General features: G+C 64.3%; 6 protein-coding genes across 14 annotated transcripts in view; all 6 read left to right on the forward strand.

Annotated features, from left to right (window-relative positions):
• The first annotated feature begins 420 nt into the window (after positions 1–420).
• Positions 421–6945, forward strand: SAPCD2 (suppressor APC domain containing 2). Its single transcript, XM_032633918.1, has 6 exons — positions 421–1019; positions 3630–3742; positions 4305–4451; positions 4754–4861; positions 4957–5079; positions 5153–6945. The coding sequence occupies exons 1-6, from the start codon at positions 434–436 to the stop codon at positions 5279–5281; spliced, it is 1206 nt and encodes a 401-aa protein (XP_032489809.1). The 5' UTR covers positions 421–433; the 3' UTR covers positions 5282–6945.
• Positions 6946–15397: 8452 nt separating this feature from the next.
• Positions 15398–21942, forward strand: ENTPD2 (ectonucleoside triphosphate diphosphohydrolase 2). Of its 6 annotated transcripts, none has more exons than XM_032636452.1 (9): positions 15398–15973; positions 17762–17879; positions 18443–18593; positions 18776–18935; positions 19015–19242; positions 19699–19953; positions 20043–20162; positions 21103–21237; positions 21625–21942. In XM_032636452.1, exons 1-9 carry the CDS (start codon positions 15629–15631, stop codon positions 21922–21924), a joined length of 1812 nt encoding a protein of 603 aa, XP_032492343.1. In that variant the 5' UTR covers positions 15398–15628; the 3' UTR covers positions 21925–21942. The 6 variants fall into 6 exon arrangements, with proteins under 6 accessions (XP_032492343.1, XP_032492344.1, XP_032492347.1 ...); XM_032636453.1 differs by having other exon boundaries at positions 21332–21765; XM_032636456.1 differs by lacking the exon at positions 21625–21942 and having other exon boundaries at positions 19699–19818; positions 19905–19953; positions 21103–21238.
• A 1611-nt stretch (positions 21943–23553) lies between these two features.
• On the forward strand, positions 23554–29987 carry NPDC1 (neural proliferation, differentiation and control 1). Of its 3 annotated transcripts, none has more exons than XM_032635585.1 (9): positions 23554–24130; positions 27128–27274; positions 28442–28576; positions 28665–28835; positions 28906–28972; positions 29062–29146; positions 29239–29318; positions 29452–29548; positions 29617–29987. In XM_032635585.1, the coding sequence occupies exons 1-9, from the start codon at positions 24019–24021 to the stop codon at positions 29683–29685; spliced, it is 963 nt and encodes a 320-aa protein (XP_032491476.1). In that variant the 5' UTR covers positions 23554–24018; the 3' UTR covers positions 29686–29987. The 3 variants fall into 3 exon arrangements, with proteins under 3 accessions (XP_032491476.1, XP_032491475.1, XP_032491477.1); XM_032635584.1 differs by having other exon boundaries at positions 23562–24130; positions 29236–29318; XM_032635586.1 differs by lacking the exon at positions 23554–24130 and adding an exon at positions 26718–26894 and having other exon boundaries at positions 29236–29318.
• Positions 29988–30115: 128 nt separating this feature from the next.
• Positions 30116–36829, forward strand: FUT7 (fucosyltransferase 7). Its single transcript, XM_032635582.1, has 3 exons — positions 30116–34577; positions 35039–35180; positions 35273–36829. The coding sequence occupies exons 2-3, from the start codon at positions 35168–35170 to the stop codon at positions 36286–36288; spliced, it is 1029 nt and encodes a 342-aa protein (XP_032491473.1). The 5' UTR covers positions 30116–34577; positions 35039–35167; the 3' UTR covers positions 36289–36829.
• Positions 36830–38768: 1939 nt separating this feature from the next.
• Positions 38769–59008, forward strand: ABCA2 (ATP binding cassette subfamily A member 2). Of its 2 annotated transcripts, XM_032634801.1 has the most exons (49): positions 38769–38935; positions 42610–42703; positions 42973–42975; positions 43683–43794; positions 43876–44039; positions 44314–44441; positions 44572–44682; positions 44986–45204; positions 45485–45861; positions 46079–46238; positions 47081–47209; positions 47299–47466; positions 47538–47634; positions 47785–47958; positions 48027–48129; positions 48207–48321; positions 49003–49193; positions 49294–49444; positions 49521–49725; positions 49842–50006; positions 50094–50274; positions 50373–50585; positions 50673–50869; positions 50960–51142; positions 51298–51482; positions 51939–52059; positions 52326–52562; positions 52641–52847; positions 53100–53202; positions 53304–53623; positions 53696–53909; positions 54000–54105; positions 54204–54315; positions 54392–54452; positions 54535–54709; positions 54836–54951; positions 55036–55183; positions 55261–55384; positions 55508–55640; positions 55755–55872; positions 55991–56169; positions 56254–56395; positions 56465–56599; positions 56871–56974; positions 57060–57152; positions 57253–57355; positions 57432–57569; positions 57642–57848; positions 58263–59008. In XM_032634801.1, the coding sequence occupies exons 1-49, from the start codon at positions 38870–38872 to the stop codon at positions 58296–58298; spliced, it is 7323 nt and encodes a 2440-aa protein (XP_032490692.1). In that variant the 5' UTR covers positions 38769–38869; the 3' UTR covers positions 58299–59008. The 2 variants fall into 2 exon arrangements, with proteins under 2 accessions (XP_032490692.1, XP_032490693.1); XM_032634802.1 differs by lacking the exon at positions 42973–42975.
• Positions 59009–61875: 2867 nt separating this feature from the next.
• The window catches only part of CLIC3 (chloride intracellular channel 3), a 2541-nt gene continuing 695 nt past the window's right edge, over positions 61876–63721 (forward strand). Inside the window, 5 exon segments of the mRNA XM_032635144.1 lie at positions 61876–61911; positions 62704–62753; positions 62755–62810; positions 62891–63014; positions 63135–63721. The exon segment at positions 63135–63721 is cut by the window's right edge and continues 695 nt beyond it. Of these exon segments, the coding sequence (XP_032491035.1) occupies positions 61876–61911; positions 62704–62753; positions 62755–62810; positions 62891–63014; positions 63135–63721 (853 nt within the window).

The raw sequence follows: 63721 nt of genomic DNA on the forward strand, positions 1-63721 counted from the left end.
GGTTGGGCGGCCAAACCCCGCAAGGGCGGAACCGCGGCGGGAGGGCTGGTGTGGTGGGGGTTGGGAAGTATAAGGGGGCCGCTCAGGGGTCCTTCCCCCACCCGCGAGGTCGGGAGGGAGGCAGAGTTGGGGGATCCAGCCCTCTACCGGCCGGGGGCCTCCGCGCGAGGCTCCGACCCCTCCGCTCGAAAATCAAACCGGGCTGGCGGCCTCTCAGCCAATCGGAGAGGAGATGGGTCAGCCTCGGCCAATGGCCGCCGCGAATGCTAATGACCGCTGACAACGCGAGGAAGCCCATTCAAAAAGTCGCAGCTATTGTCGCGGCGGGTTGCGTGCCGCCGGGCCCGCCGTCGGGGCGCGCGGGGACGGACTCTGGGCCACGCGGGGACCAGCCCGGGGCAGGCCGAGGACCGAGGCGTGCCGGCGGGCGCCCATGGCCGGAGCCGCAATGGCCGAGCCCGGCCGCGGGCCGCCTTCCGCGCCCGCGCCCGGCACGGAGGGTCTGCCGCGCGCCTTCTTGCAGAGCCTGCGCACCCTCTTCGACATCCTGGACGACCGGCGGCGCGGCATCGTGCACCTGCGCGAGATCGAGTCCCGCTGGCAGGGCGCCGACGCTCGCGAGCTGCCCCGCGGCGTGCTCGAGGGCCTGCGCCAGGTGGCCCCGGCCAGCGGCTACCTGACCTTCGAGCGCTTCGTGGCCGGCCTGCGCACCTCACTGCTGAGCGCCGACGGCGGCACGCGGGCCCCGGCGCGCGCCCCGGCCCGAGGAGGCTGCCCGGCGCGGCCCGGGGGGCAGCCGCCGCCGCCGCAGCGCCTGGTGTTCGCGCCGGCCGACGAGCCGCGGACGGTCCTGGAGAGGAAGCCCCTGCCCCTGGGCGCGCGCCCCCCGCCGGCCGGCCCGGGTGGCGCGGCCCGGAGCCTAGAGAGGCTGTGCAGCCCGGCGGAGGCGGCGCCCGGCCCGGAGGAGCCCGAACGGCCCCAGGGCGCGGCGCTGGAGCGGAGCCCAAACACGGACGCTGGTGAGTGCAGGGCGGACCCCGGCCCCGCCTCGTAGCTCCCCTCGCCGGCGCACCGAAGAGGTGCTGCCCGAGCATCTCCCAGCGGGGGGGACAAGAGCGGACAGCTCTTCGTCGGCTTCTGAGCCTGGTACACACCTGGCGGCCCGGAGGGGAAGAAACCTCGTCCCCATGCCGGTGTGCTCAGGGACCCGGGCCAAGGGGCTGGCGGGTGACTCAGCAAACCCCACCAGGAACCCACTCTGTACCAAATACTAGCGGGGCACCGGGGAACCTGTCCAGTATGAGGGGGCTCTCCACCTCCAGTAACTGCCCACACCTGGGGACACCTGGGCCCTTGGGCTCATCTGGTGACTTAGGCAGAGGCAGTTCTCACTGGTGTAGAGCGAGGACCCCCAGACTGTGAAGGGCCCTTGCTGCCTTCTTGAGTCCCTCTCAGTCTGACAGCTCCGCCAAGGGGCCTGGGCCCGCTGCCCCGCTCTGAGGCCAGGGCAGGCAGGAGCTGCCAGAGGTGGTGCAGGAGGACCTGGCGTAGCTGCCAGGAAAAGGCAGAGGGGTGGGTGGTCTCCAGCCCAGTTTTCCAGGCCTGGAGCCGTGGCACCTCTGACACCTGGGAGGGACCGACCACAGCCCCTGGGGATGGCCTGGCATCCGGTCCACTTGGCAGGGACAGGAGATGGCTGAATGGTCCCCTGTTTGTCCCCCAGAGTCTGCCCTGGGAACAAGACCTGCTTTATGGCTGTGGGCGGGGGCTGGGCCCCTCGGCCCATTCAGCCTGTGCAGGTGCAGGCCTTCCACCCGGGCAGCTGCCAGCCCTTTCTGTGCTGCCCACCGCTCTGCCAGCTTCGCTGGACCCCCCCGCCCAGGCTTGGACATATTCCCCAGCCCAAGACTGCCAGTTGGAGCTGCGGTGACCCCCTAGCCTCCCTGGTGAGCTAATCCAGCAGCCCACCCAAGGCTGAGGGTTCCCGCACGCAGGCGCCTCACTGCCCAACCTCCCTGTCCCCAAGGTGTGTGTAGGGGGAGTGGGCTTCTGGGTGTGCTTGGCCTGAGTTCAGGGCTGGTGCAATCCACGTGGCTGCACACAGTTGGAAATCAGCCATGGGTTTGGGGTTTGGAGGCCTCAGTCCTGTCGTCCCACCCAGCTTTGCCCTGGTGCCCTGTGTGACGTGGGGTCCCTCACTGCAGCCCTCTGAGGTCCAGGTCCGGGGTCGGGCACATGGCTGCTGCCCACCACGGGGCAGTGTTCACATCAGTCCCTCTCTAGGCTTCAGGCCAGGGCTCTCGCTGTCACCTTTTACAGGCAGAGGCCCAGCCAGGGCGTGTGGCATACTCTTTGGGTGCCAAACCTTGAGCTCCAAGAGCCCCCTAGCACCCCAGGAAGAGAAAGGCCTCCATGTGCACAGCTTCCCAAGCCCTCTCAGAGGTCCAGGTCCTGCCTCCTGTTCCCTCTCGGAGCTCAGAGCGCACACCAGGCCGGCCTGGGCTCCATAAGTACCAGCTGCTCTGTCAGGCCCAGACACGGCTGCTGATGCCTCTGCCTGCTGGTCAGCCGCTGGGCGTCCAGCCTGCCGTCCTCTGGGGGTCCCAGGGCTGCCCTGCAGACCTGACAGTGCAGACTAGCCCAGGTGTTCCGGGGTGTCCTGTCCCCCTTCCCCCGCTGTGCCTTCTCTGCTTGCCGGGCAGCCCGGCAGGTTGGAACGTGAACTCAGCCTGCCTGGAGCCTGTCTGCCAGGGCTGGCTGGTGGCCTGCGTGGCCAGCTGGTGCCAGCCCTCTGGACGTGTCCCTAGCAGGCATACCTGTGCCCCCTTCTTGCACCACCCGCCCACCACCGTGCCGGGCGGGGCATAGGGCTAGGGAGCCAGTGGAGGGTGCCCTCCTCACCTGCACCCCACTCCTGCCCTCCTGGGCAGCCCTGCACATACTCCCCCATCCCCCAGGAAAGCCTGCTGGCCCTCCAGGAGGCTCTCCCAGGGAAGTACCTGGCTTTCCGGCCCCCAGCCGACTGCAGCTGGCCACATTTGCTGTAGGAGTTGCCTGCTGAGGGCACGGCTGGTGCACACACGCAAGGAACTACCTTTACGCTGCAGTCACCTTCCCGGGAGAAGTCAGGTCTCTGCCACCCACGCCCCACGTTTCTCCTGCATGAACTCCAGTCACCCTTAAAGGGCCTGGGTGGACAAGGAGACAGGAGTGGACTCCAGAGGCCGCCTCGCTGGCTCCGTACCTAGCAGCCTTTGAGCCCCTGAGGTGCGGGCCCTGGGTGTGCACAGATGAGCCAGATGAAACCCCTGCCCTCAGGGAGCTCACGCCTGAGGCGTGTGTGTGGGGTGTGTGCAAACATGCAGCCTCAGCGGCCACACGGCTGTCCCCAAGGCAGGTGTGAGGGGAGCTTGTGGAGGTGGAGTGGGGCCCAGACCCCAGCCCGGCACCGGCAGGGTGCGGAGGTTCTGAGTTGCTGACGGATCCCGAGGCAACGCAGGCCGGCACACCTGGCTCTGCGTGGCTGGGGTTGGTTGGCAGGGGCTCCGGGATGGGTCTTTGCGGGGCTGGGGGAGGCAAGCTTGACTTGGCAGGCCTGGAAGCGAGCCAGGCCCTCGCCTCTCCTGCAGATGCAGTGGCCTGCAGGGCCCGGGAGCTGGGCGTGGGGGACGCCCGGTGGGGCCCCCGTGCCCGAGGGGAACGTCGGAGACACACCATCACCAACGGTGTGGACTGCGACCTGGTGAGTAAGGGCCCGGGGGGCTCTGGGGGGCTCTCCATCTTGCCTGGGTTTGGCCTTGGCCCCCAGACGTGGCCTGCTGGACCACCCCTCTGCCCGGGAGGGGACAGCTGGTTTCGAGTTCTGGGGGATTCTGTGGCAGGAACGTCAGCAGTTCTAAACCTCTCTCCCCATCCTGCTTTGAATCCCCTTGCGGGCCGGCCCGCGGCCAGGTCAGGAAGTCCTTTAGGGGGAACGTTTGGCCCCCTCCTCAGCACTGCGCTGGCCCCTGCCTGCTTCCCTGCTATGGTAGGCCGGCCCAGCAGCCGGGGGCTACCACTCGCCGTAAAGAGAGGGGAAGGTTCCCCTGGGGAGGGCTGCGTGGAGGGCCTGAGGAAGGCCAGGGCCCCCCGGAGGAGGAGGCGGGCTGTGCTTCCCAGCGCAGGAGGGCTCACGCGAGTACCGGTGCACGCACGCGGGCCGGTGGGCCCGTTCCTTTGCGGGCTGGGTGAGTTGTGGACATAGACAGGTGCAGGCGGCACCCGCTATCACGCCCGTCGGCATGGCGCGTGCCCGTGTGTCGCAGCTGAAGCAGATGAAGGAGCTGGAACAGGAGCAGGAGGTGCTACTGCAGGGCCTGGAGATGATGGCGCGGGGCCGGGAGTGGTACCAGCAGCAGCTGCAGCGCGTGCAGGAGCGCCAGCGCCGCCTGGGCCAAAGCAGGGCCAGTGCCGTGAGTGATGCTGTCCAGGGCCAGGCTGCCCCCCAGCCCCAGGCAGAGTGGCCCTCGCCCAACACACACAGTGATCGCCCACCCAAACCCGGGCACCCCCAGCTGGGCACAGTGGCTGTCCCTCCACCCAGAATGCTGGGCCACGCCCCCCCCCCGATATTCCCCACCTGCTGGGACACCCCTGGGCTCCCTCAGCTCAGAGCAGTGACTTCCCCCCCGCCCGTGGGGACCCCCCCTCGAGGCATTGGGGCTGACCCTGTCCGGCCTGCGCTCTGACCAGCCCTGCCCCGCTCTCCTCCCAGGGCTTCGGGGCTGAGGGGAGCCCCCGCCTGCTGGGCCAGCTGCTGCCCAAGGTACAGGAGGTGGCCCGATGCCTGGGGGAACTGCTGGCCGCGGCCTGTGCCGGAAGGGTGAGTGCTCGCCAGACCAGCTCGGTGCCGCCCTCACCCTTGTCCTAGGGGCTGTGCCAGGGCTGCCAGGCCTGCCTGACCGTGCCCTCCTGTAGGCTCTGCCCTCGTCCTCCTCGGGGCCCCTGGGCCCCGCCCTGGCGCCCGCCTCGCCCGCGGTCCCTAGCTGGCAGCAGCAGACCGTCCTCATGCTGAAGGAGCAGAACCGGCTCCTCACCCAGGTGAGCTGCGGGCGGGGTGCGTGGCCCGGGGCCGGAGGCTGGGCAGGCCCTGACTGCCCTCCTGCCCGCCCAGGAGGTGACGGACAAGAGCGAGCGTATCACACAGCTGGAGCAGGAGAAGTCCGCCCTCATCAAGCAGCTGTTTGAGGCCCGTGCCCTCAGCCAGCAGGACGCTGGGCCCCTGGACTCCACCTTCATCTAGCCGGCCCCAGGCACGGACGAGGGGCCTCGCGGCCTGGCACTCAGCCCTGAGGCTGAAGGCGCCCTGGCCAGCCCGAGCACCGCCCTCCTTCCTCCCTTCCAGTCCGGGCTCCCCTAACCCCAGGATGTTCTGAGACCCCAGACATTGACTCCATCTTGGTCTTGGGGGCCTGACCTGGGGTGGGACTCCATCATGCCAACACACAGCCCGAAGCTGCTCCTGCCACTGTCAGTGGACAGTGGTGGACACCCCCTCGTGTTCACCAGATCTGGGCCGCCCTGGCAGCTGGTGTGTCTCCCCTCCCACCTGGGGTCTCCAGTGGAAGGCGCTGATCACACTAGGCTGCGTTCCCAAGAGTGGCCAGCAGAGGGGGCCACATGCACTGGTGACTGCGGCCTTGGAGGCCCAGCTGTGGCGTCTCAGATGGGGCCCGGAGTAGGGGAACCTGGGGCGGGCTGGGACACCTGCAGGTCCAGTGGGTGATTGGCCCCGGGGGTCCAAGGGCGTCTTGCCCCGCTCAAGACTAGGCGGCTGTCCCTCAGTCAGGAGCAGATGGAGGGTGGCCTCTAAGAAGGGGGTTCTGCTTGTGTCCAGTTCCAGGGGAGCCCCGAGGGCATGGTGTTGGGGGTTCACTGGATTCATGCCTGGGCCAAAGCTGGCCTGCTTGGTCCTCCCCACGGACCTTAGATGCTAAACAAACGGGCAGACCCAGGCCCCAAGCAGGGTTCAGCCTCCACATCCCTGGCCCCCAGCCCTGCCGGCCCGGGCTCTCCCGTTTCTGGGCTTTGCAAATGCTGTTCCGTCCCTGGGAACACCCACTTCCTGCTTCACCTGACTGGCTCCTGCCCAACCCTGCACCTCGGATATAGAGGGAACGAACCGGCAGAGGCTGAAATGGCAAAGGGGGTAGCCTTTGCCCTGAGGGTATCTGCTTTCCCCCTGAGGTCTTCACGGAACTTGGGAGGCAGGACCAGAAGCCAGTGTCTGCCCCAGGGGTACTGCCCACAGAAGGCGGACCCTTCAGCCGCAGGGTGAGTGTGGAAGAAACCCGCGACTCAGGGAGAGGCCTCGTGGCGCTGGCTTTCCACGCAGGGTGGAAAATGCGTCCTATTCATTTGCAGTCTGAAATCAGGCTGCCTGTGTGGCCCTAGAGACCCCAAGGGGAGGATTGTAAGTGGCCCCAGGTTGGCGGGGCCCAGGCGGCTGGTGGAAGCCAAACATCCTCGCTAGAGCAGCGAGTGTTTCTCAGCCATGCAGCGGGGAGGTCTGGGGCCGCGTTAAGTCTTGGGGGAGCTGTCTGTGCACCGTACGATGTTTAGCACCATCCCTGGCCTCTATCCACTAGATGCCAGCAACACACACACACACTCAGTTGTGATGACCAAAATGTCTGGACATTGCCGGTGCCCAGGGGGCAAAGTTGCCCTTAGCTGAGCATCTCTGCTCTAGAGCAATGCAACTCCACCAGGCCTCAAGGATTTCCTACAGACCAAGTTCCAAGGAAAATGAGCATCTCCAGCTTAAAAAAATGTTCACAAACACCACAAGGAAAGAATCTACCATGAGAGCCAGCAGAAACAACAGATTCAGATATTCAATAATCGGAGAACATAAAATGGCTATGTTTTGTATGCCTGAAGAAATAAAAGAGATCCTAGAAAATACGAACAAGGAATAATCTTTATAGTTTCTTATTCTATAAGTTAAAAAAAGTGTAATCTTTTATTCTATAAAGGTGACCGATAACATGAAAAAGAATCTAATAGAACCAGGAATTTAAAATATATATAAAGATTTAAAACTCAGATGGACTTCAGATGGAAAATTTCAGCATAGCTGAAGGGAGACGTGGTGAATTGAAAGACAGAGCTTAGGAAATGGTCCAGAACACGGCCCAGAGAGACAGAGTTGAGAAATATGGATGAGAGGAGGATCTTGAAAGATAAGAGGGAGAGGGCTGCTTGTCTGATTGGATTTCCTGAAAGAGAGGCTAGGGAAGGAGGGACAATATATGAAGTTAAACTGGCTTAAATTTTTCCAGAATTGGCTAAAAATATCAATTCTCAGATCCAGGAATCCCAGTGGATCCCAGCCAGGATGAATAAAAAGAAATGACATTTTCTCTTAAAAGATTGCTAAAGACATCGAGGGAGACATCTCTAACCTTTACTGTGGGGTTGGGGGCAGGTGTGGTTATTGGGGGAGGGGTGAAGAGACAGTTCAGGGAAAACCTCTCCTGGACAAGTTGAAAAGTGAATGGATACCTGAACCAAGCCTCAGATGATGAGTGAGATAGAGGCAAGGGAGCACATGGGTCATTCCAGGAATGGAGAGGTTTAGAAGAGGATGAGTTCAGGGGGCGTAGAGCCAGGGCATGATGGGCTGTGGATGGAGTCTGTACTTTTTCCTGAGCTCTGTTAGAGAGCTATGGAAGGATTTTAGTTGGGGGTTGCATATGTGTGTGTTTTATGTAGCTTATAGATGTTTGTTATAGAAAAAAAATAGAAAATAAAAATAAACATTAAAAAAATTGTTAAAGAATCCAGAAACAGAAAAACAATTTCCTACAGAAGAGCTGCCACAGTGACATCAGAGGCCAGAGAGAGTGAAATGCCTTCAGTGGCTGAGATTATATACATAATTATTAACCTAGAAGCCCATGTCCCGAGAAACTGTCTTTTGAGGGTGAGGGCAAAATAAAAACATGTTCATACAAAGTTGAGAGTTTACCACCAACAGCACTTGACTGAAGGACATTCCAGAGAAGGATTTCAGAGAGAAGGTAAAATTCAAGAAGGAATCATAGACCGGGGTGAGTTAGTTATCTGTGGCTGCAGAACGAGGCCACTTAAAACTTAGTGGCTTAAGGCAACACATTTTCTCGCCGTTTCTGTGGGTTAAGAGCTGGGTGGCTCTGGCCTGGAATCGTGTGAGGGTGCGGTGAAGATGATCTGCCGGGGCTGCAGTCTCCCCTGATGCTGACTGAGAGGCAGGACCCACTTCCAAGACAGCACATCCACACGGCTGTCGGCAAAACATCGCCGTTTCTTGTCTCCGTTGTAACAATAATGATGGTGATGATGATTTGTGGGAGAGCAGGACAGGACCCAAATAATGTCAATAATGTCATAAAAATGGGGAGGAGTGATTGGAGATAAACAATTCTAAAGTATAATTGTTCAGGGACTTGCCTGGTGGTCTAGTGGCTGAGACTCTGCGCTCCCAATGCAGGGCGCCCAGGTTTGATTCCTGATCAGGGAGCTAGATCCCACATGCATGCCGCAACTAAGGAGCCCGCATGCCGCAACTAAGGAGCCCACCTGCCACAACTGAGACCCAGCGCAACCTAATTAATTAATAGTAAATTTTAAAAGTTCATCAAGTGTTAAAATAATAAAGTATAATTGATCATAAGGAGGGAAAAGATATTAACTTTATATTTTATTTTATTAAATATGTATGTTACAATAACTGGGAGAACCAGATAAAATAACTGCTATTCGGTGTATACCTTCCAAAGAAGGGAGGGACAGCGAAATGGGGGAGAAAAGGGAAAAGAAGTTCAACTCTACAAGAAAAAATTAAAAAAATCAGAAAACACATAATAAGGGACTTCCCTGGTGGCACAGTGGTTAAGAATCCACCTGCCAATGCAGGGGACACAGGTTTGAGCCCTGGTCCAGGAAGATCCCACATGCTGCGGAACAACTAAGCCTGTGCGCCACAACTGCTGAGCCTGAGCTCTAGAGCCCACGAGCCACAACTACTGAGCCTGCGTGCTGCAACTACTGAAGCCCGCCCGCCTAGAGCCTGTGCTCTGCAACAAGAGAAGCCACCACGATGAGAAGCCCGTGCACTGCAAGGAAGAGTAGCCCCGGCTGGCCGCAACTAGAGAAAGCCCGTGTGCAGCAATGAGGAACCAACACAGCCAAAAATAAATAAATATAAATAAATTTTTAAAAAAAGAAAACACATAATAAGATTGGATATGTCAGTAATCACCGTATATGTGAATGGATTAAACTCTCTAGTGAAAGAGTCATCAGATTGGATTTTTAGAAATTCAGATATAAGCTGTTTTAAGAGACACGCCTGAAGTATGACACCAAAAAACAAAAAAGAAAAGCTCAAGTAGCTGCATTAATATAAAACAAAATAGATTTTAAGGCAAGAAACATTAGTAGTGTTGAAGAGAGTAACTAGCTAATAATAAAATGTTTAATTCACCAGGAAGGTATAGCAACCCTAAAGTTGCCATCACCCAATACCAAAATATAAATCACAAAGATATGCAGACATTTCACCAAGGAGGACATACAGATGGCGTATAAGCATGTGAAAAAATGTTCAATGTCATTAGCCATTAGAAAAATGTGAATTAAAACTACAGTGAGGGCTTCCCTGGTGGCGCAGTGGTTGAGAGTCCGCCTGCCGATGCAGGGGACGCGGGTTCGTGCCCCGGTCCGGGAAGATCCCACATGCCGCGGAGCGGCTGGGCCCGTGAGCCACAACTACTGAGCCCGCGTGTCACAACTACTGAGGCCTGCGCGCCTAGAGCCCGTGCTCCACAATAAGAGAAGCCACCCAATGAGAAGCCCGCGCACCGCAAGGAAGAGTAACCCCCGCGCGCCGCAACTAGAGAAAGCCCGCAAGCAGTAATGAAGACCCAACGCAGCCAAAAATAAATTTATTTTTAAAAACCAATAAAATAAAATAAAATTGACTTACCACATATGACGGTTAATTTCATGTGTCAGCTTGGCTAGGATATGGTGCCCAATCCTTTGGTCAAACACAGAAGTTGCCGTGAAGGTATGTTTTAGATATGATTGACGTTTACACCAGTGGGCTTTGAGTAAAGTAGATTGTTCCCCATAGTGTGGGTAGGCCTCATCCACTCAGCTGAAGGCCTTAAGAGAAAAGACTAAGATACCCCGAAAGGAAGGAAGTCGGCTTGCAGACTGCTTTTGCGCTCAAGGCTGCTACATCCAGTCTTCCCTGGGTTCCAACCTGCCGACCTGCTTTGCAGATTTCAGACTTGCCAGCTCCTACAACCGCGTGAGCCAATTCCTTAAAATAAATCTGTTTCTCTCCCTCTCTCCTCCCTGCCACCCCCATATATATATTCCTGTCGGTTCTCTTTCCTTTCTCTGGAGCACCCTAACACATCATACACACAGCGATCGCATCCTTGGGCATTTATCCCAGAGAAACGAAGACTTATTTTCACGCAGGAACACGTACATAGCAACTTCGCTGGTAGTAGCTCCCAGCTAGCTAGACACTGCTCAAATGTCCTTCCTTCTATGGGTGACTGTTTGAACAAACTATGGTCCATCCACACCACGGGATAAAAATCAGCAGTGAAAAGGAAGGAACTATTGATAACACAACAACATGGATGCACCTCAGGGAAATTATGCTGGGTGGTGAGAGCCAATCTCAAAAGGATACATTATGTGTGACCCATTCATGTACCAACTGGGAGATAACATGATTATGGAGATGGAGGGTGTGGGTTGGCTAAAGGTCAGTGTGAGGGGTCTCGTAGGGATGGTTCAATTGAATTTCTTGGTTGTCGTGGTGGTCCCAAAAGGCTACACGTGTGGTAAAACCGCAGAGAGCTACACACACAAATGAGTGCAAGTAAAACCAGTGAAAGAGAAGTAAGCTCCTTGGGTTGTACCAATGTCAATTTCTTGGTTTTGCTGTTGTACGATATGTTAAAAAAAAATCTATCTATATATACGGCAAGACTTATCAGAACTATAAAGAAAAATTGACAGACTCACCATCACAGTGAGATATTTTAACATATATCTCTTGATAACTGATAAGATATAGTAGATTTGAACATTATTGGTAATGTTGACCTAATGGACGAATCCAGACCGAGACACTCACTAACTGGAGAATTCTTCTCAAGCACACGGAGAGCATCTATAACTATTCATGACCACATGCTGGGCCCAAAAGGCAACGCAACAAATATCGGAAGATTGCTCTCATGCAGACTACATGATGCAACCACGATGCAGGTACCTTAGAAAACAGCCCAGACTTTTGGATATTAAAGCACACACACCTCCCCCCAGAAAACAAAACCAAAAGAAACAACAAAAAAAAAGGAGGGGGGGAAGAAAAAACACACAAAAAATAAAAAACAGGAAAAAAATAAATTAAAAAAAGGAAAAAACCCACACCCACATCTAAACAATTCATACATCAAATAAGAAATCACGGTGAAAATGAAAACAAATTATCTAAATGAACATAAAAAGAGTGTGCATCAAAAGTAGAGCCCTGAGGGAAATTTATAGACACTGAGATACATTAGGAAAGAAGAAAGCCTTGTAAGGAGTGAATTAAGCATTGAACAGAAGTTGGAAAAAGAAATAGCCGAAATAAATACAAAGAATATAGAAGAAAGAAATTATAACACATTATATTAAAATATTTTTATTGACTATATATATGTACCTGACACTTTAAATTTTTTTTTTTGGCCACGCTGCGTGGCTTGTGGGATCCTAGTTTCCACACCAGGGATTGAATGCTGGCCCTTGGCAGTGAACACGTGGAGTCCTAACCACTGGACCACCAGGGAATTCCCTGACACTTTTCTTGATGCTGGGGAACATCCAAACAAAAGAGACACGAAAACTCCTGCTCACATAAAGTTATATTTGAGTAAGAATAATAAAGGTTAGAGCAGAAATTAGTGAAATAGAAAACAAACACGCTTTATAGAAAAACATCCATGAAGGCAAAGACTTGATTGAGGAAACTAACGAAGTGCAGAAGCATCTGTCTGGATTAGTGAAGAATAAAAGAGATAAAAGGCAGAAATAAAATGACGTGAGCAATTAAAAAATAACAACATACGCTGCAGAAATGAAGCAGATGTTAACAGGATTTTTTTTCTTTTTTCTTTTTTTTGCCCTGTTGCACGGTATGCAGGGTCTTAGTTTCCCGACCAGAGACTGAACCCGTGGTGCCCCCTGCAGTGGAAGCGTGGAGTCCTAACCACTGGACCACTGGGGAATTCCCACTAACAGGATATTTTAAACAAGATTATGCCAATCCATTAGTGGTGGATAAATACCTCACGGTAGATCACGCGTACAGGACCCAAAAGGAGCAAATGATAGAGCAGAAAACGGATACATCTGGACTAATCAAGCACTTCCATGATTTCACTGCAAAGGACTCATGTCCCCAGTATACATAAGGAATTCCTGCAGATCTATAAGGAAAAGATAAACAATCCCTAGAGAATGAACAAAGATTTGAAAAGATGCCTCATGGAAGACAGGAAAGACTCTATCTCTTCAGTAATCAAGGAAATGACATTAAAAGCTCAAAGAGAGGACGTCCCTGGTGGCGCAGTGGTTAAGAATCCGCCTGCCAATGCAGGGGACATGAGTTCGAGCCCTGGTCCGGGAAGATCTCACATGCCGCGGAGCAACTAAGCCCGTGCGCCACAACTACTGAGCCTGCGCTCTAGAGCCCGTGAGCCACAACTACTGAAGCCCGCGAACCACAACTATTGAAGCCCCCACGCCCTAGAGCCCGTGCTCTGCAAAAAGAGAAGCCACCGCAATGAGAAGCCCGCGCACCACAGCGAAGAGTAGCCCCTGCCCACCGCAACGAGAGAAAGCCAAGAGTTGCCCAATACCGACCAAAATGGCGGTGTGTGCTCTTGAGATCGCCAGGTGGCGCCCCCATCCTGAAAACAGTACAGTTATTCGCGGGTGAACCTGAACACACAGGTGCGCTCTGGTCACCAGCTGCTAGGCTATTCCCCAGGGAAAGGCTTGCCCGTGTGCAAATGTGAGCTTTGCAACACTCACAGCAGAGACAATGCAGCAACAGGGCGGACCGTCTACAGCTTCCCAAGTCAGCGTGCTGAATCTCAAAAATACAATGGGAGTGAAAGAAGCAAATTCCAGAACAGTATTCCAGTATAAAAAAAAAGAAAGAAAGAAAGAAAGGGACTTCCCTGGTGGCACAGTGGTTAAGAATCCCCCTGCCAATGCAGGGGACACAGGTTCGAGCCCTGGTCCACGAGGATCCCACATGCCACAAAGCTACTGAGCCTGCACGCCACAACTACTGAGCCTGTGTGCCACAACTACTGAAGCCTACGCGCCTAGAGCCCATGCTCCGCAACAAGAGAAGCCACCGCAATGAGAAGCCCGCGCACCACAACCAAGAGTAGCCCCCGCTCACCACAACTAGAGAAAGCCCTCACGCAGCAACAAAGACCCAACGCAGCCAAAAATAAATAAAAGATAAAATTCTAAAAAAAGAAACAACCAGGAGAAACAGCACAATATATTATTTAGAGAGATGGAAAACTATAAAGAAAAGCAAGAGAGTAGCAAGTACAAAAGTCAAGAGAGTAGACACCTCTGGTCAGGACAACCGAAGGCTCTCTGATATGCCTTTTCCTGCACTGTGATTCTTTCCACAGGGCATGTGTGCCGCACTTGCTCTCCTGTCTGTCTGCTGCATCTCACGAGGCAGCACGGGCCTCCCCTGACCCAGGGAGCCTTTGACAAGCCTGCTCTCCCCTGGACCGACCGGTGGTGGGTCCCCCCACATGCCATGGAGTCCGTGAGCATCCCTCGCTCACTGTGCATGCACGGGGCCTGGCATGCCTCTGGCCCCGTAGGAGGTGCTCGGCAAACGTCTGTTGAATGACTTGATGAGCACGCGTAGAAAGGGCGCAGTGAGTGAAGGAGATGTTTCAGCCACAAGACACTGTGGCTTCCGATGGAGAGACTGAGCCAGGGACAGCCAAGACCTTAACCGGCGCCCCTGGGAGGTCTGGATCCTGCCGGGGGGAGGAGGGTTCCGAGGACCCGTCTCCTGACGGCCTCTCCCAGCACCTCTCTGCAGCCGCATGCCTCTGCTTGGAGCCAGGGCCAAGACATGCGCAGCACATCTGGAGCCCCACCCCTGCTGAGGCTCCCGGAGGCCCAAGGCCTGGGGCTGCCCCGCCAGAGCCCCCTCCTGCCGGTGGGCTCCTGCCAGGGCCTCTCTGCCGCCTGTCCCCCAGCCCAGTTTCCAGGGTCCCATCGAAGGAAGTCTCTGGGCCAAGAGGGGATTCCCGCCCTGGTCTCCCTGGGAGAGAACTCGCTCCCAGTCTCCGCCGTGGCTGTTCCATGTCCCCTGGCTTCTTCCCTTCTTCTCTCTCCAGGCTAGTCTGGGCCCCTGCCACGAGCACCAGGGCAGGGTCCAGTTCTCTGTTCTCCAGGACCCCTCCCCTCAGGTCTGGCGGGGCTCCCCTGGGCCTAGAGGGGTGAGGAGGGGGCAGGGGCCGGCCGGCAGCACCAGTGGCTGCAGCCCTTTCATGTGCTGGCCTCTCTCTGGGCCGCCTTTGTCTCTTACATTTCAGCCTAAACTGCAGGCCTCTGGCTCCTCTGAACTTTCTGGGGTGGAAGAAAGGGCCTGGGGGAGGGGGAGGAGAGCTAGCAGGAAAACGGGGCCTGGAGCCCTGTGCTGGCCTGCCGCACCCAGTGTCCCTCTGCTGGGACCCAGCCCGGCGGGGCTGGGGAGGCCCAGCAACGTCCCGAGTCTCCCACCCTTCCCACTGGGGTCCTGAGCTGGAAGAAAGGCTCCTTTGCTGGGCCTGAGACACCAGACCCTCAGCCTGGGCAGCCGTCCCAGCGATCCCAATTGTCCCTGCCGGTTCCACCCGGCCGGGCCATTGCCCAGACCCTGTGCCCATCAAAGGCTGTCCTTTTGGTCCCCTAACCCCGCCCCCATCTGCTGGCTCTCCTGGGTGGTCTTGCCACATGGCTCCCTGTTGCTGGAATTCCTATTTTGCACAAAACGGGGGTGGCCCCTGGCCAGAGAAAGGGGTGATGCTTGGCCAGGGTGGCACACAGGGCCCATGGGGATTCCAAGCACAGCGGCCAGGCATTTCATGGGGTGGAAGGGCTGAGCTGGGTCCTGAGACCAGCTGAGCACTTAGCCCAGTGTGCAGGGACCTGGGTGCTGACAAGCCCGGCCTGGGGGACCCTCTCCCTCATCCGCAGAGGCTCCTCCTCCCTCCTTGGGAAGCCTCTGGCCTCCCCAGCCCAGGCTTCTGGGTCCCCCAGGAAAAGGGGGCCACCGGGATGGGGGATGGGCCAGCCTGAGCGTGGGTTCTCTTGTTTCTGGGCATGGTGCGGCTGTGGCCATCCTGTCCCTCTCTCTGCCTGTGGCCTCATCTGTCACCTTGGAACTGTGTGAAGTAGGTCTGGCTTCACCCTGCTTGGCACTCAGCTTTGAGGTCTCAGCACCTCCAGAGCAGGCTCAGCCTGGGTCAGCTCAGTGTCCTGGGGGGTGACCAGGGCGATGCCCTGCCATGCAGCCCAGGACTGGGTCAGCATCGCAGGCTGGCCAGCCCTTTCTTGCCGGGAGGGCATGGCAGGGGCCCAGCCGGGAGCCCACGTGGTTCCTGTAGCTGGCGTTGCCTCCTTCCTTCACGACCAGGCCAGGGGAGAGCCGGCTCTGCAGCAGCATGACCCTTGGAACAAGCCTGCCTGGGAGGCAGCCCAGCCCACCCCCAGGCCAGGCCTTCTGCCGCCGTGCCCTAAGGCCCGAGGGGCTGGGGGTTCTCTAGGTCCTGCTGGAGCGGAGTGCCCAGAGGCTGAGCGTGGTCGGCAGGCACTTACGGGTCAGGGGGACAGGTCAGAAGGGGTGAGTCTTTGGGGCTGAGCGGACAGGAAGAAGGTGGGACATAGCCTCAGGGCGTCTGGGCTGAGACTAGGGCGCCAGGAGGGGCAGCGCGGGTGACTCAGCCGCCGCGTCTCTCACCTGTGCTCCGGAGCCAAGCGGGAGGTGGGCGGGGCGGCCCGCCAGTGGGCGTGGAAGCCGTGGACCGGTCCGCGCCCCGCCCCAGGCGCCTACCCCGCGGTCCCGGGACCTCGGCCTCCCGGCTCGCCGCCGCCGCGCCGTCAACGCCTGGTCCGCCCCGCGCCCCCATGGCCGGGAAGGCGCTGTCGCTGCTGCCGCCGCTGCTGCTGGCCGCGGCGGGCCTCGCCGGCCTCCTGCTGCTGTGTGTCCCCACCCGCGACATCCGGGAGCCGCCCGCCCTCAAGGTGCACGCAGTCCGGGAGCTGCTGGCTGGGCCGGGGCGCCGGGCGGAGAGGCTCGGACCGAGCAGGGCCAGGCTGCGCCCGCGTGGCAGCCGGGACCCCGCGCGCTCCGCTCCCGGCCCGGCGGGATGAGGTCCCAGGCCCCTCACCAGCGCTCCGGGTCCCGGTCCAGGGCGCGGCAGCGGCGCTTCCGGGGGACGCGGTGCGGGAGGCCGAAGTCCGGGAGCTCTCCGCTCGCCGCGCCCGCCGCGGAGCCTTTCGCGGCGCGGCCGAGGGGCGTCTCTCCGCACCCCCGCGGCGCCCCAGGCCGCGGCCCGGCCGGCGCCCCCAACACGTTCGGCCTCCAGGGAGGCATCGCCTCGGGGTTTGGCCCAGATGGGGTGCGACAGGCGCTGGGGCCCAGGGACTCCTCCCCAGCCTCTCCGGTGGCTCCCACAGTGCGGGGGCAGCCCTGGCTGGTCCTGAAGGGGTCGGAGCGGGCTAGGCCTGATCCCCCCACGCATCCCCGCCAGACTCAGCCTCCAGGAGCCCGCCCTCCCTAACCCTCTATTGGGCTTGTGGGCCGGCTTGATGCGTGGGTGGATGGTGCGTGCTCTAAGGCCCAGGAGCCCAGGATGGAGATCGCTGGCGTGGGTGCCCTGTAGCCAAGGGCGACCACCCGGTAGGGGTGCGGTGGGGCGGGCCACTTGGCCTGCTGCTGCTGGAGTTCCCTGTGTCAGGGAGAGGACCAGAGCGGCCCCCTTCCCGGCTCGGGAGGGCATGCTCTCCAGACCGGCTCCTCCTATTGGAATCCAGGCCCCTGGGGGCAGGTGCTGGAAAGTGGCTCATGCAACCTGGGTGCTGACCGTCACCCGCCCGGCCTGCCTGGAAGGCCCGTGTGGCGCCGGGGCAGCTCTCTCTGGCCCTGCCTTTGAGGCCCAGGGAGGGGGTGTCTGCTTATCGCAGGCCCACGCGCAGCCTCAGTCCAGCTTTCCCCCTCGCTTCCACATCCTCAGGTTGGGCTGAGGTCAGAGAGATAAGGACAGAGGGGAGGAAGGAAGAGCAGGCCTGAAGCTATAGCTTTTCTCCTGCAGCCTGGGGACCTCATGCCCCCCCCCGGGCAAGGTTCCAAGCGTGGTCCCGGGACCCCTGACTCTGATCCTGCCCCTCAGTTTGCCCTTGCCAGGAAGGCTCCCGCAGTCAGAGGGCCATCCACCTCCACTCCCACTCTCCCCGCAAGCAAGCTGTGGCACAGTGACCGTCCCTGGCCTCCTCTGAGCCTCAGAGCTTCATTCTGAAGCTTCCACCCTCGACACAGGGTGGGGTGGGGTGGGCTGGAGAGCTGAGAGGGTCAAAGGGCATGGCTTCAGGCCCCCGCCCCCCCTGAGGCTGACCTTCCCCCCACCCCCAGTATGGCATCGTTCTGGACGCCGGCTCTTCCCACACAACCATGTTCATCTACAAGTGGCCAGCGGACAAAGAGAACGACACAGGCATCGTGGGCCAGCACAGCTCCTGTGATGTGCGTGGTAAGGGTCCCCTGTGCACTAGGCGCCCCCTGGCCTGGACACCCACTCACTGTAGGGCCTCAGGAGCTCTCTCCGGCTTTAGCCTGTGCAGACACCAGCCATCAGAACCTGCTGCTTGATGCCAGGTGGGGCCCAATCCAGGCAGGAGCTGCAGGAGCTCCCCCGAAGACAGGCTGCGTCCCTTCTTTTCCTAGAAGAGAAGCCCCAGGAAACAGTTGGAAGGTTTGGGCCCTCCCTGGCCCAAGACTGGCCTCTACATCCCAGGTGGGGCAGGAGGGGATCCGAGGAGCCAGTGGGCACACCCAGGCAGGCCCCTGGGCAGGCTAGGCTGGATTGACGATAGCCAGTGCTTTGTCCTGCCACCTGCGTGCTCATCCACTGGGCAGGTGGCAGCTCAGAGACTGTGGGTGGCACACGGGCGGGCCCTTTTGTCTCTGAACTGGTCTCAGCTGCCACCTGGTTTAGGAGCACAAGCCCCTCCCCCACCGCCCCCACCCTGCTGGCCCATGGTCCACCTAGAGGCTGCCCACCAGGCTTAGGCCCATCTTGCTGCCTCCCTCTAGGTGGGGGCATCTCTAGCTACGCTGACAACCCTTCTGGGGCTGGGCAGAGTCTTGTGGAATGCCTGAACCAGGCGCTTCGCGATGTGCCCAAGGAGAGACACGCGGGCACGCCCCTCTACCTGGGAGCCACAGCGGGCATACGCCTGCTCAAGTGAGTGTGCCATCACCTGACCTCCTGGCCCCGGGGACCACGACGGCCTCAGCACAGGGCGGGCCCTGCACGTCCCCCGCAGCAGCCCTGGGCTGGGGCCCCCCGGCTGGCTGTGCACCCCAGCAGCAGGATCACGGCCATCTGGGGAAGATGGCCCTCAGAATCCTCCCTGTGTCACACAGCCTGACCGATCCGGAGGCTGCGGCCAACGTGCTCGCGGCCGTGACGCGGACGCTGACCCAGTATCCCTTTGACTTCCGTGGTGCCCGCATCCTCTCAGCCCAGGATGAGGGGGTGTTTGGCTGGGTGACCGCCAACTACCTGCTGGAGAACTTTATCAAGGTGGGCCCGGTGGCCAGCCCGATGAGCCAGGGGTGTGGGCACCCACCCACTGGCTGACCTCAACCTCCACTTCCCACAGTATGGCTGGGTGGGCCAGTGGTTCCGGCCAAGGAAGGGGACGCTGGGGGCCATGGACCTGGGGGGCGCCTCCACACAGATCACCTTCGAGACAGCCAGCCCAGCTGAGGATCCGGCCAATGAGGTCCAGCTGTGGCTCTACGGCCAGCACTACCGCGTCTACACCCACAGCTTCCTCTGCTATGGCCGTGACCAGGTCCTCTGGAGGCTGCTGGCCAGTGCACTCCAGGTACCTTCCACTGAGTCCTTCTGGAGGTAGGGAGCCAGGGGGAGTGGGGGCCAAGGGCCCAGAGCAGAGCCCGAACAGCAGCCATACTGAGGGGGGCTTCTCCAGGAACCAAAGTCGGGCTTTCATCAGCTGTAAGGACAGGTGGGCAGGGATCCAGCACGGGCAAAGGCCCAGGGGCTGGAGGTGAGCCTGGTGAGTGGCTGGCTGGGGAGGAAGGAGGGCCAGGGCCACATCTCAGAGGACCTGGACTGCCTGCCTAAGGGGGTTGCTTTTTGTCCAGCGAGAAGGGGGAGCCATGGATTGCTCCTGAGCTCAGAAGTGATGTTGCCAAAGTGGAACTTGTGGGAGATTTATCAGCTGGTCCTCTGGGGAGGCCCTCCTAGGGTCTTAGGGTGGGGATGGTGGGCAGTGCTTGGAGTGGCGGTGTTGCCACACACACCCTTGTCATCTGCCCAGACCCACGGCTTCCACCCTTGCTGGCCGAAGGGCTATTCCACTTATGTGCTGCTCCAGGATGTGTATGAGTCGCCATGCACTGCAGCCCAGAGGCCCCAGACCTTCAACAGAAGCGCCAAGGTCAGCCTGTCGGGAAGCAGCGACCCTGCCCTGTGCCGTGGCCTCATCTCTGAGCTCTTTAACTTCTCCTCCTGCCGCTTCTCTAGATGCTCCTTCAACGGCATCTTCCAGCCCCCTCTGGCTGGAAAGTTCATTGTGAGTCCGGAGGACTGGGGGTGGGGGGCCGGGGGCGTGCCCTGAAGTGCTTGGGGTCTGGTCACGGTGTGACTGTACCCCCCTCACAGGCCTTCTCTGCTTTCTTCTACACGGTGGACTTCCTGAGAACTGTGATGCGGCTGCCCGTGGCAACCCTGCAGCAACTAGAGGCGGCCGTGGTCACCATCTGCAACCAGACGTGGAGTGAGGTGAGGCCTGCACCCCCCTCCTCCAGGGCTGCTCAGGGGGCTCAGCCAGCCAGTGTCACGCGTCCTGATCATTCGTTTGCTCTACGAGTAGAGGGGGTCTTAGGCCTCTCAGAATGCCCACTGCAGTGGGGGATACACTGTTAATCGGACTTGAAAAGTGGCCAGGCTACGGCAAGGAGGCCGGGAGCCACATGAGATTGCAGAAGCCTCCCTGAGGCCTGGCCCTAGAACCAAGATCAGGAGGGTAGAGGGGACAGCCAGTGCAAAGGCCCTGGGGCAGCAGGGAGCATGGAGTGCACAGGGCGGGGAGGAGTGTAGCTGGGAGAGTGTGGGGGAGAACAGCCAAGCAGGGGAGAAGCAGAGGACTCAGGGGAGACTTAGCGGATAGAACTGGGGGTGGGGGAGTGAGAAACCCCCAGGTTTCTGGCTGCCACCATGGACTGGACACTGGCTCAGGTGAAGGATGGAGGGGTTCGGGCATGCAGAGGAAGAGGTGACTCCGGGAGAGGCACTGGAGTGTCTCTGGAGTGGGGCTCAGTGGTGACGGAGGCCCCATCCTGTCCTCTTCGTGGCTAGTCTCAGACAGACTTGGGGATGCTGGAAAAGTGGGGATCGGGAGGCAAGCCCAGGGGCCTGGGGTCAAGCCTAGAGCCTCTCCTGTTACCCCGACCATCGCCAAGTTTGCTGCAGCGCTCTGCCCGCTGCGTGGCCACCCCTGCTGTCCCCTGGAGGTCCCCCTCCCAGGCACGGGTTCTTGCTGCCATCCGGAAGTCGCGCTGTTCTGCCCTGAGGAAAGAGCTCTGCCTGGGGGAGGCCCCCTCAGCCTCGTTCTTTCTGGGACCTGCGGGGGGGTCTCCAGCCCTGCATTGCCTTTCTGTGTCTGGTGGGGCAGGGATCTCCCGGTGGCCGCTGGCCCTACAGTCTCCCACCTGCATTCCAGCTGCAGGCTCGGGCGCCGGGGGAGCGGGCCCGCCTGCCCGACTACTGCGCTGGGGCCACATTCGTGCAGCAGCTGCTGTGCCGCGGCTACGGCTTCGACGAGCGCACCTTCGGAGGCGTGACCTTCCAGAAGAAGGTGGGAGCCGGTGGGCCCGCGCGCAGGGGGGGCGGGGCCGAGGGCGGGGCCTCCCGGGCTGCGCCTAGGCTGAGGCCGCGCCTCCCGCCCGTAGGCCGGGGACACCGCTATCGGCTGGGCGCTCGGCTACATGCTGAACCTGACCAACCTGATCCCCGCCGACCCGCCTGGGCTGCGCAAGGGCACAGACTTCAGCTCTTGGGTCGTCCTCCTTCTGCTATTCGCCGCCATGCCCCTGGCTGCGTTCGTCCTTCTGCTGCACCGGGCGTGCTCTGCCAAGTCGCCGAGCGCCATCTAGGGGCGGGTTGGGGGCAGCTGCCCCAGCCCCAAGTCCCCCATGCCTCACCCCACCCCACCCCACTCTCAACATCTCTGTCCCTAATGAAGCCCGGGAGCGAGGCCCTGGCGACCACGCCCACATTTGGCCGGATCGGCGAAGGCAACCGGCTCCAGCGCCCTCCTGCCGACTCCTGCCTTGGCTTCATCGCAGGGCCTAGTGTGCCTCCTCCTCTTACTGTGGGTGGGGATTCAGACACCCCGCAGCCCTCAGCCTGTGAATGCGGGGTTGGGTCCGCAGGGAATGGAGTCCTGAGAGTCCCCTCCCACCCCCAGTCTTGGGTTTTAGGGGGAGGGTCAGAGCCCACAAGCTGGGAGCCAGCCCAGCGCCTACTTGTAAAAATTTTGTAGTAAAAAGTTTTTCATAGAGCAGTGGAGAGAATGTCCGTGGGGTGGGGCGTCTCTGCTGTTGCTGGCCCTCCCTCGCCAGAGTTAAAAAAAATTTTTTTTGGCTGCGTTGGGTCTTCGTTGCTGCGCACGGGCTTTCTCTAGTTGCGGCAAGCGGGGGCTACTCTTCGTTGCGGTGCACGGGCTCTAGGTGCGCGGGCTTCAGTAGTTGTGGCTCACGGGCTTAGTTGTTCCAGGGCATGTGGGATCTTCCCAGACCAGGGCTCAAACCCGTGTCCCCTGCTTTGGCAGGCGGATTCTTAACCACTGAGCCACCAGGGAAGCCCTCCCCGCAGTTGTGTTGGGTGCACAGGCCCCCTCCTGGTCCCGAGGGAGGACCCTGGTTGTTTATACTTCCTTCCTCTCTGGGCCCAGACCTGGGGTGGTGTTGACTGACCCTGGTCTCTTGCTCCACGGTTGTGGCCTGGAGTAGCTGCCAGTTGGTTGGCCTAAAAGAGTCACTGAGTCCCTTGAGTCTTCTCTGGCCAGCAGAGCCCCTGCAGCAATGGCAGATCTGCAGCAGTGACCTAGGCCAGACTGGAGTCTGGGCCCCGGCCTCGAGCTGGCCTGGGGTGCAGGTGCGAATGGCAGGCAGGAGAGTGAGTGGGCAAGGCAGCTGCCTAGGGTGCAGGCAATGCTCAAGACCTTGGGGGGGTGAGGGGCAAACCCTAAACAGGAGGTGGTGTCGGGGGATGTGGAGATCGGGGGCCAAGACGGACGAAGGGCCCATTGCTCAGAAGGATGACCCTTGCCAGGAGCCTGGATCTGGCGCCAAGCCGTGCAATCACACCAGACGTCGCGTCCCTGCCGCCTGGGTGCTGTTTTCCGCGTCCTCAAGAGACATCAGCCACCCCCACCTGCCGCTCCTGCAACCCCCCTTCCCTAAGCACTGTTTTCTCCAGCGTGGGAATGCGTGGTCTTGGCTGCATCTCCCCGCCACCTCCCCCTTTCTGGGAAGTGAGCTCAGACACTATTTCTGTCTGGTCATGCCTTGTGTGGGAGGATGGCAGTCCTTGTTCGCTCATCACCCCCCTGCCCAACGCACGCACCACGTACACTTCTGCTGGTTTCTGAGCCATTTCACAAACCTGAGGGCAGCCAGCCCCATCTTCGAAGTTTTGAAACACAAAGGGCTGAAAGGAAGCACCGTGCTGGCGCCCCCCCGCCCCCCGCACTTGTTCTCTCAGTAACGTGAGCCTGGGAGGTTTCCAGGTGGGATGGGGTGCGGGTGCTCTCAGGAGGCAGCCGGTGGGGGGTAAGAGGGGGCATCACAGTGCTTGCTGTCGTGGGGCACCCCGGAGCTAAAAGGCTGTCACCTGGGCACCGTGGACAGCTCTCAGCTGGCTGTCATCCGTAGCTCCAGGTCACTCTTGCCCCCTGGTGGCCTCACTGAGAGCGGCCGTCCCACTGCAACCACCGTGGCCACCGGCACCGACCTCGTTCTGTGCGTGTGTGTTTGCCTTCACAGTGTGTCTGAATGCCTGGTGGGCCTTTGCGCACACCTGGGCATCTCTGTGCACCTGTCCAGCTGTGTGCGCCTGGTGTCCTTCCAGGTCCAGGCAGGTCCTCCGCTCCAGGAGGGTGGGGGTGGGGTGGGAGTTAGCAGCCCGAGAGGGACGGGGCCCGGGGGAAGCGCATCCCGGGGAAACCCATCCCCAACCAGTCCCTAGCCTAGAGAACATCCCCGGCAGCACAGGCGGCAGTGGTTGAGGCACCCGGAGGACTGGCTGGATGGGTGGGTGGAAGGGGGAGCAGAATTGGATGGAGGGAGAGGGGGCGCAGCCTCACGGCGTCGTCCCGCCCCTGCAGGTGGAGCGCGCAGGCGCACTCCCGGCACGCGCGCCTCTCGCTGCCTAGCCTCCGTCCCGGATCCTTTGCCGCAGCGTCAGCGCCGCCGCCGCCTCTTTTCCTCGTCCTCCGCCTCCTCGGCCTCTGCCTCCTCTTCCTCCTCCGACCCCTCCTCCTCCGCCTCCGCCGCCTCCCCCGACGCGGCGCCCGGAGCCCGTGCCCAGCCCCCGGCCGCGCGGTGCCATGCTGCCCCGGCGGCGGCGCTGAAGGATGGCGACGCCTGTCCCTCCGCCCTCCCCGCGGCACCTGCGGCTGCTGCGGCTGCTGCTCTCTGGCCTCGTCCTCGGCGCGGCCTTGCGCGGTGCGGCCGCCCGCCGCCCGGGTGAGCGAGTGCACTGGGCGCAGGCCGCGCGCGTTGCCCCGGGGCCGGGGATCGCCGGGCGGGGGTCCGGCCGCGCGGCGCCGCCGTCATCCTCCCCGCCGCCGACCTCGCCAGAGCCCGCAGGCCTCGCAGGCCCCGCGGGCCCGCAGGCCCAGCCTGCGAGCCACCGCGCCGGCCCCGCCTCTCGCGGGTCGGGAAAACAGGCCCGGCGGGGAGGGCGCGGCACCGGGCTGCCTAGGGGCTCCTCTGGATGGCGCTTCTGCCGGCTTCTGGTGTTGATTCGCTTCATGTCTTTGTCTGGGTCCGTGAGCCTGGTGGGTCGGTGTCTCAGGAGGGCTCTCTCTGCGTGGCCCCGCGGCCTGGAGTCTGTCCCGTGAGCGTTTCTGTGTGTGTGCGTCTCGGGCATCGCGGGTGCGGGCCCGGCCCTGGGTGCCTGCCGTCCTCACTGCCGGTGTCCGTCCTGGAGTCGGAGTCGCAGTGCTGGTCGGTCCCTGTGCCTCGGGTGGTGGACATGCGCCTTGCTTTGCTGCCATGGTGGGGTCTGAAGTTTCCTTGGGCATCTGACAGCTTGTCCCAGGCTTAGGGTTTTGCTCTGGCCTCAGAGGGGACAGGAGGAGCTTGCAGCCTCTGCTTCCACACTCACCCTCTGCTCTGCAGGGCCCCTCCATTCTGTATTCTGTGCTTGGGGTTGGAGGGCACCCCCCAAGGTAGACTGAGGCAGAGAGGGATGAGCCCAGGGTCCTGGGAGACGCTCCTGGCTCCCCAGGTGGGCACTGAGGTTCCAAAGGTCTGCAGGAACGCAGAACCCAAAATGCACTCTGCCAGGTGGCAGAATTGGGAGACTTCGTACCCATGACTTCACTCATTTTTCCTGGCAGCCCCATAGGAGAAGTGTTGTTCTCAGCCCACTTTACAGATGAGGAAACTGAGGCACAGAGAAGTGACCACTGTATGATGCCGCTGGGATGCTAACCTGGGCAGTGCGTGTGGTCTGCATGTGTGGCCTCAAGAGGCCAGAGCAGGGCAGGCTTCCTCCTGGCCACAGCACCCCTGGACAGAGGCCTGGCACCACCAGGGTAGGCTCCCAAAGAGGCCTGAGGGCCAGATCGTGGCTGGCCAGGGATGGTGGAGGCTGCCTGCTGATAGCCTGGCTCCAGGGCATACAGGGTGGGGCCTCCTGAGGAAACGGATTATAGTCCCAGTACTGAGCCTCTGGGCTGGGCAGGTGCCGCGGGGCAGGGTGCCAGGCACTCTCCAGCTGCTGCTGTTCCTGGGACCTCGTCCCTCACTCTGAGTCTGGAGCAGGGGCCTTCCCAGGGCTAAATGGGCAGCAGCCACATCGTCCCGGGGTGGGGGACTGGGAGTGGAGGGAGGCCCCGGAACCCGGAACCCAGAGCCAGCTCTGGAACTCAGGCCTCTACCCTTGCACTCTGGGTTCTCTGCACTAGGGGCTGCGGCTGCCTGGCTCCCCAGGTGCCCAGCTGGTGGGTGGGGTCCAGACGGACCAGATGGCACAGGCTTAATGTTTAACTAACCCAGGCCCTGGGCCCAGCTCACTGATATGGGCGCCTGCCGACCCAGGTTGTGCTGGAGGAGGGATCCCTGGGATGGCAACCTCAGCCCGCTTGCCCACCTGCTGTAGGAGCTGCTGGAACTTCCCTGAAGGGATGCCTACAGCCAAGAGGCTGTGGGTGTCAGGTTACCAAGGAAACCAAGCCAGGCCAGCCAAAGTCTGGAGAAGGACAGAGCGGGCATTCCCGGATGCCCCATGTCACCCTCCTGCAGCAGGGACTGTCCTGGTTCTCCGAGATGTGCCCACCCCCACCTCCCCAGACACCACTGACAGTTCTGCTGGGTCTCCCCCTGGCTCCACTGGCTCTGCTGTCCCGTGAATGGGGCTAGTGTCCCAGGTCTTGAGACATTCCCCACCTTTTTTTTTTTTTTTTTTTTGCGGTATGCGGGCCTCTCACTGTTGTGGCCTCTCCCGTTGCGGAGCACAGGCTCCGGACGCGCAGGCTCGGCGGCCACGGCTCACGGGCCCAGCCGCTCCGCGGCATGTGGGATCCTCCCGGACCGGGGCACGAACCCGCGTCCCCTGCATCAGCAGGCGGACTCTCAACCACTGCGCCACCAGGGAAGCCCGAGACATTCCCCAGCTTTGAGGCAACTCACCTTCTGCATCCAGAGAGGAAACTGAGGCAGAGGGGGCCACCGCCCTCCATCCCCCAGCATCAGAATGGGAGCCTTGGTCACGTGTACAGGACACTGAGGTCTGGGCCCCAAATTAGAAATGGCCTGGCCTGTAGTCCCAGGCCTTCCCCAGTCCCTGGCAGTGGTGGCTGCGGGAGTGACCCCGGCCTGGTTTGTGTTTCCGAAGCAAGTGAGACTGGCAGACTCCGTCGCAAGTAACCCCAGCCCCAGCGGGCTCGGCTGTGCCCTGGGGACAAGCCAGAGGTTAGATGTGGGGGCGGTGATGCGACCTGTGCTGTCTCCCAGCTTGGCCCTCTGGGGCTGTAGGATGTCATGGTGAGGCTTGCAGTGGGGTGGGGTGGGGTGGGGAGGCAGCCCTGAAATAGGAGACAGCCCCGAGGTGGTGGGAGGGAGTGACCTGGGCCCCGCCCTCTGGGCCTCCCAGGTTGGGCAGGGGTGAGAGACTCGCTCTAGGACCGGTTGAGACTGGAGGTGGGACTTGGAGCGCCGCAAGGCCCTAACGTTCTCTGGATGGTAGGGAACAGTTCCTGTGCGGAGAGCTGGCTCAGCTCAGGCAAGTGGACTCTGGGGAGGGAGTGAGGCAAGAGAGTTCCGGTTTTAGGACTGTTTGTCTTCCTGGTTCTGATTCCCGGTGCAGGGGAGGAAGGGCCTGCCCAGAACAATGGCCGGAGCCAGGCTTGGCCGGCTCTGTAGGGAGGGGTTGGGGTGGCCAGGACAGTCCTACTTACCATGCAGGAGCTGAGTCAGGCTGGCCGTGACCCTGTTCTGCCTCCGCTTTCTTCTCAGATGCAGCCGTCTGTCCTGGGAGCCTGGACTGTGCCCTGAAGAGGCGGGCGCGGTGCCCCCCGGGTGCACGTATCTGTGGGCCCTGCCTTCAGCCCTTCCAGGAGGACCAGCAGGGGCTGTGTGTGCCCAGGTTGCACCAGCCCCAGGGTATGGCTTCCTCCCTCCCCCACCTGGTACATTTGACCCCAGCCTTAGCTCTCAGGTCTCCTGCGCTTTGTGGGGTGCCAGGGGCTCTCAAGTCACCCCCAAGTGGCCTGGCGATCCTTTCCAGATAGCACCAGCCCAGAGCTGGGTGGTGGGCTGAGGCCTGGGGCAGTTAGCCCCTCCCAGGGCAAGAGGTATCCAGTGTGAAGTGCTGGGGTGATTCTGGGAGAGGCAGGGTCAGAGTTCCCCAGGCTTGGGTTTCCGCAGAGTTGGTCCCAAACCCCTCAGGCACCCACTTCTCCACCCGCTGGGCCGCCCCTGCTCCTTGCCCAGCGACCCCTCTCTCTCCGTCGCTCACCTGTCCTGTCTGCTTGATTGCGCTGGCGGTGCCCTGCCCGCCGGCCTGAGCCCAGAGTCTGTCGGGATGGTGCCGGCCAGAGTGACTCCAGGTGTGACGGGGCACTGCAGAGGGTGCTCTGGGGGCTGAGGAGGCGGGTGGGCTGGGAGGGGCTTCCTGGAGGAGCATGTCCCTGGCAGCGAGCGGGGCGGGGGCCTGCTTGCAGAAGGCACGTGCTGTGTGCTCTGGGTGCTGAGCGGGGGCGTCTACTTGGAGCCTCTGTCCGGACTGTGGTGCCCACGGCAGGGCTGAGGGGGACCCAGCCACGGCCCCGCCCCAGCAGCGGCCCTCCCTTCCTCCTGATGACCTGGTGGGGGCGGGGGTACAGAATGGGGCTTCTCTGCATTCCTTGGGGGGTCCTGCTCGTCTTGGCAGCGGAGGCCGTGGGCCAGGTGACGCATTGTCCCCGTGCTCCTCCCACCACTTTGTGGGTAATGCGTGGGGTGTGGGGCAGCACCCCTGCCCTTCTCCTGGCCTCTGCACGTTCCCATAGCACCTCCACCCCCTGCCCGCTTTCCTGGGAACGCTGGTGCTCACACAGAGCTCCCTCAGTTGTCACCATGGCAACCGGGATGGCCAGGAGCAGGTAGGCTGGTACCTGGTCCTCTGGCCACAGGTGCCTGGCAGGAGCCCGCAGGGAGAAGGAGGCCTCAGCCTAGGGCTGGCTCCCAGATGGGCCTCTCCCTCTCTCCCTCTCGGAAGGCTCCGGGTAGCTGGTGTTGCCAGGGAGGGGCTGGGGGCCTCTCCACCTGATGGCCCTTCACCCTCCCCAGGGGAGGGCTTGCCCCAGCCCAGACTGGAAGATGAGATCGACCTCCTGGCCCAGGAGCTAGCCCGGCAGGAGGCGGGGCACTCCAGGCTCACGGCCCCACCCCAGCCTGAAGGGCGACTGCGGCTCCTGGAGGCTGGTGAGACCTCGCCCCCTTCCCCTGTCCAACTCCCCACCGCCCTTGACCCCGGCCTGGTCTTGCCGTTTAACTTGCTCTCCCTCTGCAGCATCCACCCTGGGGCTCTCAGAGCGTGGCCGGGGCCCCAACCTGGGCCTCCCCTCCACGCGGGGAGCGCCCACGCCCCGCACCACCTCCCTGCGCTCCACTGTGTCATCTGGGCCTGTGCACATGTCCCCGCTGGAGCCGCGGGGCGGGCGCGGTGACGGCCTTGCCCTCCGTAAGTCTGGCCGGGCGGGGAGGCAGGGTCCTGCCCGAAAGGCTGCCCTCACTGCGCCCCCTCCCTGCAGTGCTGATCGTGGCGTGCTCCGTGGCCGGCGCGGCCGCCCTTGCCGTGGCCGTTCTCTGCTGGTGTCGGTGAGCATGGGGCCGGGCTGGGGGCGGGCGGCCGGGCGGCTGGGCGGTGACCCCGCGGGTCTCAGGTGTGGTGTCTCCACTCCCCGCAGGCTGCAGCGAGACGTTCGCCTGACCCAAAAGGCCGACTATGCGGCCCCGCAGGCGCCCAGCTCCCCGGCCACGCCCAGGATCTCGGTGTGTGGCCGCGCCCGGCCCCGCCCCGTCCCGCCCCGCCCCGCTCCGCCGCTCTGCCCCGGCCTGACCCTGTCTCCCCACTCCCGCAGCAGCCCGGGGACCAGCGGCTGGCGCGCAGCGCGGAGATGTACCACTACCAGCACCAGAGGCAGCAGATGCGGTGCCTGGAGCGGTGAGAAGCCCCACCCGCCCTGCCCCACCCCTGGCCCATCCACCCCTACCCTGGGCCCGCTGCTCCCGCCCCTATCCCGGGCCACTGGCACCTGGAGGGTGAGGGAGGACCCGACGATCCTGCCCCCACCCAGGCATAAGGAGCCCCCCAAGGCGTTGGATTCCGCCTCCTCCGACGAGGAGAACGAAGACGGCGACTTCACGGTGTACGAGTGCCCCGGCCTGGCCCCGGTGAGTGCGGGGGTGGGCGGTGGGTGTCCCTCCCCAGCCCTGGACCCACCTAACGCCAGCGTTCGCAGACTGGAGAGATGGAGGTGCGGAACCCACTGTTCGACCACGCCTCGCTGTCCGCGCCCCCGCTGCAGTGACCCGAAGGCTGATGCCCACCCTCTCGTGGATGCGCTGCCCACGGGTGGGGAGGGGCAGGCCCCAGCCTTTCCCATTAAAGAGACTGTGTCCTGACACTCGTGTGCTTGCGGCTGGGGCCCCGGGGCGGCTGGGAACCCCTTGCCGGGGAGACTCCCCCTGCTGCCAGGGACCTTCTCTGCTCCTTGCACCTGCCCCCTCACATCTGGACACCCCCAGTCGAGGGGAGGAAGACAACCCGAGAGACAAGGCATGGATTGGGAGTCCGGGAGACAAGCCAATTAAAGTACATTTCAAAACTTTGGCTGGGTGTGCTGGAGACTGACCTCCCCCCTCCCCGCCACTGGGAGCCACTACGGAGGGACCCTGGAACGGGGCCTCAGGCTTCCTTCCACGCCCCTAGAGAGGTGGGATCTCTGTGCCCTTCGTGGGAAGACCCTGTCACCGCCCGCTGGGGAAGGGAGGCTTTATTTTTCCTAGGCGGAGGACCACCCTAACCTCTTTCTCCTCCAGGCCTCCCCCCACCAACACTCGTGCCCCAGAGCCGGGGAGGGGAGGAGTGCGGCGCAGGGCCAGGCCAGTCTGAAGTTGGTGCCCCTCCCTCAAGACGCTGTCCTTTTGTGTGATAAAAAGGGCTGGGGGCGGGCACCCCGGGCCTACGTTCCTGCCCTGTGTCCACATGGGCTGGAGGGCGGGGAGGGACGGCATGCAGGATTGACTGTGGGCCCCTGCAGCCTGTGCGGGGGCCACGCCAGGCAGAGCGACCCAGGCTGCACACAGGTGGGTGGGCCAGGTTAGGGGACAGAGGTGGCAGGGGCCCTGGGTGTCAGGAGCTGGGTCTTGGTGCACCCCAATCCCCCGCCAAGGAGCAAGGAGGCCAGTGGAGGGGGAGGGGACCTCCAGCTGAAGGCCCAGAGTGGTGGCCGAACTTCGTGGTCAGAAGTGCCAAGACTGGGCCTGGCAGAGGGGTTTCTGGGGTCCAGGGGCAGCGGGGGCCTGGCGCACACAGGGTGTGGGTATCAGACCTGTCTGCCTCACCAAGGCTGGGAATGAGGGATGGGTTGGGTTCAGAAGCCCCTTAGTGATTCCTAGGGGTGGGGCGTCTAGAGAATGCTGGACCTCTGGCTCCTAGATGGATGGGGGCAGCCGTGAATGGGGAGCACAAAGCCAGTTTGGGACAGTCAGGTCCCTGAGGTGGGGCTGGGCCGGGGAAATGGGGTTGGCTCTGCTTAGAGCTAATGGCTTGTCCTAAAGCGGTATGTTTCTGGGGCTAGAGCCCACCCCTGACTCCTGGGCCGTGGCCTTGGGCTGGCCCTGAGCAGGCAGCCTCAGTTTTCCTTTGAGGCACTGGTGTGGGAGATGAAATGGGCCGGGTACAGGGAGCTGGGAATGAGGGTAGGGTGGGATGCAGGCAGGGCGACGAGGACCGCTGTCCACTGTCATCTAATCTGTATCGTGAGGGGAAATAGCCACGAAGAAAACTGGGGGGCAGAGAGATTAAGTTCTCACTCAAGAGCAAGGTACCCAGGCTGATCCGGCCAGGCCAGTCCGTCTCGCCAGCTGGACCCTGCAGACCCAGGGCCGGCGGTTCCCCTGGAGCCCTGGGGTCAGTCCCCGGGCTCCTGGCACTTGCCTTTCCCACCTCGTGCTGGCCTGACCTGGGCAGAGAGCGGCCACCCTACGTGCTGACCACTGTCACCTTCCAGACGACAGCACCTAGGCAGCAGGAGTGGGGAGCACGCAGCCCCAGCCCGAGGGGCGCCTCAGGGAGAGAGGGCCAGAGCCTGGCTACCCAGCTGTCTGCCCCAGGGGTGGCCCCGAGCAGAGCCAAGTCCAGACACGTGCCCAGAAGGCCCCCTGGTGGCCATGCTCCCAGCCCCCGGCTCTTGCAGGAGCGGGCTGAAGGCGGCAGAGGGAGCCCGCACACCCTTTACTCCCAGAGAGAGGGTGAGGCGGGGGCTCAGGGAGTGCCTTTGGGAAGGTGGGCGCCCCAGGTTGGGGGTGCAGCTGAGGGAGCAGCACGAGGGCAGTGCCGGAGGGCAGCCACAGCAGGCGGCAGCCTCCAGCCTCCCCGTGGACCACCTGGAGGCCACCAGCCCCTCCAGCCCTCCTTCCCTTCCTGCCCAGGCTGTGGAGCATGGCCACATGCTGTCCAGGGGGAGCTCCAGGACCTGCTGGGGGCTCCTCCAGGGCCCTGGGGGGGTGCAGGGTGGGGACTTGGAACCCCGGAGCATCTCAGCCACCCAGGCTGGCAGGAGGACCAAGCTGCGCAGCGGCGGGAGGACATCTCCTCCTGGGGTCTGCAGCCGGGGAGGCTCCCAATGCCTAGGCTCTTGGCTAGGGGGCCACCCCACCCCGCGGTCTGTGCCAAGCACCCTCTTAGCCCCAGGGTCTGTGCTGGGCTGTGGCAGTGTCACCCTCTGGCACCTGCACTCGGGAGGACAGCAGGCCAGGGGAGCTTCCTAAGGAGTGGAGGCACACATGCGTCACCGGCCCCGCTCCCCCCCCCGCCCCGCGCCCTCTAGTGAGAACCGGCTGGAGGTGGGGTGCGGGCTGCCAGAGATGGGGCCTGTGAGAGTCCCAGGTGGGCTCAGGGTTCCTGGTGCGGTGGCCAGGAAAAGTGCTCGTGGGCAGGGCACCTGGGCTGGGGACGGGAGCAGCAGCTCCAGCCCCAGGGCAGCCCCCTGCACCCCAGGGCCTGTGAAAGGAAGGGTGGTTGAGGATTTGACCAAGCAGGGACCGGCTCTGTCTGAGCTCGCCTGGGGCCAGTGGGGGCCAAAAAAGCCAGATGGGGACGGACATGGAGCTGCTCGGGGCCTTGTGCCCGGTGAGTGGGCTGAGGGAGGCCCTCCTCCCTGGGGGACCCCAAGCCCCTGCCCTCCCTTCCCTGACCCGGTCTGCTGGCCCCTAACTCGTTGCGGAGGCCGCCGGAAGGGGGATCCTCTTCCCTTGGGCCCTGGGCAGTGGGAAGCAGGGACCCTGGGGACAGGCTGGGGGCCATCTGATTGGTGCACGCCAGGAGGCTGGCCCTGGAGCAGCCCTGCGCTCAGCTGCGGGAGTGACCCTGTGTTCCTGGGTCCCAGATGCTCACGGGCTGCTAAGCTGGAGGTGGGTGCCCGCCTGCATCCCAGTGACTCCGAGGCCCAGGGCTGAGCTGGCAGGAGGAGGCCCCACTTTCCCTTTGACTCAGACTCTCTCACCTTTTTCATTTTCCTCTGAGAATCTCTCGTTCTGACCCATCTCTGGGCCAACCTTGGAGCCCCATTTCCCAGCCAGCAGGTTCTCACGAACCGGGGGGGGCCCCAGCGACTGGCAGGCATGCCAGGGGCCCCTAGGAGCAGCAGACCTCACGTAAGGGTGGGGGAGGTTCCTTCAAGTCCACCCAGGAAGGGAGTGGGCTGCGGGTGTGGATGAGGCCGGTGGCAGGGCCCCAGCCAGCCTGGCAGTGCAAACAGGAAGGGCAGAGGCTCTGGCAGCCAGGAGCCAGGTCACTGGCAGGCTGTGGCGGGATCAGCTCCTTCCTGCTCTCCCCCACCGCCCGAGGGGCGCCTGCCACAGGGAGAGGGTGTGGTCTCCTCCGGGGCCCCTGTGCCAGGGAAGGGACGCCTGGGTGGGACCAAAGGCCCAGTGCCACTGTGGTCCTCTCTCTAAATGACGGGTGCCGGAAGGGCAGGGGTGGCAGTAGCTGTCTGCTCCGGTCAGGGCCTGACGCTGGCCCGTGGGAGCCAGGCCTGGCGGCTGCATCCACACCTTGGGCCACCAGATGGTTTCCGACAGATCCCGCAGGCCCCGCTCCACCCCCCGCCGATGTTGCACAAGGCCTCACCGCAGCTCAGGGGTTATGCAGGGGGTGGGGAGCCTCAGAGGGGCCAAATTGCCCCCCTTCTCCTGGACTTGCCTCTGTCCCCCTCCATGGCTCTGCCGCCAGCTCCCCGGTTCCTGCCCTGAGGGCAGGCTGGTCCTCACTGGAGGGCAGGAGCTGGGGGAGGCCAGCAGCCCCGGGAGCCCGCGTGGATCAGGACAGGGACTTCGGGGCGATGGGAGGCGCCCAGGTTGGCGTGGGCGGCAGATCCGACCACTGGTTCCTGTTCCTTCCACGACACCCAGACCGCAGCCTCCAAAAACTGGACTGGCCTGAGGCCTTTAGGACACTAGCATGAGGGCTGGGCCTTGCCCAGCCACGTCCAGCCAGGTTGAAGGAAGCTGATGGCTGAGCGTGGGGTGCAGGCCGGAGCCAGGGCCGTCCAGCTCCGAGGAACCAGAGCAAAAGGGGAAGGAACTGGACCTCCATGCCTGGGCCTCCAGGGCTGGCCGGACGGCGGGGGAGGAGAGGGACTCTGGACTTTAGCCTTCCTTTTCCTGGAGCGGGTGCCAGCCCCCTGCCCACGTCAGGGACAGAGCGACTCCTTCCCTTTCCAGCCTGGAAAGCCCCCTCCCTGCCCCCACTCCCACCCTGGGCTGTGGGACCTGGAAGAAGAGACCTGGAGACCCCAAGGGCAGGCCTCCCACCCCAGGTTCCTGCAGCTCCTCTCGGCCCGGCCAGAACCTGGGCCCCGCCGCCGGGGCTTCCACAGACATGGTTCCTTGGGAGGGGAAAGAAGGTGTGGCAGCCCCACAGCCCACCCCGGGGCCGGGCCCAGCCTGGCACCTGCCCACCGTGGGCACGTGCTGGGGCCTTGTGTGGGCAGACACTCCTAGGACCCCTGGATGGAACCCCTCTCTGGGAATCTGGGTTCCGGGACAAAGGTGTCCTAGAGGCGGCAGGGGTGGGGTGGGGTGGAGTGGCCCAATTAGAAGCGAAGAACAGGACAGACCTCAGCCTCCTGGCAAACAGCTGAGTGCAGCACATCTGCGGCAAGAGGGTCTGGGAGCCCACGGCGGAGCTGAGCGGGCGGTGAGCAGGGGAAGTGGGTGATGACACAGCACTGGGGGAGGTGGTGCTGGCCGGGGCTCGGCTGGCCTCCAAGGGAAGCGTGCCTGCCGTCCACGGGCACCCCAGGCCTGGGCAGCAGGCAACAGCTGGGTGCTCAGGGGCTGGGCCACCCTTCTGGGGTGGGGGCCACCTCCGCTCAGGATGGCCTCCCTTTCCCTGAGGTCCCGCGGGCCCTCTCCTCCTCCTGCCTCCCGTGCCTGCCCCGTGCGTCACCTCCAGGCCTTTCCAGAGGCCAGCCGGGGTGGGGGACACGGTCCTGGACCCTGGCTGGGCGCCCTTCCTGTGGCCGCCTCCCCTCAGCAGCCAGAGGACTAGAGGGGGAGGCGGGGTGAGGATGGCAGTGATGCCAAAGGTCACCTCGGGGCGGGGGCGAGGGCGGGACAGGAGCGGGAAGGTACCCTGGTTGCCCTCCTCCTGAGCAGATGAAAGGACGGCGTTTCCAGGTGGGGCTGGGTGCAGGGGTGCAGCTGTGATTTCAGGGCATCCCCGTGCAGCCGCGGCTGTGATTTGAGAACCTCCGGCTTCTCGAGTAATTAATCTGGGAGCTGCCAATGCATAATGCCGGTGAGTGTCTGGTCTTCAGGGAAGCTTGGGCTGGGAGGATGGGGCCTGGGGTGAGCCCGAGCAGACAGCCTCTCTTCCTGTGTTCTGTGCAGGGGTAAGCCCCGCTCCAAGGCTTCGGGCTTTGGGGGGCCTGGCGGTAGCGGCTCTTCTCTCGGCCCTCTGGCTCCTGTGGCTGCTCAGATCGGCCCCTGGGGGAGCCCCGGCGCCCCAGCCCACAATCACCATCCTCATCTGGCATTGGCCCTTCGCCAGCCAGCCCCCAGAGCTGCCCAGCAACACCTGCGCCAGCTACGGTGTGGCCCACTGCCGCCTGACCACCAACCGCAGCCTGCTGGCCAGCGCCAACGCCGTGGTCTTCCACCACCGAGAGCTGCAGACCCGGCAGGCCCGCCTGCCCCTGGCCGAGCGGCCGCGAGGGCAGCCCTGGGTGTGGGCCTCCATGGAGTCGCCCAGCCACACCCGCGGCCTCAGCCGCCTCCGTGGGGTCTTCAACTGGGTGCTGAGCTACCGGCGTGACTCAGACATCTTCGTGCCCTACGGCCGCCTGGAGCCCCGTGAGGGGCCTGCGCCGCCGCTGCCGGCCAAGAGCAGGGTGGCCACCTGGGTGGTCAGCAACTTCCAGGAGCGACAGCGGCGCGTGCAGCTGTACCGGCAGCTGGCGCCCCACCTGCAGGTGGACGTGTTCGGCCGTGCCAGCAAGCAGCCCCTGTGCGCCGACTGCCTGCTGCCCACCGTGGCCCAGTACCTCTTCTACCTGTCCTTCGAGAACTCCCAGCACCGGGACTACATCACCGAGAAGTTCTGGCGCAATGCGCTGCTGGCCGGCACGGTGCCCGTGGTCCTGGGCCCCTCGAGGGTCACCTACGAGGCCTTCGCCCCACCTGATGCCTTTGTGCACGTGGACGACTTCGGCTCGGCCCACGAGCTGGCCGCCTTCCTCACTGGCATGAACGAGAGCCGCTATCGGCGCTACTTCGCCTGGCGAGACCGGCTCCGAGTGCGGCTGTTCGGTGACTGGCGGGAACGCTTCTGCGCCATCTGCGCCCGCTACCCCCACCTGCCCCGTGGCCAGGCCTACCAGGACCTCGAGGGCTGGTTCCAGGCTTGAACTCTGCCGGCTGGAGGAGGCAGGGGAAGGTGGCTGGGAGCCGGAGGCGTGGGCGGAGGCCTGGGTGTTGAAATCCAACCCACCGGCATCCGACCAACCCCCAAGGGCAACCCACAGGCTGACTTGGGTGCTGGGGATGGAGGCCAGGAAGCAGGGGTAGCCTTGGCAGGCTGCCCGGAGGTGGAGGCGGGTGGGCACTGGAGCCACTATTTGGGGGCAGAGGTGTGAGCAGGGAGGGAGCAATGGGGGTGCACGTCGCTGGGGCCCATCAGAGATGAGAGGCTACAGAGGCCCTCCCTCCCCACCTTGATCATACCTTGGGCCGGTCAAGGCTGTCCTCCTGAGGTCTGTGGGGGCAAAACCTGGGCCCCCGACCTCTGTAGCCACGGTCCCCTCGTCCGGGATGTGCAGGCTGGAGCCCCGCGTACAGACCTGTGTGGCCCGGACCAAGACAGCCAACCAGCTTCTTGGGCTTTTGGCAGCCTGCAGTCAGTCCCCTGGGGGAGGGGACACCAATCAATAAAGAAACAAAGGACACGGACGGCATGGCACGCGCGTCGAGTCTGCTTCCCGCTGCCACCCTGGCCACACGGGCCTTTGTCCTGGCCGGATCCCGCCCTCTCCATCCCAGACCTCTGTCCTCCCAGCTTGCTTCAGCCACACTGAATGGCACCGCAGCAGAGAGGCTTCCCTGACTCCCCAAAGGCCTAGGGGCGGAGAGCAGAGGCCAAGGACAGAAATGCGGCTGGGGCGGGGGAGGGTGCCCCATCTCCAAGGCCTTGGGATTTCATTCTCAGGCTGCAGGGCGTCCGAGGTGTGACGAGGTCTGGTTTTTGACGTGGGGCTCCCTCTGACTGGTGGCTGGCGGCAGCACGGGCATCGAGGAGGCACCAAGGTCACTGCTGCAGCCAAGGGAGCCCTTGTGGCAGGCTGTGCGGGGGGAGGGGAGGCTGACGGTGAGCCTCTGGGTGGTACTGACAGGGCCCCAGGAGCGCATTCGCCCCTGCCCCAGGTGGGGTGGCCAGCAGGTGGCGGCAGGAAGCTGCCCACCCCCTTGGCAGTGGCTTGTGGGAAAGGCCCACCGGTGACTTCCTGCCCTGCCCTAGCCCCGGTACTGGCCGAGGAGAAGGAAGTGTCCTCAGGCTGCAGGGTGGAGCGGTTGGGGATTGTGCTCTGCCCCTCTTCCCGGGGCTGCGTCTCCTCGCACCGTGAGGAAGGAGCTGGGACGGGTGGGGAGGTGCGGCCCCCAGATCTGCCACTCAGTTTAGGGTGCGTCTGCTTTGTGCAGCCCAGACGCTGGACACCACTCGGTTTGCCCGTCCCGTTCACAAGTTGGGAAACTGAGGCTGGGAGGAGCCATCAGAACCCACCGCCAGGCCTCTGTTCCCCGCAGGGGCCGGCCTGACCTCTGCTGGCCTCCCTGAGAATGGACCGCCCCACCCGGCTCAGACCCGGCCTCCGGCTGTCCTGCCGCTTGGCTCCGGCAGGCACCAAACCACCTCTGCAGAATTCACTGGACCCCAGACTCCCTGTGCAGAGGCCAGACTCACCCTCGCATATAGGAAGAAAAATGAGCCACTCACAGAGGGAGCAGCCTCAGTCTCCCCGAACTCCGGCCTACCCCGCCTGCAGGAAGCAGTTCTCTCTCTGGGTCCCTTCCCTTCCTCGCTGGGCCCAGGGAGCTGCAGCCCCCGCCGAGCCCAGCCAGGCCAGTCCTGCTACTTGGTCACCAAGCGGCTCATTCACAAGGAACGCAGGAAACTCTGACAGGGGTAGGGCAGCCCACCTGCAGCCCCTCTCACCAGCTCCACCCCCTCGTAAGGGGTACAGGTCGGGGCTGCACCCAGTGGGGCAGGAAAGCTGAGTCTTGAAGCAGGTGAGAGCAGGGCCCGCCCTGTGCACAGGTGGGATCTGCATGCAAGGCGGAGCTCCCCTCCCCAAGTGTGGGCGGCTGCCTCCCTCCAGGCCCCAAGTGCCCTGGGCACTGGGCCCTGTCTCTTAAGTCCAGATGAAATTCCTGCCATCAGCCCTTCTGCGGGGAGGGCAAGGCGGAGGTGGGGACCTGGTGGGGGGCGACCGCTCCCAGCATCCCCTCAGGGCGCCCTCGGCCAGGGCCAGTGACGACCTTGGGGTGCCTCTGTGGGAGGAGGGTTTCAAGGGGGTGGGGCGCTGCGCACAGGCCTGGCGCCCCTGGGAGAAGAGCGCCCTGGAAGGGAGTGAGTCGGGGGTCTTGGTTTAGATGTGGGCTCTTGGGCGCGTCACTTCAACGCCTAGCGAGGTGGGGGGCGACCAGAAAGCCACTCTTGGCGGGTCAGAGCTCCAGGAACGGCCCGGACGGGGGCGGGCGGGGGGCCCGAGCGGCGGGCACCGGGCGGCCCCTTTAAGCGGGGGCGGCGCAGGCGGGGGGCGGGCGCGAGCGGCTGTCGCCGCGGCCGCCGGGGCGGAGCCAGCGCCGAACCGGTCCAGGACGCCCGAGACGCCGCCCCGCGCGGGCGATGCCGAGCGGAGCGGCGGGCGGCGGGCGGCGGGGCGCGCAGAGGAGCGGGCCGCGGCGCGGAGGCGGCCGGAGCGCGGCCCCGCCATGGGCTTCCTGCACCAGCTGCAGCTGCTGCTCTGGAAGAACGTGACGCTGAAGCGCCGGAGCCCGGTGAGCGACCCCGCGCGCCGCGGGCCTGCGGGAGCGGGAGGCTGCGCGCACCGGGGCCAGCGGCGCGCTCCTCGCTGGCACGTGCGGCGGCCCGGCCGGGCACGCGCGGACCCCGGGCAGGCGGGGCGGAGGGCCGGAGACCCCTCACCCGCCCCCGCCCCTGCCCGCGCTCCGGCCTCCGGGGAGGGGGCTCGGCAGTGCCCGGCCCGCCGCCCGCGTCCGCTGACATTCGTGGTGCTCGGATGAGTCACGGAGCGGGCGTCCTCCACAACGCGCTCTCCGGGGCCGGCTTCGGGGGTGGGAGGTGGCCCTGGGACCCTGGGGTCTTGAGAGGCCCTGCTTCCCGGGGCAGAGGGCTGGCTGGGTGTATGGGTCCAGCTCAGAGGCTCTGTGGTCTCCGGGCCCAGCCCCCTGGCGCCCCTGCAGGGACCCTGCCCCTCCCCTCCGTGCAGCAGCCCTCTGTCCTTGGGCAGGCACCTCTCCTCCCCCCTCCCTCGCCCACATCCACTGGCCCTTGCTCCTGCTTTCTCACCACCGGCAGTGTCCTTGCTGTGCCAGCCTCAGCCAGCCTGAGTCCCTGCATCCTTTTGTCCTTTGGGGCCATCCTCCCTGAAGCTGATCCGCTCTCTGATCTCCCCCACCCAACCTCCTCTGGGGACTGGGTCGTGCTGTTTGGAGCTGTGACCACCCCAGCTCTCTGCCCTGTGCCTGAGGTTGCAGGGCATAGCAGCTGTCAGGGGCAGAAGCCCCGGTGGGGAGCGGTGCCGGGGTGGGATGGATGTCATCATGCCAACCGTCACTGCTCTGGCCCTGGGAAGGACAGGGGCATCTCCTGCTGGCCTGCCCAACCGGTAGCAGCCACACACACCAGAGAGGCCTGGGCAGCTCGGGTTCCTGACTGGGCCCTGGGGATTTTCCAGGATGGGGCCCAGAGCAGGTCAGGGTCTGGAGATGGAGCCAGAGGCGAGGAGGCATCCTCTTGCCCGTCTGGGGTCTGGGAGGCTCCTGTTCCCCCTGGCCCCGGGACCCCTTGGGCTGACCAGCTCCTGCCTGGGTCCCTCCTTGAGAGGGGTTTTGAAGTGCACAGTGGGAAACCCAGGCCTGAAGATGGGCAGGGTGGCCATCGTCACCAGGGCCTGGCAGGATTCCCTTGGGCACCTGGCCCTGGCAGGGAGCCAGGGTTGTGGACACTCCCTGCCCAGGGCGCCTGGGGCTGGCTGGCACTGGGTTCCATGGATCAGGCCTGCAGCCTCGGGCAGCCTCTGGCGCAGCTTCCTCCACCTCAAGTTTTGGGTCACTGGCGACAGCAGGGCGGGGATCCGGGGATGAAGGGGGATTGGGACGTGGGCATGCAGTAGTATCAGCCCCAGAGTTCTTGGCAGGAGGGACCCCCAGGGGCTGGGAGCAGAGGCTCCAATGATGGCCCCAGCATCCACTGGGGACCCCAAGGCTCGGGGAAGGGAGCAGTGGCTCGTTGGGTACCTGACAAGCAGGTGGGAGGTGCCCGCTGACCTACACCCAGGAGTAGCTCCCGCATGCCAGGTTGGACCTCCCCCAGAACCTTCCTTGCCCCTGCCCCGCAGCACTCCAGGGCATGGTTAGGCATCTGGAGATTCTCGGTTTGTGGCCACAGCAAACCAGAAATTCCTCCTCCAGGGTGGCTGAGGCCTTGCTGGGCCCACGCCATGGGCTGGGGCTGGCTAGATGTCGGGCACAGTCCCCCACTTTTCTGGGAGGGTCTTGGGCTTCACACTTGGACCCCTGGGCTTGGCTGGCAGAGGTGTTACCCTGCGTGCTGTGTGCCTTGCTGTGGGGGGCGTGTGTCGTGTGGAAAGCTTGGTCTGGAGAGTAGAAACCAAGGATCTCTGTGCCCTGCTCGCTCCCTCTTCCCAAGCTCTGTGCCTCGGTTTCTCCATCTGTCAGTGTGGCCTGTGCCCTCTTAGCTGGACATCGTTCTACCCTGGGGCCATAGGCTACTCCTGGTGGGGGGGCCAGGTCACTGTCACCAAGTCCCTGGAGTGCGGGGCAGCACCTCCATCCTCAGGCCTCACCTATTCTCCCCTTGACGCAGGAGGAGGGGGCCCGGAGTGGGACAGCATGGGGTGGCAGGCTGGTCTCCAGGAGCAGGGGTTTGACCACCTTGCAGGCCGCTGGGTGGGGCGCCCAGGTGGGGCTGAACCTGTACTGCCTGCGGTAACCAGATGCCCTTCTGGCCGCCCGCCCCACCAAGCAGGCCTCCCTCCTCCCAGCAGCACGTGCGCGGCCGTTGCTATAGCAACGAGGAGGCAGCGAGGCCTGTTGCTGCAGTTACCGGTGGAGGTGCCTGGTGGCAGGGCGGGTGCCGCTGGGGCTGGCCCCGCGGCCATGACCCCGGCCTCCCGCATGCCGCTTGCACACAGCCACCCTCGCGCTGCGTGCGTGTGGCAGGCGCCTCTCCCAGTCCACGATGCTTCCTTGGCTGGCCCTGGGCTGGATCCTGGCTCCGGGTGGGGGTGGAGGCTGGCGCGGGCTGGCGCGGGTGTGGGGCGCAGACACACAGCGGGGTGTTCCAGACCACAGAGCTCTATTGTCAAAGCCCAGTAAACAGGGCAGCAGCTGCCCCCACCCCGGGGCACCGGGGCTCGGGCCCTGGGCCAGAGGGAGCGCCACTGACTGGGGGCTCTGAAGTCTGTTTGGGGTGGGGGGTGAAGGTGAAGCAACCCTGGTGCCTCTGGGAAGGGTTGGGTGGGGGGGTGGTCCCCCAAAGAGCAGCCGGCCCGAGGTCCTCCTCCCCCTTGCACTCCTCTCTGCCGGAGCCAGGAGAGGTAGAGGTAAGAATGGCAAAGTCCTTCCGTTTTCCAGGTGAGACAGAGAGAAGTCTGGGCCCCTAGGCCCCTGGTACTTCTTTGCCACTCTGAGCAGGTCCCAGCAGGGCTCATCTTGGTACCCAGCCTGGAGTGACAGGAGCTGCCCTGGGAGCCCTGAGCTGATGCCCCAGGCAGGCAGGGCCACCGCGCCCGCCTGAGTCACCTGGGGTGACGGAGAGGGGCCAGGGCAGAAGGAGGGACCTGTGCCTCAGGGACTGGGGACTGTCAGACCCCTGACCAGGTCCTCCGGGAGGCTCAGGGCCCTGGGCTACAGCCAGGCCTCCCCGGCCGCCAGGCCTCACCCCCTAGGCCCTTGTGTGGGGGTGTGATGGCACCACAGTGGCGGGAAGGAGGGCTGACGCTGGGGGAGTGCGGGAGCTGCAGGCCAGTCCAGAGACTGCCTCCGAGATCTTGCCCAGGCGCCCCTGCGGATGGGAGAGAAGATGAGCTGGGCAGACACAAGGGTCAGAGTGGACCACAAGCTGGCTGATTGGTCTCTGCTGGCCTTCAGTGTGACAAGCAGAATCTGGGCTGGGGGTGGGAGACCTGATTTGCTTGAGCCGGATGACGCTGACCCTCTCACTCTTCAAAGAGGTCCTGGAAAGAAGGGGTCGTGATCTCTGTGGCCCTGGGGGGGGCCTGGCGTGACCTTCTGTGGCCCCTGGGGGAGCATGGAGGGTCCGGGCTGGGCTGGGCTGGCCCTGTGGGGAGGGTGGCGTGTGTCTGGTAGGGAGAGGAGGGTTTGGCTTTGTCCTGCCCAGCGCTGGGCAGGGGGCGTGGGGGGCCGGGCCGCCCTGCACAGTGGCTCACTCAGCCTGCCCTTCCCAGTGGGTCCTGGCCTTCGAGATTTTCATCCCTCTCGTCCTCTTCTTCATCCTGCTGGGGCTTCGGCAGAAGAAGCCAACCATCTCTGTGAAGGAAGGTGAGGGGCCTGGGGGGAGGGGAGGGGCCCGGGCACAGCCGGGTGGGCGGGGAGGGCAGGCCCTCACTGCAGCACACGCGCACGTCCTGGTGCAGTCTGAGTGCCCGTTCCCCGGCGCGGGCCCTGGCCATGCCTGCTGGCCGGGCCGGAGGACGTGGCTGGCCACGCGGCTGCGAGGTGACCGAGGCGCCCGTTTCTCACTGTTCTCCTCTGTTCTGTTCTGCCCCTCCCCCGCACGGTCTCTGTCCTCCTCCCGGGCCTGCATGCAGTCTGTAAGTGCGCGGCCGCCGCCTCCTGGCTGGCCCGGGCGGCAGCCACGGGAGCCCTGCGGGGCCTCCTGGTGCGGCTTGAGCCCTCCCCCACCCGCTCGCTTGCATTAACAGTCCCTCCTGGCCAGATGGGTCCTGCAGGGCCCCCTGCCCGCTGTCAGGAGTGGCTGCCTCTCGGTGGGTGGGGGTGGGGGGAGGTCAAGGGTGGAGGCCCCTGGACCACAGTGGCTCCCAGGTCAAGCTCCTCGGGGTCAACCCTCTGTCTGTGGGGTTGCCTGGCCCCGCCTTGCTGGGCTGGGGAGCCTGGCCACTCTCCACCCAGACCCTGCATTCACTCTGCTAACCAGCTGGCCAGAGAGGTCAGAGGTCGCTGCCCAGGAGGGGCCCCCGTGCTCCCCTGGGCCCTGTGGGCAGTGCCACATCCGAATCCTCGGGAAAGGTGTCAGAGCATTTTGGCCTTGACTGGCCGAGGGAAGGGGGGCGCTCCGGGCGTTGTCGGGAAGGGATGGCGAGATGCCCTTTGACCTCTGACCTGCTGGGTCATTTGTGCTAGAACTCTTGGTCCTCTGTTTCTTGTCTGCTGCCTGAAGCTGCTTTTCCTTCCTGACTTTCTCTAAATCTCTTTTCTCGGCCTGTCTCCCTCCCTCTTCTTGATTCCTCCCTTTCTCCCCCCGGCCCCGCCCTGGGCCCTCTCACCTGCCCGCCCCCAGCCTTCTACACGGCAGCCCCCCTCACCTCTGCCGGCATCCTGCCCGTCATGCAGTCGCTGTGCCCGGATGGCCAGCGGGACGAGTTTGGCTTCCTTCAGTACGCCAACTCCACGTGAGTGCCCCCTCGGACCTCGGCTGCCCCCCATCCCAGGCCTAGGCGACTTGCGGATGACATCCAGTCGTGGTGGTGCAGGGTCACGCAGCTGTTGGAGCGTCTCAACCGCGTGGTGGAGGAGGGCAACCTGTTTGACCCCGCGAGGCCCAGCCTGGGCTCGGAGCTCGAGGCGCTGCGCCAGCACCTGGAGGCCCTCAGATCCGGCCCGGACACCTGGGAGAGCCACCTTGACCGACCTGCAGGTGCGCCCTGGGTGGGTGGGGCAGTGCGTCTGCTGCAGGCGGCCAAGCCCCGAGCTCTAGTGTCAGCTGGGTTTGAGGCCCAGCTCGTTCACTTCCCGCCCTGGGCCTGCGTGTGCCTCGGGCCCTGAGTTCTCAGGGCGCGCGTGCTTGGGGCCTGGCGAGCCCCCTGCCACTGTGACCAAGCTGTGGTGCCGGGAGCTCAGCTCTGAGGCTGTCCGGGGCGCGTCGGCCCCAGGCAGGGCTGGCCTTCAGCCCCATCCTTCTACCTGTCCAGTGTCCTCCTTCTCTCTGGACTCGGTGGTCAGGGACCCACGGGAGCTCTGGCGTTTCCTGACTCAGAACCTGTCGCTGCCTGATGGCACAGCCCAGGCTCTCCTGGCCGCCCAGGTGGACCTGCCTGAGGTGAGGTGTCTGCTTCTGGGGAAGCTCCCGGCTCTGGCCTCTCTGCTCTGCCCTCCCCTGGTTTTGGGTGGGAAATGCAGGGCCCCCAGCCTGCGCCCCCAGCCTGAGCCGTGACCCCTGCGCGCTCTAGGTGTATCGCCTGCTTTTTGGCTCTTCACCTGCCCTGGATGCGGGGTCAGGCATCCCCAGGGATCCGGAGCCCTGGAGCCGCCGGGGCAGCAATCCTCTATTCCGGATGGAGGTGAGGGGGACTTTTAGTGGGATGGGAGACATGCTGCCTGCTTCTGGGTGGGTGTCTCTGCTTGGGTGGGTAAGATAGGGGCCCCCTTAGGGGTGAGGGAGAGTCCCCAGGAGTTTGTGGTTGGCACGGGGAGGGGATGGTGATGTGTCTCCGTCCCTACCCACCCGCCCCCCCACCCCCAACCTGTTGTTGCAGAACCTGGGTGGTCTCAGACCTGGCACAGTGGGTGGGGCAAGGTCCCCATCTTGGGCCAGGCCCTTGGTTGGGGCTCCTTCTCAGCTGTTCCCCCGCACCCTGCCCCAGGAGCTGCTGTTGACCCCTGCCCTCCTGGAGCAGCTCACCTGCACGCCAGGCTCCAGGGAGTTGGGCCGGATCCTCACGGTGCCCCAGGGTCAGGAGACAGCGCTGCAGGGCTACCGGGACGCCATCTGCAGGGGTCAGGCTGCAGTGCGTGCCCAGCGCTTTTCTGGGCTGGCCGCTGAGCTCCGGAACCAACTGGATGTGGCCAAGATCGCCCAGCAGGTGAGGCCCTGCCTGCCAGCTGGCCCACAGGTCTGCTGCCAGGGCTCCACGGCGTCACGGCACTCCTGGGCCTGAGGCTGTGCACGGGTGTGCCTGCGGCCCTGTGAATGCTGTGCCTTGTGCCCCCTGCCCCCCAGCCTGCTCCCCTCCTCCCATCTCGTGTCCCCGGAGGGTGTCCTCCGCAGTCTACCCTGACCTCATCACCCATCTGCAGATCAGCCCCCAGACGCTGTTCCCTTCCCTGGGCCTGTGTTTCCCCACTTGCCCCGTTTCCCCTCAGCTGGGCCTGGATGCCCCCAACGGCTCCGCCCCGCAGCCGCAGCCGCAGCCAGCCCCTCCCCGGCGGCTGCAGGCGCTGCTGGAAGACCTGTTGGACGCCCAAAAGGTTCTGCAGGATGTGGATGTCCTCTCGGCCCTGGCCCTGCTGCTGCCTCAGGGTGCCTGCACGGGCCGGCCTCCTGGGCCCCCAGCCAACGGCCCTGGCGGGGCGGCCAACGGCACCGGGGCTGGGGCAGGCGTGGGCTCTAACACCACATCCGAGGAGGGTGCCCCGTCCGCTGCAGCCCCGGCCTCCTCCTCGGACGTGCTGCAGGGCCAGTGCTCAGCCTTTGTGCAGCTCTGGGCAGGCCTGCAGCCCATCCTGTGTGGCAACAACCGGTAGGTGGGTGGCAGCAGAAGGTGAGGGTCGGGGGAAGACGGGTGGGGGCGGGGCCCAACCCCAGGCCTGCTTCTGACGCCCCCTCCCTGGGCTCGGTCCACTGCCCCCACTCCACCTCCGTCAATTGACACTCGGACCTGCTCTGAAGCCCCGCCCCACGCCCCTCCCTTCCAACGCCCCACTCCACCCTGAGGTCTCACCTGCCACCCGCCCCAGCACCATCGAGCCCGAGGCACTTCGGAGGGGCAACATGAGCTCCCTGGGCTTCACGAGCAAGGAGCAGCGGAACCTGGGCCTCCTCGTGCACCTCATGACCAGCAACCCCAAGGTCCTGTACGCGCCGGCGGGCTCCGAGGCGGATCGCGTCATCCTCAAGGTGCGCGCGTCCGCCGTGTGATGCACTTGGCCTGTGTGTGTCGTCTGGAACAGGAACTTGAGGAGCTGAGCAGAGGGTTCTGCAGGCCGGGGACCCCTGAGCAGAAGGGGGCAGGTGGTGTGGTTCGTAGAATGGGCACGGGAGGGGTGCGGCCCTGGCTCTCCAGCTCTGGCTCGGCTCTGTGGGTGAGGGGACCTGTAGGCAGGACGTTTTGGAGGCTGCCTTGGGGAGGCACTGGATGGCTGGTGTGGTGCAGGGTCCTGGCCTGGCTGGACATGGCCAGGGCCGGGCAGTGCTGGTGAGGATAGAGGAGGGGCTGCATGCAGAAACCGTCCAGAGCAGCATCCAGTGGGTGAGATTTGGGCGGGGCAGCTGGGTGGTTTGGGGCCAGCTGAGGGCACGGTGTCTGTGGCCATCCCAGGGTAGAGCTCCTGTCTGGAAAAAGTAGAAACCAGGGCTGGAAATGGCCCAGGAAACGGAGAGGCTGTGGAGGGGGTCCCTAGGATGACCACGGGGGAGGACGAGGACCAAGTGTCAGGGCTGCCCAAGGGATGCGTGGAGCGGTCCCCCAAAGGAGCAGGGAAGGTATTTGTGGGGGGGGGGGACCGGAGGCTGTGCTTCTCTGGTAGCTAGGCAGAGGGGCTTTCAGCGGAGGCGCTGAAGAGAGGCCTGGAGGGGGAGGGCTTGGAGTTTCCAGGTAGAATCTGGCCAGACCAAGATCAGTGCTTGGTGGGGACTGGCCAGTGGCTGGCCCCCAGCCATGGGAGGAGGCAAGGAGTGAGAATCCCCTTGCTGGCCAGGGTCCTTGAATGAGCCCCATGCTCTAACCTCACCCTCTGCAGGCCAACGAGACCTTCGCCCTTGTAGGCAACGTGACTCACTACGCCCAGGTCTGGCTCAACATCTCAGCTGAGATCCGCAGCTACCTGGAGCAGGGCCGGCTGCAGCAACACCTGCGCTGGCTGCAGCAGGTGCTGGGGGGGCTGGGCTGGGGGGGGGGTGGCACGGAGCCCACTCTGTCCTCAGGCCACCCTCTGAGCTGGCCTCCCTCACCCCCCAGTATGTGGCAGAGCTGCGGCTGCACCCGGAGGCACTGAGCCTGTCGCCAGAGGAGCTGCCGCCTGCCCTGCGCCAGGACAACTTCTCCCTGCCCAATGGCTCGGTCCTCCTGCAGCAGCTGGACACCATCGACAACGCGGCCTGCGGCTGGATCCAGTTCATGTCCAAGGTGGGTGGGCGAGCCCCGCAGTCCACTGGTGCCTGGGGTCGGCTCTGAGGATGCCCCTTCCCTCCCCGCAGGTGAGCGTGGACATCTTCAAGGGTTTTCCCGACGAGGAGAGCATCGTCAACTACACCCTCAACCAGGCTTACCAGGACAACGTCACCGTGTTTGCCAGTGAGCCGGTCCCCTGGGCAGGTCCCGGCCCCTGCTTCTCTGCCTCGCCCCTTCCCTAGTCCCTCCCCGCCCCACACCTCTTGACACCCGGTCCTCGGCCCCGCCCCTCACCCATCCCCTTCTTCGGCCCCGCCCCTCGTCCCGTCCCAGGCGTGATCTTCCAGACCCGCAAGGACGGCTCCCTGCCACCCCACGTGCACTACAAGATCCGCCAGAACTCCAGCTTCACTGAGAAAACCAATGAGATCCGCAGGGCCTACTGGCGGCCGGGGCCCAACACCGGCGGCCGCTTCTACTTCCTGTATGGCTTCGTCTGGATCCAGGGTGAGGGCCGGCCCTGGGGCCGCGGGGGGCGGGGCGCGGCCTCCGCTGACCGCTGCCCCCCACCGCAGACATGATGGAGCGTGCCATCATCGACACCTTCGTGGGCCACGACGTGGTGGAGCCAGGCAACTACGTGCAGATGTTCCCCTACCCCTGCTACACACGGGACGAGTGAGTGTAGACCGAGTGCCGGGTGCCTGGGGCTGGCGTGGAGCCCCGCCTTCACGGCCCTCCCCTCCCCCCCCCAGCTTTCTGTTCGTCATCGAGCACATGATGCCGCTCTGCATGGTGATTTCCTGGGTCTACTCTGTGGCCATGACCATCCAGCACATTGTGGCCGAGAAGGAGCATCGGCTGAAGGAGGTGCGGCTCGGAGCGGAAGAGATGAAGGAGCGGGAGAAGAGGGGAGGGATGGAGGGGGAGATGGGGGAGGGGAGAAGAGGGGAGGGATGGAGGGGGGAGATGGGGAGGGATGGAGCGGGGAGATGGGGGAGGGGAGAAGGGGAGGGATGGAGGGGGAGATGGGGAGGGGAGAAGAGGGGAGGGATGGAGCGGGGAGATGGGGGAGGGGAGAAGAGGGGAGGGATGGAGCGGGGAGATGGGGGAGGGGAGAAGAGGGGAGGGATGGAGGGGGGAGATGGGGGAGGGGAGAAGGGGAGGGATGGAGGTGGGGAATGGGGGCGATAGAGATTAGGGCTTCCCTGGTGGTGCAGTGGTTGAGAGTCCGCCTGCCGATGCAGGGGACGCGGGTTCGTGCCCCGGTCCGGGAAGATCCCACATGCCGCGGAGCGGCTGGGCCCGTGAGCCATGGCCGCTGGGCCTGCGTGTCCGGAGCCTGTGCTCCGCAATGGGAGAGGCCACAAGAGTGAGAGGCCCGCGTACCGGAGAAAAAAAAAAAAAAAAAAAAAAAAAAAGATGTTAGAGAAGAGGGAGGACTACAGGTGAGGGGGGTAGCTGTGGGCAGCCCTCCCTCCCCGGACCTGGGCTGGCAAGGCGGGGGCAGGGTGTTCCTTCAAGGTCTCATGCCCGCCCACCTGGCCACAGGTGATGAAGACCATGGGCCTGAACAATGCCGTGCACTGGGTGGCCTGGTTCATCACGGGCTTTGTGCAGCTCTCCATCTCGGTGACGGCGCTGACCGCCATCCTCAAGTACGGCCAGGTGCTCATGCACAGCCACGTAGTCATCATCTGGCTCTTTCTGGCCGTCTACGCCGTGGCCACCGTCATGTTCTGGTGAGCGCTGTGTGGCTGGCAGCGGGCTGCAGGGTGGGCCTCGAGTGTGGCTCCGAGAGTTCAGGTGCGGTTGACAGCCCATGGCCCTGCGTGCCCCCAGTTTCCTGGTGTCCGTGCTGTACTCCAAGGCCAAGCTGGCCTCGGCCTGCGGTGGCATCATCTACTTCCTGAGCTACGTGCCCTACATGTACGTGGCGATCCGTGAGGAGGTGGCCCACGACAAGATCACCGCCTTCGAGAAGTGCATCGCGGTGAGGGTCGTGGGGGGTGGGCCAGGGGTGGGGGTGTCCGGCCTCCTCTCCCCCACTGACACCGTCGTCTCTTCAGTCCCTGATGTCCACGACAGCCTTTGGCCTGGGCTCCAAGTACTTCGCCCTGTACGAGGTGGCGGGCGTGGGCATCCAGTGGCACACGTTCAGCCAGTCGCCCGTGGAAGGGGACGACTTCAACCTGCTCTTGGCTGTCACCATGTTGATGGCAGACGCAGTCGTCTACGGTGTGCTCACGTGGTACATCGAGGCCGTGCACCCAGGTGCCAGCCCTTGGGAGGGGTGGGGGAGGGGAGGAGGAGGCTGTCTCTAGGGGGACCCGTGGCCTGGGGTAGACAGTGACCCCAGACCCTGGGTCAGCCTCCCCTCTACCCCATAGGCATGTACGGGCTGCCCCGGCCCTGGTACTTCCCACTGCAGAAGTCCTACTGGCTGGGCAGCGGGCGGACGGAAGCGTGGGAGTGGAGCTGGCCGTGGGCTCGCGCGCCCCGCCTCAGCGTCATGGAGGAGGACCAGGCCTGTGCCATGGAGAGCCGGCGCCTGGGTGAGCGGGCACCAGGGCGGGGACGGGCAGTGGCTGAGCTTCAGCGGCTGGAGGCAGCCCTGGCGCTGACCCTTGGCCCTGGTGCAGAGGAGACGCGGGGCATGGAAGAGGAGCCCACCCACCTGCCGCTGGTGGTCTGCGTGGACAAGCTCACCAAGGTCTACAAGAACGACAAGAAGCTGGCCTTGAACAGGCTGAGCCTAAACCTCTATGAGAACCAGGTGGTGTCCTTCCTGGGCCACAACGGGGCTGGCAAGACCACTACCATGTGAGTGTGTGGGGGTCGGCCCGGAGCTCCTGACGGAGCGGGCGGCAGGGAGGGCTCCCTGCAGGAGGTGGGGACCATGACCCCACCTCCCCGCCCAGGTCTATCCTCACCGGCCTGTTCCCACCGACATCGGGTTCGGCCACCATCTACGGGCACGACATTCGCACGGAGATGGACGAGATCCGCAAGAACCTGGGCATGTGCCCCCAGCACAACGTGCTCTTCGACCGGCTTACGGTGGAGGAGCACCTCTGGTTCTACTCGAGGCTCAAGAGCATGGCCCAGGAGGAGATCCGCAAGGAGATGGACAAGTGGGTGGGGCTCGGGTGGGAGGCGAGGCTGCAGGCAGAGGCACCGGCTCCCCGAGGGCTGATCCGACCCTCCTGTCCTGCTCTCAGGATGATCGAGGACCTGGAGCTCTCCAACAAGCGGCACTCGCTGGTGCAGACACTGTCCGGCGGCATGAAACGCAAGCTCTCCGTGGCCATCGCCTTTGTGGGCGGCTCCCGTGCCATCATCCTGGATGAGCCTACGGCCGGCGTGGACCCCTACGCACGCCGCGCCATCTGGGACCTCATCCTGAAGTACAAGCCAGGTGAGCGGGACGCGGGGTGGGTGTGAGCAGCCCCCTGCCCAGCCCTGCCCGGCCGCCCCCCACCCCGACCCCGATCTGGACCTCCCGCAGGCCGCACCATCCTCCTGTCCACCCACCACATGGACGAGGCCGACCTGCTTGGGGATCGCATTGCCATCATCTCCCACGGGAAGCTCAAGTGCTGTGGCTCCCCGCTGTTTCTCAAGGGTGCTTACGGGGATGGCTACCGCCTCACGCTGGTCAAGCGGCCTGCCGAGCCCGGGGACCCCCAAGGTCTGTGCTGAGGCCGCCTACCCCGGACCCCTTCCCAAGACCAGTGAGGTTGAGGGGCTGGGCCCTCACCATTGCCCCAGTGGGCCCAGGGTGCTGGTTGGGCCTGGCTCACGCTCTCCGCCAGCCCCTGAGTGAAGCCCTCCCTACCCTCGCAGAGCCAGGGCAGACAGCCAGCCCCCCAGGTCGGGCCCAGCTGAGCAGCTGCTCCGAGCCCCAGGTTTCCCAGTTCATCCGCAAACATGTGGCCTCCTGCCTGCTGGTCTCGGACACCAGCACCGAGCTCTCTTACATCCTGCCCAGCGAGGCCGCCAAGAAGGGAGCCTTTGAGCGCCTCTTTCAGGTGTGGGGGTGGGGCTGGGCTGGTGGAGGGGTTGGGGCTCAGGGGAGAGGTCAGTGTAGGAGGTGGAGCTGCCCAGGAGGTGTGTTCAGCAGAGGAGGTGGGGCTGGTAGAGGAGGCGGAGCTGGGGTAGGGCTCGGGGGCAGGGCCAGCAGAGGTGGGGCTGCAGGGTGAGGTGAGACTGCTGGAGGAGGCGGGGCTGGGCTCAGGGGTGGGGCCAGTGGAGGAGGCGGGGCTGGAGGGGAGGTGGGACTGTTGGAGGAGGCGGGGCTGGGCTCAGGGGTGGGGCCAGTGGAGGAGGCGGGGCTGGAGGGGAGGTGGGACTGCTGGAGGAGGCGGGGCTGGGCTCAGGGGTGGGGCCAGTGGAGGAGGCGGGGCTGGAGGGGAGGTGGGCCCAACCCTCCCCCTGCGGTTCCCCCCCTCCCACCCTGAGGTGGGCCTCACCTAGCTCTTTCACAGCACCTGGAGCGCAGTCTGGATGCCCTGCACCTGAGCAGCTTTGGGCTGATGGACACGACACTGGAGGAGGTGTTCCTTAAGGTATCGGAGGAGGACCAGTCGCTGGAGAACAGCGAGGCAGGTGAGAGGCTCCAGAGCTACTGACCAGCTCTGCCCCTGCCCCCACCACCCTACTCCACCAGGTCCGGACTTGGGCCTCACTCTTCCTCTGTCTGTGGGGACCAAGGGTCTTAGGTGGGAATAAAGATCCAGATCTCCCCAGGGTCAGACTGGGTCTGGGCCCCTCCGTGGGTGGGTGAGTGTGGAGGCTGGGGTCCCGGACAGGCCTGCAGGTGGCAGGCAGCCTTGAGCCCCATATCCCCTTCCGTGGCTTCTCTGCCGCTGCAGACGTGAAAGAGTCCAGGAAAGATGTGCTGCCTGGGGCCGTGGACTCATTGTCGAGGGAGGGTCACGCTGGCAACCTGGCCCGGTGCGCAGAGCTGGCACAGTCACAGGTGTCGCTGCAGTCTGCGTCCTCGGTGGGCTCTGCCCGTGGTGACGAGGGGGCCGGCTACACCGATGTCTGTGGCGACTACCGCCCCCTCTGTGAGAACTTGCAGGACCCTGACAACGTCAGCTTGCAAGGTGGGAGGCGTCCGGGTGGGGCCGCCGGGTCCCTGGAGGGTGGTTAGGGCCCCCTGCTCAGCAGCCCCTCCCGTGCAGAGGCCGAGGCGGAGACCCTCTTGCGGGTCGGCCAGGGCAGCCGCAAGCTGGAGGGCTGGTGGCTGAAGGTGCGCCAGTTCCACGGGCTCCTGGTGAAGCGCTTCCACTGTGCCCGCCGCAACTCCAAGGCGCTGTCCTCTCAGATCCTGCTACCTGCCTTCTTCGTCTGCGTGGCTATGACGGTGGCACTCTCCGTCCCGGAGATCGGTATGGCCGCCCGGCCAGGCAGCGGGACGTCTGCCCTGCTCGGGAGCCGTGTGGGGAACCCGCACTTGCTCCGGGCCTGGGCGCTGCGCCTGAGGCTGGTGGGCCTGCTCCTAGGCTCATCTGGGATTCCTGCCTCCTTGGGGTCCAGACCCCAGGCTCGGGCCCTGTGGGTATTGGGAAGAGGGGACCTGGGCCTAGGGGATGCTGGCAGGCCATAGGAACCTGCTCAGGCTTCCCCGTGCACCCCACCAGGCGACCTGCCCCCGCTGGTCCTGTCTCCCTCCCAGTACCACAACTATACCCAGCCCCGCGGCAACTTCATCCCCTATGCCAACGAGGAGCGCCGGGAGTACCGGTGAGGCCGTGGGACAGGCCGCCCTGCGGGGTGGGGGCCGGTGCGAGAGCTGGGAGGGGGGGTCCCGTCCGCGAACCCAGACTGGCTCTGTGCTCTCCCAGATTGCGGCTGTCCCCCGACGCCGGACCCCAGCAGCTGGTGAGCACTTTCCGGCTGCCGTCAGGCGTGGGCGCCACGTGTGTGCTCAAGTCTCCGGCTAACGGCTCGCTGGGGCCCACGCTGAACCTGAGCAGTGGTGAGTCGCGCCTGCTGGCCACGCGGTTCTTCGACAGCATGTGCCTCGAGTCCTTCACGCAGGGGCTGCCGCTGTCCAACTTCGTGCCGCCCCCACCCTCGCCTGCCCCATCTGACTCCCCCGTGTCCCTGGACGAGGACCCGCCGCAGGCCTGGAACACCTCCCTGCCGCCCACCTCCTCGCCAGGTACCGGCTGGTGGGGATGCCTGGGGCTCGGGGCAGCACGGGCTGGGCTGACTCTGCCCGCTGTGCCCACAGAGAACTGGACGTCGGCACCCTCCCTGCCACGCCTGGTGCGGGAGCCCGTCCGCTGCACCTGCTCCGGGCAGGGCACCGGCTTCTCCTGTCCCGGCAGTGTGGGCGGGCACCCGCCCCAGATGCGGGTGGTCACGGGTGACATCCTGACCGACATCACCGGCCACAATGTCTCTGAGTACCTGCTGTTTACCTCCGACCGCTTCCGGCTGCACCGGTGAGCCCGGCGGGAGGGGCGCGCTGGCCGTGGGCGAGAAGCAGACACCCGTCTCCCACCTGGCTCACCGGTCCTCGGCTTGCTGCCCAGGTACGGGGCCATCACCTTCGGCAACGTCCAGAAGTCCATCCCAGCCTCGTTTGGCGCCCGGGCCCCCGCCATGGTGCGGAGGATCGCGGTGCGGCGGGCAGCCCAGGTGAGCGCCGCTCGGCCCCGGGCCCCCACCCTTCCGGCCCTCGCCCGAGGTCTGCAGGGACCAACGTGGCTCTCGGGGTCCCTGTGTACTCCCCGCAGGTTTTCTACAACAACAAGGGCTACCACAGCATGCCCACCTACCTCAACAGCCTCAACAATGCCATCCTGCGTGCCAACTTGCCCAAGAGCAAGGGCAGCCCTGCGGCCTATGGTGGGTGAGCTGGGGCGGGGGGTGGGCCAGGCCGGGCGCAGAGCAGGCCCCTGAGGCTGCCCTCCCTGTGCCGCAGGCATCACCGTCACCAACCACCCCATGAACAAGACGAGCGCTAGCCTCTCCCTGGATTACCTGTAGGTGCGGGGGCGGGCGGGGGCGGGGAGCGCCACTCTGGGACTGCGTGCCGCGCAGGGCTGAGGGCCGCCTCGCCCCCAGGCTGCAGGGCACGGATGTGGTCATCGCCATCTTCATCATCGTGGCCATGTCCTTCGTGCCGGCCAGCTTCGTGGTCTTTCTGGTGGCTGAGAAGTCCACCAAGGCCAAGCACCTGCAGTTTGTCAGCGGCTGCAACCCTGTCATCTACTGGCTGGCTAACTACGTGTGGGACATGGTGTGCCCCCAGACCCCTGGCTGTCCCGTCCCCTGCTGGGCCCCCGGTTCTGCCCCCGGGCCCCCCACCCCCGCCCCCGGGCCTCACCCCTCCCTGGCCCCTCACCTGCCACCCCTGCTCTGGTAGCTCAACTACCTGGTCCCGGCCACCTGCTGTGTCATCATCCTATTTGTGTTTGACTTGCCGGCCTACACGTCACCCACCAACTTCCCCGCCGTGCTCTCCCTCTTCCTGCTCTACGGGTAAGGGGGAGTGGGCGGGCGGGGGGAGTGGGCGCAGGGCAGGCTCGGGCCGCCCGGTGACCTCCGCCCGCCTGCCACCCGCAGGTGGTCCATCACCCCCGTCATGTACCCGGCCTCCTTCTGGTTCGAGGTCCCCAGCTCAGCCTACGTGTTTCTTATCGTCATCAACCTTTTCATCGGCATCACGGCCACCGTGGCCACCTTCCTACTGCAGCTCTTTGAGCATGACAAGGTGGGGCGGGGCGGCGGGGTGATGGGATGGCGGTGCGGCGGGGCTGAGGCTGTGCCCTGACCCCCGTGACCCTCCAGGACCTGAAGGTTGTCAACAGTTACCTGAAAAGCTGCTTCCTCATCTTCCCCAACTACAACCTGGGCCACGGGCTCATGGAGATGGCCTACAACGAGTACATCAATGAGTACTACGCCAAGATCGGTGAGGCCGGCAGGGGGTGACAGCGTGCGCCCCTGGGCGGGGAGGCTGAGGGGGCTTCCGGGTCTGGGGGCGAGTGGGGGCTCCGGAGGCCCCAGGCCCAGCCCTGAACCAGCTGCCCCACAGGCCAGTTTGACAAGATGAAGTCCCCGTTCGAGTGGGACATTGTCACCAGGGGCCTGGTGGCCATGACGGTCGAGGGCTTCGTGGGCTTCCTGCTCACCATCATGTGTCAGTACAACTTCCTGCGGCAGCCGCAGTGAGTGGGGTGCTGGGCGACTCACGGCGGGGGGGGGGCCGGGCCGGGCGCCGCCCTCCTTCCCGCCGCGGCCGCCACGGCGGGGGTCCTGGCCATGCCCTCGTGTCCTCCCAGGCGCATGCCCGTGTCGACAAAGCCCGTGGAGGACGACGTGGACGTGGCCAGCGAGCGGCAGCGAGTGCTGCGGGGCGACGCTGACAACGACATGGTCAAAATCGAGAACCTGACCAAGGTGGGCCCTGGGCGGGTGGGGGCGGGGCTCGGGGTAGGGTGGGGCCCAGGTGGAGTCCCGGGCCGGGTGGCCGGCCCGCCCGCCCCCGCTGAGTGGGCCGCCCGCTCACCTCTGATAGGTGTACAAGTCGCGGAAGATAGGGCGCATCCTGGCTGTGGACCGCCTGTGCCTGGGCGTGCGTCCTGGCGAGTGCTTTGGCCTCCTGGGCGTCAATGGCGCGGGCAAGACCAGCACCTTCAAGATGCTGACGGGCGACGAGAGCACGACGGGGGGCGAGGCCTTTGTCAATGGGCACAGGTGCGGGGCACGGGTGTGGGCGGGCGGGTGTCTGGGTGGGCGGGGCGACAGCAGTGACCGGTGCTGACGGCGCTGTGTCCTCAGCGTGCTCAAGGAGCTGCTCCAGGTGCAGCAGAGCCTGGGCTACTGCCCACAGTTCGACGCCCTGTTCGATGAGCTCACGGCCCGGGAGCACCTGCAGCTGTACACGCGGCTCCGCGGCATCCCCTGGAAGGATGAGGCCCGGGTGAGGGTCGCCCGGCGGGGGAGGGGGCTGGTGTGTAGCGTGGGCCCCTGACGTCGTTCTCCCTCCCAGGTGGTGAAGTGGGCCCTGGAGAAGCTGGAGTTGACCAAGTACGCGGACAAGCCTGCCGGTACCTACAGCGGAGGCAACAAGCGGAAGCTGTCGACAGCCATTGCCCTCATCGGGTACCCTGCATTCATCTTCCTGGTGAGCCCGGGGGTGGGATGGGGGTCCGGTGCCCCGGCTTTGTCTTTCTGGGGGGCCCGGGGGTGGGATGGGGGTCGGGTGCCCTGCCTTTGTCTTTCTGGGGGGCCCGGGGGTGGGATGGGGGTCAAGTGCCTCGCCTTTGTGGGGGGCCCAGGGGTGGGATGGGGGTCGGGTGCCCCACCTTTCTCTTCCTGGGGAGCTGGGCAGGAAGCAGCTGGTGGGGCTAGCTGGGGTGAACGGGTCCAGCAGCTGAGCCTGGCACCACCCCCAGGACGAGCCTACCACAGGCATGGACCCTAAGGCTCGGCGCTTCCTCTGGAACCTCATTTTGGACCTCATCAAGACAGGGCGCTCGGTGGTGCTCACTTCGCACAGGTCCGCTCGCCCCCGCCCCCCCCCCCCGCCCCCGCACATCGGGCCCTCCCCACCTCCCGTGCCAGCCTGTGCGTCTCGCCCTCAGCATGGAGGAGTGCGAGGCGCTGTGCACGCGGCTGGCCATCATGGTGAACGGGCGCCTGCGCTGTCTGGGCAGCATCCAGCATCTGAAGAACCGGTGAGCAGCGGGGGCGGCAGGGACGGTGGGCTGTGGGCCGCGGCAGGCGGAGGCTGGGCTACCCTGGCGGCTGGGCTGGGGCCAAGGGCCTGTCCCGCAGGTTCGGGGACGGCTACATGATCACGGTGAGGACCAAGGGCAGCCAGAACGTGAAGGACGTGGTGCGGTTCTTCAGCAGGAACTTCCCGGAGGCCGTGCTCAAGGTGGGCGGGGCCCCGGCGCGAGGGGCGGGGCGGGGCGGCACTGCCCGAGCGGCCTCTGACCGCTGTGCCCCGCCAGGAGCGGCACCACACAAAGGTGCAGTACCAGCTCAAGTCGGAGCACATCTCGCTGGCGCAGGTGTTCAGCAAGATGGAGCAGGTGGTGGGCGTGCTGGGCCTCGAGGACTACTCAGTCAGCCAGACCACCCTGGACAACGTGAGTGCCCTGGGCCGGGGCCGCCGGGCCCTGGGCCCGGCCCCCACCCACCCCCTCGTCCCTGCCCACCAGGTGTTCGTGAACTTCGCCAAGAAGCAGAGCGACAACCTGGAGCCGCAGGAGACAGAGCCACCCTCGGCGCTGCGGTCCCCGCTGGGCCGCCTACTCAGCTTTTTCCGGCCTCGGCCCCCCACCACTGAGCTGCGGGCGCTCGTGGCCGACGAGCCCGAGGACCTGGACACGGAGGACGAGGGCCTCGTCAGCTTCGAGGAGGAGAGGGTGAGCAGCGTCCTCGCGTCAGGGCAGCCGAGCCGGCCAGAGAGCCCAGGCTCGGGCTGGGGGTGGGGCTGGGGGGTGGCCCCGGGGCCCCTGCTGTCCTGAGCTCACGGGAGCAGAGGGACCCGCCTGATGTCAGGACTATAGTGGACACAGGAGGCCTGGGCACGGGCAGAGGAGACAGACCCACACAGACCCCGGTACAGCTTGGAAACGAGGGCATTTCAGAGACAGAGCGGAGGTGGGGGGAGCAGAGCCTGGGGACAGCAGCCACCGGCCTGGCAGAGGCAGGCCACGCGGGGAGCTGACCACTGAGAGGAAGCTCGGGGCGGACAGAGGTGGCAGAGCCTGCGTGCGGGCCAGCCTGGGGCAGGCGCGGGGCCAGACGCCCGAGCCAGGCCCGTCCCTGTCCCCCAGGCCCAGCTCTCCTTCAACACGGACACGCTCTGCTGACCGCCGGAGCTGGGTCAAGGTCACGCTGTGGGAACGGAAGTCGGGCGGTGGCTGAGGTCCCACCCTGTGCCCCCAGTGCCCGCCTGCCAAGGCCCTGGAGTGGGAGGTCCAGGACCAAGGGCTTCAGGCCCCTCCAGCCCCGTCCTCCTCGGCCATCGCGCCGCCCTCCCCTCATCGTGCCAAAGGCTGGCCCGGCCCCGGCTGCGCACACCCTCAGCCTGCTCTGCCTTAAAGCCTTGGGGTCTGGCCAGCCCCTCGCCCCTGTGCAGCTCTGCCCGCCACCCCCGGGGCCTCGGGGTGACCCGGGCTGCCAGGTACCGCCCGACTCCTGGCGACCCCTGCCCTCCTGAACGGGCGGTTCTCTTACACCCAGTTTGGATGGTGGCTGCTGCCAGCCTGGGACTGGGGGGCGGGGTTAGGTCCCACCCAAGGCGCCTGTTCACTTTGCTTCAGGACGAGCCTCGTCACCCTGGTTTCCCGCCGGGAGCCGTTGTCGTGGGCCGGGGAGGGGGCTGCCACGGGGCGGTGGGCCGGGTAGCAGAAACGGGGAAGCTGGCCCCACCGGCCCGGTGAGGGGCCGGACCCCCTCCCCACCCCCTCCAGCTGCCACTGCTCTCCCACCCAGCTTGGCCCCCTGCCCGCCCACCCGGGAGCCAGACCCGTACGGAGCGCACAGATGTTTGTTTTAAATAAATAAACAAAAAAGTTCAGGCCAGCTTGCGTGTGTAGGGTGGGGTGTGGGGCGAAGGTGGGCGCGCTGGATGCCAAGGTACAGCCCCTGCCCCGTAGGCCGGGCTCAGGGTGGGGGAGGGTGACTGGGTCAGCCTGGAGGAGGGGTGGGCTCCTCCCCCTGCAGGCCGGGGCTCAGGAGAGAAGAGTTTCCAACACAGGGATGAGGTCGAGGACAGCAGCCCTGGGACCTGGGGCCGGGCCGAGCCTGCCCCGCAGGGACTGTGAAAGGAGGAGGGCGGGCAGCCCCCAAGGGCCCTCGGGGGGCTGCTCTGTGGATATGGCAGGGGCGGCGGGGAGGGTTACTTAGGGACAATGCAAGTGGCTGGGTTAGGTTGTGGTCTGGTTAATGTTGGTGACCATAGGTTTGTTCTCACTTCTTTAAAAACTTTGAAACATGGTAGAAATTTCATACAGTGCAAGTGGATAGAAAACACAAATTGAATGTCTGTGTTTGTACTCGTCAGAGGTCAGCCTGCAGGATACACACAAGCATAGGCTCAGAGTGACATACACTAATGGGTAGTTTTTCAGTTTGCTGGGTTTCTCTCTCCCACTTGGCCTGGTTTGCTAGGGCTGCCATAACAAAGTACCATAACTGCGGCGCCTTCAACACCGGACATTAACTCTCACCGTCTGGGGGCCAGAAGCCCAAGATCGAGGTGTCGGCAGGTTGGAGCCTCCCGAGGCTGTGAGGGACGGTCTGCTCCCTGCCCTCCCAGGTGCTGGTGATTTTCTTTGGGGCCTTTGGCTTTGGAAGCGTCACCCCCATCTCTGCCTCCACCTTCACACAGGGCTCTCTCCCTCTGTGTGTGTGTGTCCACATCTCCCCCTTTTTTATATGTATGTATATATTTTAAAAACATTTATTTTTGGCTGTGTCGAGTCTTAGTTGCGGTATTTGGGATCTTTGTTGCGGAGCGTGGGCTTCTCTCTCGTTGTGGCCTGCATGCTTAGTAGTTGTGGCGCGCAGGCTTGGTTGTCCCATAGCATGTGGGATCTTAGTTCCCCGACCAGGGATCGAACCCACGTCCCCTCCTTTGGAAGGCAGATTCTTAACCACTGGACCACCAGGGAAGTCCCTCCTCCCCTTTTTATAAGGACACAGCCATGTTGGGTTAGGGCCCTTCGTAATGACCTTATCTTAACTTGATTACTTCTGTAAAGACCCCCCTCTCCAAACATGGTCACATTCTGAGGGGTGGGGGCTTGGGGAGGAGGACTTCATATGAATTTGGAGGGGACGCAGTTCAGCCCGTAACACTAGTAAATCTCAGGCTAGTGAGACCCACCTCCTCCGTCCGCTCCTGTGGACGCGCCAGGACTCTGCCACACCCTGGGGGACCGCACACCCGTTTGTCCCTCGTGTACTTATGGGGACGACTCGATGGCAGGTGCTGTTTACCAGGGACGCCCCCAGAGTGTGTTTCCCCACACGCTTGCCAAGAATATAGTTGCCACATTTCTGTCTGTTGTAACCACAAACCGTATGTATGTTCTGATTTGTTCTTGGAATACGTGTACAACGGAACACACTGTCATGTGTTCTGTTGGGGTTTTATTTCCTTTTTTTCTGCACCGCGTGTTCATTTGTCCATGCCACCATTTTTCTAACGGACGTGTAAGGCTGCCTTTACACACAGCGCATCTGGCGAACAGGCGCAGGTGTGGAGGGGCCTCGGCCCTTCTCCAGGGTGGCAGGGAAGCAGGAAGGGAGCCGGGTGACCCCCCAGTGGTTGAGGAGCAGCCCCATGGTGGTGGCAGGTGGTCCGGAGGCCCAGGCCCCAACTCCACAGTATGTCGAGGTCAGCCCCAGGCTCAGGGGCCCTCTGCCAGGAGCGCCGACCACTGTTGCTTCCGGAGAGGGTCTGGTCTGTCGGGCTGGGGGCCTGGACGGGGGAACGAGGCCCTGGGCTTGGAGTGGAAGGCGCCGTGCATATCCCACTGGCTGCCACCAGGTGGCGCTGCCCCACGAGGGCTCCTCCCTAAACCCCCCTCCCCCCAGGCGCTGTGCCCCAGTGTGGGGAGTCCGGTGAGTGGCCCTTATCGGGGCGGGCCGGCAGGCGCACACCTGTGAGGCTGCCAACTCCCCCAGCCTCCTCTGGCCTCCTTCCAGTCCAGGGTGGGGAGGTGGAGCTGGGGTGGGGTGGGGGGAGGTCCCCATGGCTCAGAAGATTGTGGCTTCTAACCCCAAGCGTTCTTTCTTTTAAAGGTTAAGAGCAGGGAGAAACCCGCCCTGAGCCCACAACGGAGGGGCAGGGGTGTGGGGTCGGCCGGGTAAAGACACCTGAGCCCGGCCTGTCCCCCTTGGGCACGTTTGGAATGTGGGCCCTGCCCTGGGTTGGGGGGGCGGGCTGTATCTAACGGAGATCAGTAGGTGGGAGGGGGGCGTCCCTCCCAAGGATTTATCACTCCTGTAGTGCCCCGGTCGGCAGATGCGGAAACAGGCTGTGGCCGGGCTGTTCATCTCCCTCCCGCTCCTCGGCTCTCTGGGCTGGGAACCCTCACAGGCGGCGGGGGTGTCCACTGCAGGGAGGGCTGTTGGGCTCACGGTGGGGGTGGCCCTGCTCCAGAGCTGCCCCCTCCCAGGTCGGCACCCCGATTGCCAGTGCACTGGCCTCCTCCACCACTCCGCCCCCCAAGCCGTGGCGCCCCCGGTCCAGCTCCGAGCACTCAGTTCTCCACGGTCACACCCTCACGCGGGCACTGAGCCCTGGCTGCCTGTGCGCCACCTAGGTGACTCCACAGGCTGGGCTCCCGGGCCGGGGAGGGCGGGGTGCTCGGGGAACCTTAAAGGGAGCTCCGTAGGTCCTCGCCCAGGCCCTGCCGCCGCTCGAAGCTCCCCACCATGGCTGAGACCGCCAAGCTCCGGCTGTTTGTCAAGGTGCCGGGCTGGCCGGGCTGCAGGGAGGTGTGGGGAGGGCTGAAGGGTGGGTCTCTGCGGCAGGGTCCGCACCCCTTGCCCTGCGCTAGGCTCCGGCTGTCCTTTGGAGGCTGCGTAGGTGGGGGCGGCAAGGGGGGTAGCGCTGGTGAACCATTCCCAAAGGGCTTGGGGTGGCCTCACCCTGACTCCCAGCCTTGACTCCCAGGCACAGCCCAGCCCTCCTGAAGGAAAAACCCCTGGGGGGCGGGCACGTAGCAGGCAGGGAGCAGTGGCCAAGGCCCAGTGGAGGCTGGGGTCAATGCAGCAGAAGAGGGGCTGTGCTAGGCAGCCCTCCGTGCCTAGATCTGCCGACCCCAGTGAGGGGCTGCCAGGGCCTGGCCTCCTCCCACCCTTGAAGACCGGGGCAGCGAGGTACCCGGTGCAGCAAGGTGAATCACTCCGGAAGGCTCACTTGTCCCACCCCACCCTTGCAACCAGCCTACAGGCCCTGGTGCCCAGGGGCCTGGCCTCAGCCCAGGCTCTGAAGATAAGGGCCGAGGGACCAAGCTCCAGAGCCAGGCTCCCGCCTCTGCACCCCTCACCCCGGTGCCCTGGCCCAGCCTCCAGGCTCTCAGCAGCGCTGCAGCCCTCCCCGCCTCCCAGGGACCGAGTGAAGGGCCCTCGCGGCCGCTTGTCCAGGCCATGCCCAACTGAGTTGGAGCCCTAGCCTTGCTCCAACCTCTTGGCAGTGGGAGGCCGCGGGGCTCCTGGGTGTGCTCCCTGCTCCGACGCCCCTCTACGCCTCCCATCAAGGCGAGCGAGGACGGCGAGAGCGTGGGTCACCGCCCCTCTTGTCAGAGGCCCCACGATCCTGCTTCTCAAGGGCGTGTCCTTCGCACTCGCCACCGTGGACCCCGCAGGTGAGCCCCTGCCCCGGGAACCCCTTGCTGGCTCTGGCCCTCCTTGGGCCAGCCGCTTGCACCCTGCCTTGTGCCCACAGGTCCCCAGATGTGCTGAAAGACTGCCCCGGGTTCGCAGCTGCCCGTCCTGCTGTATGACGGCGACGCCAAAACGGACACGCTGCAGATTGAGGAGTTTCTGGAGGAGACGCTGGGCCCCCCAGAGTGAGGGCCCGGTGCGGAGGGAGGGGCAAGATGGGGCCCTCAGGCAGGACACTCCCAGGACAGAGCCCGGGGCCCCGCAGGGGGCAGCAAGGGTCTGACCCAAAACCCCTCCACCCTCAGATTCCCCAGCCTAGCGCCCAGATACAGGGAGTCCACCGCGGCGGGCAGTGACGTCTTTCACAAATTCTCCGCCTTCATCAAGAACCCGGTGCCCGCGCTGGACAATGGTGAGGAGGGTCCGGAGACACGGCGAGGCTGGGGGGAGTGGCGCTCCCCGCCCCCAGCCCTGTACCAGCATCTGCTGTGCGCCCTCGCCAAGCTGGACAGCTACCTGCGCGCACCCCTGGAGCCGCAGCTGCGCGAGTCACGCCACCGCCTTGTGGACGGCGACCAGCTCACGCTGGCCGATTGCGGGCTGCTGCCCAAGCTGCACATCGTGAACGGGAGCGCCGGGCCGGGCGGGGCAAGGCGGGGCGGGGCGGACCCTCGAGGAGACCCCGACCGCGCCCCTCGCCCGCAGACAGTGTGCGTGCACTTCCGCCAGGCGCCCATCCCCTCTGAGCTGCGTGGCGTCCGCCGCTACCCGGACAACGCCCTGCAGGAGGAGTTCAACTACACGTGCCCACACAACGCCGAGATCCTGGCGGCCTACCGGCCCGCCGTGCGGCCCCCGCTAGCGCGCCCGCCTTCCCCACCACCCGCCCGCT

The sequence above is a fragment of the Phocoena sinus genome, chromosome 6, assembly GCF_008692025.1.
Source record: "Phocoena sinus isolate mPhoSin1 chromosome 6, mPhoSin1.pri, whole genome shotgun sequence".
Taxonomy (NCBI): Eukaryota; Metazoa; Chordata; class Mammalia; order Artiodactyla; family Phocoenidae; genus Phocoena; species Phocoena sinus.

Bases quoted from the DNA above. Each gene is read 5' to 3' on its own strand.
- SAPCD2 (XM_032633918.1), top strand. From the start codon at position 434: ATGGCCGGAGCCGCAATGGCCGAGCCCGGCCGCGGGCCGCCTTCCGCG. The intron at 4,452-4,753 runs GTGAGTGATGCT...CTCTCCTCCCAG, and splicing joins GCCAAAGCAGGGCCAGTGCC to GGCTTCGGGGCTGAGGGGAG. The intron at 4,862-4,956 runs GTGAGTGCTCGC...GCCCTCCTGTAG, and splicing joins CCGCGGCCTGTGCCGGAAGG to GCTCTGCCCTCGTCCTCCTC.
- ENTPD2 (XM_032636452.1), top strand. From the start codon at position 15,629: ATGCCCTGCCATGCAGCCCAGGACTGGGTCAGCATCGCAGGCTGGCCA. The intron at 17,880-18,442 runs GTAAGGGTCCCC...GCCTCCCTCTAG, and splicing joins CAGCTCCTGTGATGTGCGTG to GTGGGGGCATCTCTAGCTAC. The intron at 18,936-19,014 runs GTGGGCCCGGTG...CACTTCCCACAG, and splicing joins TGCTGGAGAACTTTATCAAG to TATGGCTGGGTGGGCCAGTG.
- NPDC1 (XM_032635584.1), top strand. From the start codon at position 24,019: ATGGCGACGCCTGTCCCTCCGCCCTCCCCGCGGCACCTGCGGCTGCTG. The intron at 28,836-28,905 runs GTAAGTCTGGCC...CCCTCCCTGCAG, and splicing joins CGGTGACGGCCTTGCCCTCC to TGCTGATCGTGGCGTGCTCC. The intron at 29,549-29,616 runs GTGAGTGCGGGG...CAGCGTTCGCAG, and splicing joins AGTGCCCCGGCCTGGCCCCG to ACTGGAGAGATGGAGGTGCG.
- ABCA2 (XM_032634801.1), top strand. From the start codon at position 38,870: ATGGGCTTCCTGCACCAGCTGCAGCTGCTGCTCTGGAAGAACGTGACG. The intron at 47,959-48,026 runs GTGAGGGCCGGC...CCCCCACCGCAG, and splicing joins TGGCTTCGTCTGGATCCAGG to ACATGATGGAGCGTGCCATC. The intron at 48,130-48,206 runs GTGAGTGTAGAC...TCCCCCCCCCAG, and splicing joins CCCTGCTACACACGGGACGA to CTTTCTGTTCGTCATCGAGC.